The 72,089-nt window shown below is 34.0% G+C and overlaps 4 protein-coding genes and 1 pseudogene across 4 annotated transcripts; 2 read left to right on the forward strand and 3 right to left on the reverse strand.

Annotated features, from left to right (window-relative positions):
• Positions 1-1,466: 1,466 nt before the first annotated feature.
• On the reverse strand, positions 1,467-3,711 carry LOC124909669 (annotated as a pseudogene).
• A 26,997-nt stretch (positions 3,712-30,708) lies between these two features.
• LOC124945691 (xanthoxin dehydrogenase) lies at positions 30,709-32,532 on the forward strand. Its single transcript, XM_047486168.1, has 2 exons — positions 30,709-30,830; positions 31,587-32,532. The coding sequence occupies exons 1-2, from the start codon at positions 30,784-30,786 to the stop codon at positions 32,377-32,379; spliced, it is 840 nt and encodes a 279-aa protein (XP_047342124.1). The 5' UTR covers positions 30,709-30,783; the 3' UTR covers positions 32,380-32,532.
• A 1,444-nt stretch (positions 32,533-33,976) lies between these two features.
• LOC124910498 (calmodulin binding protein PICBP-like) lies at positions 33,977-35,605 on the forward strand. Its single transcript, XM_047451141.1, has one exon. The coding sequence runs from the start codon at positions 34,122-34,124 to the stop codon at positions 35,445-35,447; it is 1,326 nt and encodes a 441-aa protein (XP_047307097.1). The 5' UTR covers positions 33,977-34,121; the 3' UTR covers positions 35,448-35,605.
• Positions 35,606-36,946: 1,341 nt separating this feature from the next.
• On the reverse strand, positions 36,947-38,359 carry LOC124909670 (scarecrow-like protein 3). The gene has a single exon (XM_047450327.1). The coding sequence runs from the start codon at positions 38,357-38,359 to the stop codon at positions 37,052-37,054; it is 1,308 nt and encodes a 435-aa protein (XP_047306283.1). The 3' UTR covers positions 36,947-37,051.
• Positions 38,360-38,528: 169 nt separating this feature from the next.
• LOC124910764 (putative pentatricopeptide repeat-containing protein At1g69350, mitochondrial) lies at positions 38,529-41,105 on the reverse strand. The gene has a single exon (XM_047451441.1). The coding sequence runs from the start codon at positions 41,005-41,007 to the stop codon at positions 38,749-38,751; it is 2,259 nt and encodes a 752-aa protein (XP_047307397.1). The 5' UTR covers positions 41,008-41,105; the 3' UTR covers positions 38,529-38,748.
• Between the last annotated feature and the right edge of the window lie 30,984 nt (positions 41,106-72,089).

A 72,089-nucleotide genomic window follows, 5' to 3' on the forward strand; every position in this document is an offset into this window, starting at 1 on the left:
AAACATATATAAATAAAAATTAAACTATAAATAAATGAAAAATTATTTATTTAAAGTTAAATTTTAAAATATTTATTTTTATTACAAAATATATTCAATTTTATTTATATTAACACAAAAATAAGGAACAATATTATTATTTTTTTTATTTACATAATACTATTATTTATATGATCGTAGGTTGTTAAACATGTTTTAAACTATTTTCATCCTTTTTAATATACACAATTTTTTAAATATTTTTTTTAGAACACATTTAAAATTTATTGGTAATTTATACATATAAATATAAAATTTGAATTATATTATCTTTAATTTTAAAAACTCTAATCAAAATTTTATAGTTTTTATTAAATAAGTATGTAAAAAGACTCTTTCGGCCAAAAATACCTTCGTGTCACGAAGCACGTTGGGTTATTACGTGACGCGATTGCATGCCACGCGACATGGTATTTTCGTCTTTATACAAGCCCAAAGGGTCATTTTTGCAATGTTTATGAAGTGTTGGTCATTTCAAAAAAAACACCCATTATTATGTTCATCTGGAGGGAAATTTGACAAAATGACTCTAAAAAGGGTTTTAAATGTCCTGACGACCACTTCATATTTTTTGACGAAATTACCCCGTTGCGAGATGCAACCGCAAGTGCGTCTCACAACCCATCTCTTATAAAATACAATGGCAAACTACGAACTGAACTGCGACGAAGAGGAACCACATTTCTCTTCTCTTTAACCCTTATGTCCTTTATAGTTAATTTTTTTTTTGTGTTTAATTTATTCTCCTTGATTGAATTCAGATGTCAATGGGGTCCCTATTAATGAGGTTGGATACGGTGGTGCGGTCTATTGTTGATTTGCCTTGTGGAGCGGGCGCGATTTTTGATCACTTGATAGTTACCGATTGCGTCTCGCGGTTGGTTGCGTCTTGTGGATGCGTCTCACGAATGTGTCTCGTGAATCCGTCTTGCGATCACGTCTTATGAATGCGTCTCACGACCTAAATTGCGTATCGCGATAATGATAAAAGGTTGGACAATGATTTGTTTTGATTTTATTGTTTAGGCGATCAAAATGAGTGAGAATGATGGTGAAAGAATTGTATTTGTAACTGTTGGGACAACTTGTTTTGAATCTCTTGTTAAAATTGTGGATACTTCTCTTCTCTTGTATTAAGTCGTCAACATTCAGTAGTTTGTTTGTTCATACATAATCATAGAAAATTGATGCTTGACTGTAGATTATTTTACCTTCTCTTTTAGTTTACCTAATCATTTGAGATTAGCATCTCTGGTAATCAGTCATGCTAGTAAAACATTCATATTTTCTTATCTGAGTAATTTTATACTTTAAATATTAATGTCAAATGTTTATTTGAATTCAATAATTAATATTACACATATTAAACATCACAATCTCAAAAGACTCAAGTATTTGAATAATTATTTGAACCTTTTACGGAGCTATTGCAAATTCAACTCTACTAATTAGTATATGCATGAGACAAATTGCATAAGTTTGAGAAATTACTGGTATTTGCTCATAAGTGAGTTTTCTTGTGTTTCAAAAATAAAAATAAAAGACTATTTACGTTATAAATGGACTTGAGCGTGCTCGAGTTTATGAGAATATTCATAATCGAGATGAACGAATACACGCTCGATTTCAGGGAGGTGTTCAAGCTTCTCCTGCAATGTCTCCCCAATATCATGGGCTTCATGCAAGGGCATGTATCCTGGCAAGACAATGTCTACTTCCATAAAGTAGTGAGACCCAAATGTGTAGGCTCGAACCGTGTCTATGTGCCTTATCGCCTTATGGTGGTTCCAGCATAGATATGTTAGTTTTTGAAGGAATTCTGGTGCAGTTGATTTGTCACCAGTGAATTCACATTCCAACCGTACAGTTAGTACGGTCCTGATATTGTATAAGGCCAGTTGCATATGTATAATGTGTTAAAATGAGAACTAAAACTCATCTTTAAAACTACAACGGTAAATAACTAGAACCAGTTTAACCAAAGTCACCGAGAGCATTATACCAACAACCATTTGTTCTTGCTCATTTGTCAATTTGAAGTTGCTATCCTAATAAAGATTCCAATATTCATTCATTCTATTGTTATAATAACAGTTATATATGAATATTGGCTAAGCGCACAAATGATCTAATTTTCTTACATTAGACACAAGTGTTCTCATTGATTCCAATATGATTTGTAATCCTAGAGTTGCCATGACAGAAGCAAACATAAGAATACACTACAACAACAACTGTATCGAGTGGAACAAGGCTCTCACCTTCAAGCATCTGTGGGCTTCAGAGCGCAATCAGGAGTCACTATGGATCAAATGGGTGCATACGAGATTTATGAAATACGAAACCAACATCTGAAGCTGCAAATTAATGAAGGTATGAGCTGATCTCTAAAAAGGATTCTTAAACTAAGAAGCGATATTGCAGATCTTTATGACATCCGACTAGGGGACGGGAAATGCACTATATTCTGGCAGGACCTCTAGTTCGAAAACCATCCTATCATCCACAAAGAGGAGTTTCAAAATACCCGCATCAGAAGGGACTGCACAGAAGCGAGAATCAGAGACATTAAAGACGGAAATTAGGACTCACTCCAGAGAAGAAATCCAGAAGGACAGAGGATACTTGATCATATAAGTAACATACAACTACACGACAGACCGGATATTCATGAATGGAAAGCTAAGGACAATGGGAAGTTGGTATCGAAGAAAATATGGGAGGTAACCCGTGAAAAAGCACTGATAGTAGAATCGGCTCCTCTTGTAAGGTCAACGAAGATTATCCTTAGACACCAGTTCATCCTATGGCTCGCCTTCTGGGAAAGACTCAACACTTGTGATCGTATCAGCAAGTATATGAGCATCCCGGATACGAACTATCTTCTATGTAGAGGAAATGAAGAAACCATAGACCACTTATTCGGGAGCTGTTGTATTAGAGTAGTGGTGTATAACATTTGGCAAGAACAGAATGCAAGGGTATATGAAAGAACCCGCAGGAGCATTGAAGAGTTATGGAAAGATATTATATCGGATTGCAGCACCCTCGCGGGAATATGGACAAGAATTCCAAGCACAAAGCAGAACTGGAATATCTGTAGGAACTGGAATTTACCGTTTTTTAAACTCGCTAGAATTGAAAACATTATAATTAGATAATTCATTTATGTTTTTAGCTTTTACTCAGAATGTTACGACTTCAAAATCATTCTAGGCCTGTCTAGAATGATCTCTTAAACTCGTGGTTTTTTTTCCCATTTTTTGAAATTTTTAATGAAATGACGCTAAGTAATTTTTCCCAAAAAAAAGAATACACTACAACATAATTTTCAGATAATAAAACCGACACATTTCAATAGTAACAACAAAAAAAAATATAACTAACCAATGGCTGCATACGCTTCTTCCCAATGGGATACTGATAAGAATTTGGCATTTGCATGGAAAAGGAAGTAAACCAAAGGATGAAGCCTGATAAAAGATCTAGAAGTGAGTCCGAAGTCGATGCAACTATGGATAACGAACCACTCTTGATGGATGCATAAACTTTTGCAGAAAAAATAATAATGTTTGTAACCTTAGATATTTCTACGTGTTGCTGATAATACTCAGCAACATTATCTTCTAGGCCTTATATGCAATCTAGTAGAAGACTATCAAAATCGTGCATCACGAGACGCAACCGCGCATCGCGAGATGCAAACACACATCACGTGCGCAATCGCGCATCGCAATACGCTAAATACCTATTATGCATTCAAACAAGAAATAAACAACAATGAGTAAAGTATAACGAAGCATACTAGTATCGGGCATCATTCTTGTGCTCATGGTTGCGTTGTGTCCTTGATCGCTCAAAGTTTCCTTCGCTGGGATTCCGTCGTCGGGGTTCCGTCGTCGGAGTGTTCACCGTTTAGGGTTTTAGAGAGAAGGAGGAGAAGACAGAGAAGAGGGAGAACATGGAAGAAAAAAAGAAAAGAAAATGGGAGAAATGAGAGAAAGTATATTAAATATTATGGGCATTGAGGAATTTTCACATGGCATCTGGACGCAGTCACATGGCATCCGGTTGTGTCTTGCAACCGGCGGTTGCGTCTCGTGACGGGACAATTTCGTCAAAAAAATATGAAGTGGTCACCAACACAATAAATTTTATGCGCTGGTCACCAGCTCTTTTGAGTCCCTTTTTAGGATCATTTTGTCAAATTTCCCCATTTTATTGATTTTAAACTAAAAATCAATTGGTGACTCTTTATCAAATTAATTGTATTCAATTAATTTAAAAACAAATTTATTTAATCAAATTTTAATTTGATTATTTCAAATCAAAAAGATTATTGAAATTTGATCACAAATTAATTATTATTATAATTAATTTCAAAAGTCATGACTTATTTCTATAAATCTTTTAAAATAATGTTTTATTTAAAAAGATGTCTAACACGCACACTGAGGTTAAAATTTCTCGAACCAAGAGCTTTTTCTGGAATAAGAATTTTTCGGGGTTATAGTTTCCTAGCGATTTTGTTGAGAATTAAATTGTTTAACTTGAAAACATAAACTTCATTTTTGAAAAACGTTTGTATTACGTTTTCAACTTAATAGGAATATCCCAAAAGGTACAACACCTAACGGATGCATAGGCAAATGTTTAGGCCTACAAATGGTACATAATCCTAAACATTTCTTTCAGAAATACACGATTGAAATCGATGCTTCTACAAATTATGTGCAAAGATTGTCGATGAGGTATTCCAACTTGTTACAATATGAGTGATGTTACGAGAGGAAAAACTAGAATGAATATAACGTAGGCATTGTCTAGATGGGGGAAAATTCTCGATTGAGCTGATATTCCCTGGTTTATGGCGGTGGTATACCCCTTCCACTATCGGTGAATGATACTCTTTTATGATTCCCCTTAGAAAAAAAATATGGATACTCTCTCCTATTGTTTGACGTGCCCAAACAACTAAACCCCATCACTACAACCCTTACGTGACTACTCTATATGTATTATGTGTATGCATCTATAGTCTAAATGAACATCTCAAGTATGTTTCCTTTTCAAAACAAACAAATTTTTGTAAATTGTTTTGAAACTTCCAATCACAGACGATGTCCATACTAAGTGATAATGAGTTGATCCCTTGGATATACAACTTCCACGAAAACGAGTGGAACCAAAGGGTTTATGGACTAACCCCCATCATGAGGTTTATCAAGTTCAAAAAAAACAAAACATGCATGATGCAAATGCAAAGGAGGTTGAGCCCTGCGGATCAAGTTTACTTTATGAGGGAAAGACAGATGTGCCCAACCATAGAGTTATTTAGGGCTATCTTGTTGATGGACAAAAAAAACATTCCACATATTATACCCTTTGTAGAATCAATGTCCTTAATAAAGCTTATGAAAGAGGAGTACAAATACACTAAAATGACATATGATACTATCCTAAAGAAGGCTACCATCGACATCAAAAAATTGACAAAGATGGAATTAAGAAATGGAGAAGTTTCTCTTGACCTTTGGTTCATCAATGATGTCTTACAAGTCCACTTCTTATTGGCTCCGGCGGATGAAAAACCATCCTCTAAATCCTAGAAGTCGCCTACCACCTCTGTTGAAAAAATAAGGATCCTTAGGGTATCATCTTAATTGAAACACTAATGGAGTTTAATGAGTCATATTTAACCTCTTCTGTATATGGGTGCTCGATAAACTCAAACGCCTCCCACCAACAGCCCTAAGCGGTGTCATAACCCCTACCCTACAATATCAAAGAATGAGGAATGCCATACCGGAGCCTCTCATACATAATGATGACGAAGTCAGAGAATTACTTTCATAGTATCCCATAAAGAAGATAGCCTATGTAAGATATTTGGAGAAGTATCACAAGCCTCCAAAATGGGAATCTCCCAGGAGTAGAGGAATTACCTAACAGATATTCTCGAAGATTACGTGGTGAACGTGTGGAGCTTACCTTCAAATCCATAAATTAAGAATTATATGGTGACTTTACTTTCTCTACCGTCAAATCAGAATCACATATTTTAACCACCAATATATTTATTTTTATGTTAGAAAAAAAATTATAAAAATATCAAAACTAAATCAATTTCATAATTAACTTTTTAATGATATTATATTTATCTCATATGCATTAATGATCTATCTATCATTTCAATTAAAATTAAATTCTAACATAACAAATCAAAATTATTTATAAAATTATCACCAATTATATATAAATAATAATAATAATAATAATAAATATATAATTTATATATATATAATAAGAAAATATAACTAAATTATCATGTGAGAAAAATAAAGAAAAAAATTAAAATTAAATTAAACTTATAAGAAAATTTAAGAATTATTTTTATGGAGGAAGAAAGATAAAGGTCTGGTGCATCATATTTAAAATTACATGTTTGAAAATATTTAAACTTAATAGATATAATTAAATAAATATTTTATTATTTTATATTTTATTTTATTTTTCTCTATATTATAAACATTATTTTAATGAATTTTATAATAAATGTTATTTTATATTAGATTAACCATATCAATTAATATATATTATAATAGTTAGTAATTATAATAATTTATGTTTTCTTTTATTTTTGTTCTATAAGTTTTTTAATATTAATTAATTTAAAATTTTATTTTTAAACTTAAAGACACTAAAATACTTATGTAGTTTGAATTATTTTACTATAGTTAATAATTATTTTAAATATATAAATAATAAAAATTTTACTTAAATAAATTATATATGAATAAATATTAACTAATAATAAAGATTCTTAAATATCAAAATATATATATATATATATATAATAATAATAACTATAATTTTATATTAAATATATTAATAATTCATTCATTTTTAATATTATCTAAAAATATATGCACATTATTTTAGATTTCCCTTTTTATTTTATTTTCTTTGTAATTTATTCAAAATATTTTATTTTTCTAATTAGTTCATATTATAAATTAATAATTAAGTATTACACTTTTTACTTTTGTAATAATTTAATTCATTTACTTTTTAATATTTTATAATTCAATAAAATTATAATCCTTAAAAAAAACCTTTAGTTTAGGTTTCACAAAAACAATCGAGTTCGAGAATTTAAAAAACCTAGGTTTTTCTGTTTTTAATATTATTTTAAAATAAAATATTATTTTTAAAAGATTTTTAAATAATACTTGACAGCTTTTGAAATTAATTAAAAATAAATAATTCGGATTCAATTTTAAATAATTAGGGATTTGCGTTTTAATTAAATAACAATTTTATTTTTAGAAAATTCGTTTAAATTAATAAAACATAATTATTTTAGATAATATTATTAATTTTAAAATAGAGTCTCCAATTGATTTTTGAAAAAAAAAAAAGTGACGTACGTATACAAATGTATTGGCCAGAGTTTCTATCTGTTCGTAGTTTGGTGATACTCAAGAAAGGGCTTTCGCGCTTCATCCTTCTTACCCGTTTTTAAAATGATCTCTACTTATAAATTTGGCTTTTAAAAATCAGTTGTATAAAGTTTTATTTTACTGATTATTCTTCTAGTCCTAAACATGCATAATGATTGTGCGTTATATAAAATATTGTAACAACAATATTTAAATGTTGAAACCTATTGATGATGACGTTCACTTAGGGTGGAAATACCTGAAGAACATCAATTATTTTAAAGGCATTAAGGTCTAAACATAAATCCCAAACGAGCATTTCTCAAAATATATTTTGTGAAAATATCCCAAAAATATTTTAAAAGCATTTTCTAATTTTTTGGGATTTTTTGAAAATGATTTAAGGTTCCAAAACTACAAAAATAATTTTAGAGTTTGAAAAGGTAACCAAACAGGCCTTAGGACCGAAGTCCTAGGCCTTGGGTTTGTTTTTGTCAATCGGTGTCTAAAAACCCTCGGTCCGGGTCGAGGAGCCTCTTGGTCGGGGCTCGAGATCTTCGGTTAGGGTGCTGAAGTCCCTCGATCGTGGTGCTAAGGACTCTCGGTCCTTGACAAAAATCAACGATCAAGGTGTACAAACCCATCAGTCATGATTTAACTTTGGGATAAGTTCATCGATCCTACGTTTGGGAATTCTCGGTCAGGATTCAAGATTCCTCGGTCCTAAGATAGACCTCTCGGTCCTGGGTTGGACATCTCAATCTTAGATGTAAGAATCCTTAGTCGGGACTCTCGATATTAGCTTAAAAATATCGGTAAGACCTCTCGATCCTAGCTCAAGAACATTGGTCGGACCTGCTGGTCCTATCGAATTTCTCTCTTGTAGGCTTTGTAATTTTGATTTAAGTTTGGATTCTTTGATCCAATAGCTTGGGTAGCTTCACAAAGCTCTCAGGAACATGTTGATCATCATCTCAAGGTAGCAATCGACCTGAATGATGATTAAATCGTTCAAAACAGTTTGTGATCAAAAATTGGATTTTTGGTTTTAAAACTGTTTTCAGGACAAATGAGCTATCCAATAGATTCCTTATATCTCATATATTTGATTGATACCAAAACAATAACATTGACAGTTCGTTTTGACCAAATCAAGAACTCAAAATTTTTAATTATTTTGAAAATTTTGAGATTGATCAAACAAGATCGAGATGGATCAAACATGATCTAAACAGTTGCTTAACTTGATTAAAATCATGTTAGAAAGTTTTATAAGTTGTGATTCTCAAGAATTAGACCAAGAATAGTAAACTCGTTTTTTTGGTTTTTCAAATTCAAAATTGGGTTTTTCTTATTAAGATCAATTGATCGGTTCTAGTTTTCACATAAAGTTCATAAATGATCATAAGATCGATTTACAATCATCAAATTCAAGAACCATACATCATACATGCTTATGAATACTGAAATATAAAAAATTTAATTTCAAACTAGAAGTATGAATTAATGGATTATTGGAGGCTTACCAAGGATTAGAGAACACTCCTTAGACCTTAGGGAAGATTTTAAGATGCCTGGATCCAAACTTTTGATCCTTAAACAGAAAATTTAAAAAATCCAAAGTTTGAGCTGGAATGGCGGATTTTCAATTTCTATATATTCAAGACTTGAGATGTCATATCTTGCCTTCATAATGATGGAGGAGGGCAATTTATAGCATCCCTGAGTCGGTGAAGGCTTCAAGTGGATCGAATTATCCAAAAGTCATTAATGGTATTTTAGCTGTTCTTGAGCCAACTTGATGAATCATCCTTATTGATATAGGAGAAATGATCATTGTGGTAGGGTGATCATTTCACCTTTTAAATCAGCCATTTTGGTTGTCTGTGGAGGAAGTTCCAAATTTGGAAAATCAAAGGATGTGATTTCATACTTATCCCTCTGGTGACGTAATGAAGACGATGGTGGCGGTTGAAACGACGTTGTTTCAAGCGCTTTAGCGCATTCCATCAATGGTCCATCAAATGTCGTTAGCGTTTGGAAGTTCAGTTAGAGTCTCGACTAACAAGCGTTAGTTGATCTGGTGCCTCGCGAGCGTGCGCTCGTTCTGCTACAACGGGCTACGTGAGTGTTCCTAGAGTGTTGGATGAGAATTCAACATTGATCCAATGGGCGCGATTCCGGTTGTAGAACTCCAACCGGATTTCGGTTACACCCGATTACTGATTTTATTATTATTTTAAAACCTTAAGGTTTTATTTTAAATTAATTTTTATTTCACCCTTTTGGGTTAAATTTTGATCTTTTTAAATACACAAAATATTAAAATTAATATGACAAATATTTTACCAATTTATTTTATTTTATTTTTTTGCATAGTTTTGGGTTAAATAAATAATTTTGGAGATGAAATATGTACCTTACATCATCCTAAATATTTGTTTTAATCTCTTAATTTTTTCTAAAATTATTTTAAGATAAATGGGTACAACATTTATCCCAAATAATTATATATTTTTTATTTTGGTCATTTTACTTAATTAATTAGGTTTAAATTATCAAAATAATTAATCTAATTAATTGTTGTAATTAGGGTTTGGGCTTGGGATTAATTATTTTGATTTTATTTATTCAAAAATATATTATAATAATTATTTTAATTTTATAAATTGGGGATGTAGATTTTTAGAGTTTATAGAGTGTCCCTCTCGAATCTCGTTTGAATACAACAAACTAGTTTTGCAAACGTTGATTCGAGTATGACATCTAAAACAAAGTTATCTCGTCCAATTTATAATGAGGGGGTTTAGAAAGATAAAACTTATAGTGTGCTGATATTAGAGTGACCTGGTGATGTTGTGTATAATAATTCGTCGAGGTGCTTCCAAGCATTGTTGTATGGATCTTTCTTTGGTAATTATCCTAACAATGATAGTTTTTGGGAAATCATGTTTTCCAGATCTTAACAAAGTACCCGTAAAATCTATGGGGTAAAGATAAACATAGGTATTGAAACATCAATTCCTATTTAGTATGAATATCAACCGATTATTCAAAGCTTAGTCATGATCTAACAACTTTCATGGGGGTTACTAACAAGTAACACTCAGGGTGATCATATGTGTATGATCGCGAGACTTATCAACAGATAAATCTTGTTGAGAGCTAACAAACATACTTATGGGGCTTACTAACAAGTAAGGCATTGAGCAAAAAAGGCTAGTGGTTGTTTGACTTCCTTACCTCGGGGAGGTTGAAAAAGGTACTAAAAAGAATCAATCATATACACATGATCATTGTACTATCAACAAATAGATTTATCGCGGGAGCTGACGAACTTGTCACGAAGGTTACTCACATGTGAGATTGAAGATGATTACTATCAACAGATAGAATCTTGTGTTCAGGAACTAGAAGGAGAATATGTATTGAAAAATAGGATTTTTAGTTGGAGTACCTATCGAGAGATAGGGTATGGATACCTATTCAGATGATAGGGTTTGGATACTTATTCGGACGATAGGGTTTGGATAACTATTCGGACGATAGGGTTTGGATACCTATTCAGACGATAAGGTTTTTATAAGATCATGTAAAAATGTTCAATGTGCTTGTTGATGAACAAAGCTTAGATATCTATCAAGAGATAGAGTTTTTGTTGGATACCTATCGAGAGATAGGGTTTTACTTTTGAGATATTTGGTCGTAGTGATGTTAAGAGAGGGGATACATATCAAGAGATAGGGTTTTAATGGAATCGTATATAAACAATGTTTAATCTTATCGACATAAAGGGTTTTCAGACGGAATCATGTACGAACGATTAGCGTAACTATCAATAGATAGGGTTTCTAACGGAATCATATACAATTGATGTATCAATATATCGATAGATAGGATTTTCAGATTGAATCGTGTACAAACGACTAGCGCACCTATCAACAAATAGGGTTTCTAACATAACCATATAAAAATGAGTCTTGACCTATCTACATATAGGGTTTACAAATGGAATAGTGTACGAATGATTTTCCTATCAACAGATAGGGTTTCTAATGGAATCATATATAAATGATGTCTCGATCTATCTATAAATAGGGTTTCTTAACGGAATCATAAATGATGTCTCAATCTATTGATATATAGGGTTTCTTAACGCAATCATATACAAATGATGTCTCAACCTTTCGACAAATAGGGTTTCTTATTAGAATCACATAGAAATGATGTCTCGACCTATCAATAGATAAGGATTTCAGACTGAATCTTGTACGAATGATTAGCGCACCTATCAACTAATAGGGTTTCTAACGGAACCATATACAAATGATTTCTCGACCCATCTACAGGTAGGGTTTTCAAATGGAATCGTGTACAAACGATTAACGCACCTATCAACAAATAAGGTTTCTAACAGAATCATATACCAATGATATCTCAACCTATCGACATATAGGGTTTCTTATCGGAATCATATACAAATGATGTCTCGACTTATCTATAAATAGGGTATTTAGATGGGATCATGTACGAATGATTAGCGCACCTATCAACAAATAGGGTTTAGATAACTAAAAACAACTAGGATTTTTAACGGAATCATATACTAATGATGTCTTGACCTATCTACAAATAGGGATTTTGTAACGGAATCATATATAAATGATGTCTTAACCTATCGATATATAGGGTTTCTTATCGAAATCATATACAAATGATGTCTCAACATATCTATAAATAGGGTTTCAGACGGGATCGTGTACGAACGATTAGCGCATCTATCAACAAATAGTGTTTAGATACCTAACAAAAACTAGAGTTTTTAGCAGAATCGTATTAAAACGATCTATCACACCCATCAACACATAGGGTTTGGGATACTATTTACAAATAGGATTCTAAAACGGGATTGTGTACGAACGATCTCACGTACCTATCAATAAATAAGGTTTAGATACTTAACTATAATTAAGGTTTAGAACGGGATCGTGTACGAACGATCTCTCGTACCTATTAACATATAGGGTTTGGGATACTTATTCACAAATAGAATTCTAAAATTGGATCGTGTACGAACGATCTCACGTACCTATCAAGAAATAGGGCTTTTGGGTACCTAATAACAACTATGATTTTTAGCGGAATCGTATAAAAATTATCTATCGCAACTATCAATGGATAGAGTTTGGGATACCTATTCATAAATAGGATTCAAAAACGGGATCGTGTATGAACGATCTCTCGTACATATAAATAGATAGAGTTTAAATACTTAACTACAATTAGGGTTTGATACGGGATCGTGTACGAATGATCTCTCGTACCTATCGATATATAGGGTTTAAATACCTAACTACAATTAGGGTTTTCACCAGAATCGCATAAAAATGATATATCACACATATCAACAGATAGAGTTTGGGATACCTATTCATAAATAAGATTCTAAAACGTGATCGAGTACGAACAATATCACATACCTATCAATAGATAGGGTTTGGGAGACTCGATTTTTCTTATTTTTCTTTTGTAGTATCGGTCGTGGCTCTATGCCTTTTAAGGAAATATTTCAACACAATCTTATTTTCCCTTTCTTTTTAAAAGTATCCTTCACAACTAGTTGAAATTTGTTAGCAAGCGGTTTCCATCTTTATTTATAGACAAATGACTCGTGTTTTTGGATAAAGAAATATTTTTCCCCCAATTCATATCCTTTTTAATCTCTTTTATTTTTTTGATATTGGAATGAACCTTGATCCTTCTAAATGAATCATGACGCTTTCGAATTCGAAGCGTATTTGGGTTAGGCTTTGAACATATTTTCCGTCATTTGTGATGATTTTTCTTTCATCAAGGAAAACGATATTTTTTTCTCCAACTTTCAAGATATCAACTATAAATTTGATCTCTTGTATAAATGATTATCCAGAATCTTAACCCTCGAAGAATATATTCAAAACTTTGACGTTTTGATAAAAGAGTGCAACTTATATTTGCTTGATCGGCCCTAAACCACATTTTTGAAAGTTCAACTTTCGCAAAAACATTTTGGAGAGGTTTCTCAACTTTTTACTTTGGGTTTTCATTTGCAATTTTTTCTCTTTTTTTGTTGATTCGTATGTATATCTAGTAGAATCGGTACATTCTTGTTCTTGCCGTAACAATCATGACTAGAGTTTGTGTGAGCAACGGATGGTGATTTCAATACCTCAACCACGTGAATCATTATTTTTTCATTTTCCGGGTATATCTGGTAGAATTAGTACATTCTACCTTGTCATAGCAATCATGACTAGAGTCTGAGTGAGCACGAATGTTGATTTCAATACCTTAATCAACATAAACATTTTTCAATATTTTAAGAGATTTTTGGGTTTATTCAAGTTCTCTTTTTGGCATTTTCATTTTCTTGGTTTTTTTCTTCCCAAAGCATGAGTTTCAAACCTCTCATTTTTAACAAAAGTAACAATGAGGTGTCATTTGTTAATTTGGGGCTCTACGCCTTGCTTTTATGGGGTTTATTCAGGTTTTTATTTTCTTCAAAAACTTTTGAGGGAGGGTTACTCTTAGGATAATCGTCTATAAACGAAAAAGAACTTATGAATGATATCTCTTGAATCGAAGTCATTATGAAATACTCGTTTTATTTCTGAGAATATCACTTGAATGTAAGCGATATTCTTAGTTTTACCCTTACTTGTTTCCTAAAATCCAAAATATTGGCTCTAAGAGGGGATCAATATTTTCTTCCTTTCTTAAAAGATTTTCTTTTGAGGAAAGGGACTAGGGGGTTTTATTTATGTGAGACCGGGCCCGCAAACATGCAGGTTGCCTATGTATCTTCTCTCATTTATTATTTTGAATTTAGAATAATCAGGTCTCGTAGTTCGGACATGAGTCCACTATCCATGTTGCAAGTTCTACAAAATTTTGGATTGGATTTTTTTGAAATAAACTTCTTTCAAGGTCGAGCTTTAAACTGTTATGCGTGTATCTTGATATTATACAAAATATATTTTAAGTGCATCGAGATTTCTTGGAGCAATAAACTCTTCGCCTCCTAGGTTAGATGGTGGAGATCTCCTCCAAATAGGATTTTCTTAACTAGAAAGGGTCCTTCCCATTGGGGTTGAAACTTGCCCCTAGGGTCTAGGAGTTTTCTCGGGTTTGTGTTATAACTAGATTACCTTCTTTGAAGTTTCTAGATTTTACATTTCTATTGAAAGTTCCTGACATACATTTTTGGTAGGCTTGAGTTTTACATAGAGCATTTAATTTTTTATCCTCCATTAACGTTAGTTGGTCATATCGTGATTTGAGTTAGTCTTCTTTTATAACATGGCTTTCTAAGAGTATTCTTAGGGTTGAAATCTCTATTTGGATGGGTTATACGGTGTCAATGCCGTAAACCAAAGAGTAGGAAGTTACGTCCGTCGAAGTTCGAGCAATTTTATGATATCTCCATAAGGCGTATGACAGCTTCTCATGCTAGTCGTTATATGTTCTAGTCATCTTCTTGATGATCCTAATCATATTTTTGTTTGCTGCTTCGACCACACCATTGGTCTAGGGTCTATAGGGCGATGATATGTGATGCTTGACCTTGAACTCTTCGGGCAATTGCAATACTTTTCCTTAGAAGTGTCGACCATTGTTTGAAATCAGGACGTGAGGAACTCTATATCTAGCGATGATGCTAGTTCGGGTGAACTTGGACACTTGAGATGATTTCAAGACATTGTAGGAGGCTGCTTCAACCCATTTGGTGAAGTAGTTTATGGCGACAAGTATGAACTCGTGTCCATTTAATGTGTGGGGATAGATTTTTCCAATGACGTTAATGTCCTATGTATAAAAGGGTTAAGGGGATCTCATAAATAACTTTAAAATTGTAGTTAGGAGTCTTTGAGCTCCAAAAGTGATTAAGGTGAAACATAGATTTTCAAAGTTGTAAAATTTGGAAGTTTAATTTTATTTTAATGAATTTAAAATTGTAGTTAAGAGCCTTTGAGCTTCAAAAGTGATTAGGGTGGAACTTGGGAATCTAAATTGTTAGAATTTTAAAGTCCTATTTGTTTTGATAACTTTAAAATTGTAGTTAGGATCAGCTTTAAAAGTGATTAAGGAGATAATGTGTCGATTCAAATTATGGGATTCATTTGACTCAAATCCTAAATCAGCTTCCCGAAAAAGCTCATAACACATTGAGATTTTTAGTGTTACTCAGACGAGTAACTACTCATAAGGAAAATGACACAAGGGGCTCAAATGAAGATGGGTTATTGATTCTAGTTTGCCACCGTGTCGGTTTATTGGCATGACCTGTGGACTCCTCAAGATTCCATTTGTGGAACGTGTCACGAAATTGTGAATGTTAGAATAACGTTCACGCAACTCGTACGTGACATGACCCATTTTCGCCCACAATGTTCAAACCAAAATGTAATTTTTTTAAAAGAAATTAACTACCTTTTCCAAAGGATAAATTTCTGATTATTTGGTACTAGAATCCTACAAAAGTTTCCTAATAATTTTAGAGCAAGCTTAAAAATCAAAATAATGAATAATGAATTTTCAAATAAGACATAATTAAGCTAAAGTTTAAAAAAACCTAAAGTTGTTCAAAAATACAACATGATCATGTATTTTATACGCATAACATAATAATAATGCTCTCAAAGTTTTTCAAAATTTTTTTAATTTATGTTTTATACTTTATGTACAAAATTGGACTAATTTGTTCAAAATTAGAAGTTTAAAATAGAAAACCAACTCAAAAAAATAATTTAACAAAATTATAAGTTTAGAGTGAAAAATTCACGTGACCAAAAGTGTAAGGGCACGCGTGAACCATTGAGTGGTTAATTTAAATAAACCCTAAAAGTTTGGAAAATAAAAAAGAAGGCATTCACCGATTATTTTGATGCTACACATACACGGTGCTTGTATTCCACTCAAAAAATGACACCTATACACAAAAGTGAAGCATCACCTTCTTTATTTATTGATTTTTTTCTCTTTATACAGGTGTCGGGCTTTAGTGGATATTGGCATTACCTGTATGGGTAGCATCGAACTAACCCCGGAAAGTCGTGATTATGGCGTCCTTCTTCTATGTCGCCATTTGGGTTCTTCAACTCCATCCGTCGATATCTTTCACCACAGTGCTCTTTTTTCGTTGATTTTTGGACCAAAATGCTCCTCTTCAACTTCATCTATTGAAACTGGACGAGTCTTCTTGTTTAAAGAGATGCGTGAATATTGGAGACTCGAGACCGATTCAGAAAGGTTCCTTGAATGATTTAGAGTGAGTGATTGTCATTTAGAATCGAAATCATGGCCTCTAAGGAAGAAACTAGATCTGAGTTATTTTTTATTTTTCAAGAACTTTTAGGAATAATGATGATGAATGGATAAGTTAGATTAGATTTTGAAGTTTATGGCACCAGTCTCGTATTGAATGGTCTCCTTTAGAGAAAACGCACAATTTCAAATTTAATGTAAAAAACCTCTCCGGGAAAATCGAAGATCATAGGGGTGTTCTTGTGATCGTGGGTTGATTAGGAATGGTTTTCGGATTGATTTCCAACTATTTCAAGGCTTAACTGTTGCCCGAATCAAACAGAACTGTAAATTTGAATTATTGGCTGGAAATTTTAAGAGTTTCGATTTAATCTTGTTTTAGCTTGATTCAATTGTGTAATGGATCTCAATTTAATGTCTATCAAGCTGAATGATCAAGAAATGATCAAGAAGATTTGTAGATTTGCAACTGTAATACAAATTAATAAGTATATGTTAGTATTTTAATAGAATGTTTTAAGTAGATTGAAATTGTAATATATGTAAAGTGTAAGGGCTATTTTGTTAGTTTAGTAAAACTAATTTGGGGTTTTAGCCGATTGACACTTTTTAACTTTGATAACTGATTCATCAATGAAGTTGAGTTTTTTCTCTGCCTTCTCTCTACTATTTGTTTTCTTGATTAATCTAGCAAAGTGATCTTGCTAGATTTGTTCATGGTATCAGAGCATGGTTCATATTCTTCTTCAAACTCAGAAGATAGTGATTCAACCGACAAGAATCAAGAAGTGAAGATTTCAAACCCTAATTTGACTATCAGCGAAGGATCGTCGTCTTCAAACTCAGATCAATAAACAGAGGCTCGATTGAAGAGGAGAATGACGAACAAGAGGAAATAAAACACTGATCCACTACTTCTTCAAAATGGAGACATCACAGGTGCAATAATTACTAATTCTATACTAACAAGATCTCATTACTATGAGTGGTGTACAAGTATTAGACTAGCATTGGAGGCAAAAATGAAGCTCAGATTCATCGACGGATCTTGTAAGATGTCACTAGATGTAGATGGAGTAATGCAATGGAAGTTAGTGGATGCTATGGTGAGAAACTGGATAATGAACATTATGGATCAAAACCTGAAAATTCATTTCCAGAATGCTGTAACTGCTCAACAACTATGGAAAGATATTCGAAGTAATACGAAGGCAACAACGGACCAAGACGTTTTCAGTTAGGGAAGAATATATCCACTATTCAACAAGGTACTTCTGATATTGTTGAGCATTATTCCAAAGTTAAATTGATTTGGGATGAAACTGCACATTTGAAGCCAACAAGAAAGTGCAACTATGATAGATCAGATGTTGTCAATTGTTATGGATGTACGGTTGTAAGTGAAGTAGCGCAAGATGTTGAAGAAGCAAAGTTGCCTCAGTTTCTGATGGGAGTAAATGACTCTTATGAACATGTTGTGGATAATATGTTAGCATCAGATCCATGGTCTTCAGTTCATAAGGCATTTACTATTTTAGTTAATGTTGAAACTAAGAGGAAATTAGCATATCAAAAGGAGAATACACTGCAATGATGGTGAAGGAGAAGACAGAATTGAACAACAAGAATCAGAAAATTGAAGGAAGTTCAAAATTACTTACTGAAAAATCCAAACCCTACAAGAACTCTATCTGTACTCACTGTGGATAAAAAGGTAACATAAAAGAAGGTTGTTTCAAATTGCTTGGATATCCGGAGTGGTTCAAACAATCAAGAAAAAAACAGGTTGCTGTCAACACAGCAAATGTGGCAAATTCTCCATTGGATGACATTGAAGAACATGTAGAGGTTACTGGAACGGAATATAAACAGTTCAAAGAATGGTGCAAGGAAAATTCAAAAGGAAAAAGGAAGGTAGCAGCAGGAACTTCAGAGTATAGTGCAGGTAAGTACACTAAAATTCTAACCTGTTATGATTCTTGTTATGCATTTACATTTGAACACAGTATGAGCACATATCATGATGATAACAATGATATAATGTGGCTGATAGATTCAGGGGCAAGCAGTCATGTTTGCAATACTAGAAAACTGCTCATTAATATTAGAAAACTTGAGAAAGTAAGGATCCTTTATTTAGCGGATAGATCAATTAAAAAAAATAGTTGAATTAGGAGATATGAAACTAAATGAAATATTAGTGCTAAAAGATGTCATGATCGCAAAAGACTTCAAATACAATCTAATATCAGTAGCAAAATTGATTAAAGATGAGAATATGATGTGCATATTTGATGAAGATGAATGTATTTTACAGGACCGTAAATTGGTCAACAAATTTCAGCTTGGGAAGAAAATTGGAAATTTGTTTTTCTCTTCACTTCGTTATTGTTCTAAAGACATTTCTCATAGTAGTTCTACTGAATTTTCATCTCCTGTTATTGATTTTATTAGAATGCATAACAGACTTGGTCATCCATCTCCAAAAGTCATGAATAATGTCTACCCTGGTTTGGGAAATAAGATACACCATTGTGAAGTTTGTTCCATTACAAAAATGTCAAGATTGCCTTTTCCTGATAGTTGTTCTTTTCAAAAAAAATGTTTTGAACTTATTCATGTTGACCTTTGGGGACCTTATAAGGAACCATCAATAATTCAAGTTTCTTATATGTTAACCATAGTAGATGATTATAGTAGATGCACTTGGATTTTTCTTCTCAAAGATAAAACATGTGTATTTGAAAACATGAAAAATTTTATTACTTTGGTGAAAAATTAATATGAATCTTCAGTTAAAATAGTAAGAAGTGATAATGGTACTGAATTTATAAATTCAAAATTCAATATATTTTTTAATTCTTTAGGTATCATTCATCAAAAAACTTGTGCCTATTCTCCACAAAAAAATGGTGTTGTGGAGAGAAAACATAGACACTTGATTAATGTGGCAAGGTCATTGATGAATCAATCCAAACTTCATATTAAATTCTGGCATTTCTCTCTTCTTACTGCAACTTATTTAATTAATAGAATGCCATCTTCAATTTTGGATTTTAAAATACCATATTTTATGCTACATCAAGATAACTATTCATATAATCATTTTAAAGTTTTTGGATGTTTATGTTACATTGCAAATGTTTTTCCACATAAAACCAAATTTGAAGATCGTGGCATTAAATGTATTTTTATTGGTTATCCATCTGATCAAAAAGGCTATTTGCCGCATGAAACTAGGAGGAATATTAGCATATCTAAAGGAGAATACACTGCAATGATGGTGAAGGAGAAGACAGAATTGAACAACAAGAATCAGAAAATTGAAGGAAGTTCAAAATTACCTGCTGAAAAATTCAAACCCTACAAGAACTCTATCTGCACTCACTATGGATTAAAAGGTCACATAAAAGAAGGTTGTTTCAAATTGCTTGGATATCCGGAGTGGTTTAAACAATCAAGAAAAAAACAGGTTGTTGTCAACACAGCAAATGTGGCAAATTCTCCATTGGATGATATTGAAGAACATGTAGAGCTTACTGGAACGGAATATAAACAGTTCAAAGAATGGTGCAAGGCAAATTCAAAAGGGAAAGGGAAGGTAGCAGTAGGAACTTCAGAGTATAGTGCAAGTAAGTACACTAAAATTCCAACCTGTTATGATTCTTGTTATGCATTTACATTTGAACACAGTATGAGCACATATCATGATGATAACAATGACATAATATGGCTGATAGATTCAGGGGCAAGCAGTCATGTTTGCAATACTAGAAAACTGCTCATTAATATTAGAAAACTTGAGAAAGTAAGGATCCTATATTTAGAGGATGGATCAATTAAAATAATAGTTGAATTAGGAGATATGAAACTAAATAAAATATCAGTTCTAAAAGATGTCAAGATAGCAAAAGACTTCAAATACAATCTAATATCAGTAGAAAAATTGATTAAAGATGAGAACATGATGTGCATATTTGATGAAGATGAATGTGTTTTGCAGGACCATAAATTGGTCAACAAATTTCAGCTTGGGAAGAAAATTTGAAATTTGTTTTTCTCTTCACTTTGTTATTGTTCTAAAGACATTTCTCATAGTAGTTCTACTGAATTTTCATCTCTTGTTATTGATTGTATGAGAATGCATAATAGACTTGGTCATCCATCTCCTAAAGTCATGAATAATGTCTACCCTCGTTTGGAAATTAAGATACACCATTGTGAAGTTTGTTCCATTTCAAAAATGTCAAGATTTCTTTTTCCTGATAGTTGTTCTGTTTCAAAAAAATGTTTTGAACTTATTCATGTTGACCTTTGGGGACCTTATAAGGAACCTTCAATAATTCAAATTTCTTATATGTTAACCATAGTAGATGATTATAGTAGATGCACTTGGATTTTTCTTCTCAAAGATAAAACATGTGTATTTGAAAACATGAAAAATTTTATTACTTTGGTGAAAAATCAATATGAATCTTCAGTTAAAATAGTAAGAAGTGATAATGGTACTGAATTTATAATTCAAAATTCAATATATTTTTTAATTCTTTAGGTATCATTCATCAAAAAACTTGTACCCTATTCTCCACAACAAAATGGTGTTGTGGAGAGAAAACATAGACACTTGATTAATGTGGCAAGGTCATTGATGAATCAATCCAAACTTCATATTAAATTCTGGCCTTTCTCTCTTCTTACTGCAACTTATTTAATTAATAGAATGCCATCTTCAGTTTTGGATTTTAAAATACCATATTTTATGCTACATCATGATAACTGTTCATATAATCATTTTAAAGTTTTTGGATGTTTATGTTACATTGCAAATGTTTTGCCGCATATAAACAAATTTGAAGATAGTGGCATTAAATGTATTTTTATTGGTTATCCATCTGATCAAAAAGGCTATTTGGTTTATGAAATTAATAACGGTGTTGTTACTATTTCGAGAGATGTTGTCTTTTATGAAGATATATTTTCATATCAAAATATAACTGACAATTCACATTACACAATATCTGCTCCAAATAGTTGTGAATCGTCTATTATTTTTTATAATGAAATACATTTTGATGATGATAAAACACATGAAGTTATTTCTAACAGTCCACTTGATTTGCTTGAACATTCTTCTCAATCTGACTTACAATTATCTGATAACCAACCTGTTTTATCAACTGATCATATTGTTACTTTACCTAATTCAATTGATTCTCATCATGTTCATCAAAATAGAAGAAGTACTAGGGAAAAATATTCACCCTCTTGGTTGAAAGATTTTGAAATAAATCATGTTGAGATTGAATCCACAAATTCCAGTAGATACACCCTAACACTTATCCTTTTATAAATTCTCTATTAGACTATGAATACATTAATTTTCTTTCTAATGTTGATCATATTTACACACCACAATCATTTTTAGAGGCTTCACAAAATCCTGATTGGATTCAAGCCATGACACATGAGCTTGAAGCTCTAAAACATAATCATACTTGGGAAATTACAACTTAACCAAAAGGAAAAAAGGCCATTGGTTGTCGCTGGATTTTCAAAACAAAGTTAAATTCTGATGGCAGTTTAAACAAATGTAAGGCACGTTTAGTGGCTAAAGGTTTTAATCAAAAAGATGGAATTGATTTCCATCAATATTTTGCACCTGTTGCTAAAACAGTTACAGTTCGTTTTTTAATTGCACTTACTGCCACTAAACGATGGCATTTACATCACATTGACATCAATAATGTTTTTCTTCATGGCAATCTTGATGAGAAAATTTATATGAAACTTTATGAGGGTGTACATTCTGATTTAAAAAAACCTGTTTGTAAACTAAATAAAAGTTTATATGGTTTAAAACAGGCTTCAAGACAATGGCATGCTGAAATTTCTTTAAGTCTAACTACAATAGGATTTATTAAATCAGAACATGATCATTGTCTTTATATTAAACATTCTAAATCTAGTATCACTGTTAATGATTTTCTTATTGCTAGAAATGATTTGAATGAAATTTCTTTGGTAAAGAATTTTATTGATTCTAAATTTATCATAAAAGACCTTGGGAAAGCCAAGTTCTTTCTTGGTCTTGAAATTGCACAAACCAATAATGCTTTTTTGTGTTAATCAAAGGAAATAAATTCTCGATCTTATTGGTGATGTTGGTCTTATGGGTTGTAAACCAACTAAAATACCCATGATCAAAGGCATTAAATTTTCCAATGATCATGAGAATATAATGGCAGATCCTTCTAAATATAGGAGACTTATTGGGAGATTGTTATATCTTAATTATACTAGACCAGATATTACATTTGATGTACAACAATTGTCTCAATTTGTTAATCAACCAATGAATTGTCATTGGGAAGCAGCTTAACATTTGGTTAAATATTTAAAGGGTTCAATCTCTTTGGGACTGTTTTTTCCATTTGATAATTCACTACATATTGAGGCATTCTCTGATTCTGATTGGGGTTCATGTCTAGAAACAAGAAAATCATTATTAGGTTATTGTATCATGTTTGGAAATTCGGTTATCTCTTGGAAAACAAAAAAACAACCCACTGTATCTCGTTCTTCAGTAGAGGCTGAGTATCGCAGCTTAGCTGTGACAGTTTGCGAGATTAAGTAGCTTTCATATCTTATTAATGATTTCCGAATTATTCTTCAATTACCCATTACATTACATTGTGATAATCAGGCAGCCATTCATATTACAGAAAATCCTGTATTTCATGAGCGGACAAAATATTTGGACATCGATTGTCATGTAGTTCGAAATCAATTTTTATCTGGTTTTATAAAATTGCAGCACATATCCACTAAATTACAGGTTGCTGATATTTTACAAAGGCTTTGGACTATCCACAATTCAGCTTTCTTCGATCGCGATTGTTTTTACAAGATGTGCATCTTGAGGGGGGAGTATCAAGCTGAATGATCAAGAAGATTTGTAGATTTGTAACTATAATACAAATTAATAAGTATATGTTAGTATTTTAATAGAATGTTTTAAGTTGATTGAAATTGTAATATATGTAAAGTGTAAGGGCTATTTTGTTAGTTTAGTAAAACTAATTTGGGGTTTTAGCCGATTGACACTTTTTAACTTTGATAACTGATTCATCAATGAAGTAGAGTTTTTTCTCTGCCTTCTCTCTACGATTTGTTTTCTTGATTAATCTAGCAAAGTGATCTTGCTGGATTTGTTCAATGTCAAAATGTCCTAGGGATGATACTTCATTTTGGTGAAGAAAAAATCAAAAAGGATACCAAAACAAGGACATTAAATTTTACGTTTAAATTTTACGTTTGAATTTTTCTGCTATCGGAAAGATAATCTAGTCCGGCTGCGACATGGATGCTTTTGATGGAAATGCACCACAACGGTAAACAACAAATGCGGAATTTATCCTTCGTTTGACAACACTTTCCCAAATCGTTTAAACATGTGAGGAAGCTAACAAATACATATGCAAAATGCAATCAACACAGCCCTAAAACAGTGAGTAACACACCAAGCAAGCACACACAAACAACACAGAATTTTAGCGTGGAAAACCCCTCAATGGGTAAAAACCACTGGACACCTAGTGCCGCTTAAAATTCACTATCACCAGAAAGAGAGCAATACAAAAAGTCTTCTATAGACAATACTAGAGGCATACATATTCATAATACTCTTGGAAATATGCACATCAAGGATATATAAATAATAAAAGAACAAGAAAGGAAGAATATCACCAAAAACAACTGCTACTGTTCCGGCAACGAAACCCCGACCTCCAGACCTCAGAATCCGATCTCCTCCGTCCAGAATGTTGGCCTAGAAGTTGTGAAGCTGCTGTCCAAAAAATTAGGACGATCCAACGGTGCAAACTCTAGCAATCATCAAAACACCAAGGCTGCTGGAACTTGAAGTTTTTCTCTCTTTTCTTTCTTGATTTTCTCTCTCTTTCTTTTGCTCTTATTTCTTGCAAAAGAAGCTTTCTCCCCTTTTATATTGCTCCCAAATAAGTGAATTAAGTGGGGGCCCAAGATGGGCCTATTTTCTGGGCTTTACTTCATGGACTAAGGAAACAAAAAAACCCAACAAATCTCCCCCTTTTCCTGACTATGAGGAAGAGTTCGCCATCCCGACGATAGAACAACACACTTTCAACTTTTCCCTTGTCAATGCCTTTGTCAACATATCAGAACCATTATCATCAGTGTGAACTTTATCAAGTTCAAACAACTCATCTTCAAGAGATTCTCTAATCCAATGATATCGCACATCAATATGTTTCGTTCTCTTATGAAAAACATGGAATTCTTAGCAAGGTGTATTGCACTTTGATTATCACAGAGAACCACATAGCGCTGTTGCTTGAAGCCAAGCTCTTGTAGAAATCTTTTCAACCAAAATAGTTCTTTGCAAGCTTACGGTGTTGCCATATACTCAGCCTCTGTTGTCGATAAGGCCACACACTTTTGCAATCTTGATTGCCATGAAACAGCTCCCCCTATAAATGTCATCAAATATCCAGAAGTGGATTTCATGTTATCCTTATTTCCAGCCATATCAGAATCTGTGTATCCCATAAGCACCGGCTTTTCATTTCCAAATGTGATACCCAATTTGGAAGTACCGCACAGATATCTGAGAATCCATTTAACTGCTTCACAATGCTTCCTACCAGGATTTGACAGAAACCGACTAACAGCACCAACTGCATGAGCTAAATCCGGCCTTGTACATACCATAGCATACATCAAGCTACCAACCGCTGAGGCATATGGAACCTTATCCATATCTTCAATGTCCTCCTTTGAAGTAGTACAATCTTTACCTGTTAGTTTAAAGTTGGTAGTAAGAGGAGAACTAACCACTTTATCTTTGTCCATGTTGAACCTACAAAGCACATTCTCAATGTATCGCTCTTGTGACATGTGCAACTTCTTGGCAGCTCTATCTCGAGTGATCCGTACCCCAAGAATCTGTTTCACTGGCCCCAAGTCTTTCATTGCAAAAGACTTGCTCAACTGTTGTTTCAACTTAGCAATTCTTCCTGCATTCTTGCCAACGATAAGCATGTCATCAACATAAAGCAATAAAATGATGAAATCATCATCACCAAACCTCTGAAAGAAAACTCAATGATCTGAAGTAGTCTTTCGGTAGCCTTGCTCCCCCATAACAGACTCAAACTTCTTATACCATTGTCTCGGTGCCTGCTTCAGCCCATATAGACTTTTCTGAAGTCTACACACATAATCTTCTTTACCTTCTACTTGAAACCCTTCAGGCTGCTCTATATAGATTTCTTTATCTAATTCACCGTGAAGGAAAGCAGTCTTAACATCCATCTGCTCAACCTCAAGATCAAGACTAACCGCTAAACCGAGAACCACCCGAATAGAACCCATCTTCACAACTGGAGAGAAAATCTCATCGAAATCAATACCCTTTTTCTGGCTGAATCCTTTGACCACCAATCTAGCTTTGTATCTGGGTTGTGAGGTGAGCTCATCAGTCTTCACCTTATAAACCCACTTGTTCTTCAAAGCTCTCTTGCCTTTAGGCAACTTCACCAACTCATAAGTATTGTTCTTATACTAGGAATCCATCTCATCTTGCATAGCTTCAGCCCATTCTTTCTTGTGCTCATCTTCTATAGTTTCTGCATAACACTCAGGCTCCCCCTCATTAGTGAGAAGAACATACTCATTTGCAAAATAACGTACAGAAGGAATACGATCTCTCGTAGACCGTCTAAGTGGAATACATGGTGGCATGTCTGGAATTGGTAACTCTGGATGAACAACTTCATCTACATCTTGCTCTTGAGCATCAACATCATCAGCACCATGGTCATCAATAGGAACATCATCTCCAACCTGTGTGTTAATATGTTGTATAGGAACTGGACCCAAATCAATAAGATCATCACTATGTCGAGGAATTGTCTCTGACTTCTCAACATCCTTCAAAATCTGATCTTCAATAAACACAACATCTCGGCTTCGAACAAGCTTCTTCTGAACTGGATCATAAAGCCTGTATCCAAACTCATCATTGCCATAGCCAAGGAACGCAAAGCTTAGACTTCACATCAAGCTTTGACCTTTCATCTTTGGGAATATGCACAAATGCCTTGCATCCAAAGACTCGCAAGTGAGTGTAAGAAACATCATTGTCACTCCAAACCCTGTTAGGAACATCAAACTGCAAAGGAACACAAGGGGTTAGATTAATAACGTGTACCGCCGTGTTCAACGCTTCACCCCAAAAGGAACGCGGCAACCCTGAATGTGAAAGCAAACATCTAACACTCTCAGCCAATGTTCTGTTCATCCGCTCTACTAAGCCATTCAACTGTGGTGTCTTTAGAGGAGTCTTTTGATGCCGAATACCATGCTCTCTACAGTAAGCATCAAACGGCCCAATGTATTCACCTCCATTGTCTGTCCGAATACACTTGAGCTTTTTCCAGTCTCTCTCAACTGAGGCATGAAACTGCTTAAACACATCTAAAACTTGATCTTTAGACTTCAAAGTATAAAGCCATACCTTCCGGGAGTGATCATCAATGAATGTGACAAAATATGAGCAACCACCAAGTGTTTTTGTCTTCATAGGACCACAAACATCGGAATGAACAAGATCAAGTATGTTCTCTCTTCTGTAGGGAGGATGACTCTTGAAGGAAACTCTGTTTTGTTTACCTACAAGACAATGAGAACACCTCTTCAACTGGACATCATTTACACCTGATAACACTTCCTTCTTTGACAACAAAGCCATGCCTTTTTCACTCATATGGCTAAGTCTCTTATGCCATATCTCAGTCATGTCAGCATTCTCCACAGCATTAACAATGCTCTTGGAGATCTTCGGTTGTACCACATACAACTTTGAGCACATTTTACCTCTTGCCACGATCAAAGAACCACGAGTGAGTTTCCACAAACCATTACCAAAGTAGTTGGTGTACCCATCATCATCAAGTAAACCTGTAGAAATCAAATTTAATCTCATATCCGGGACATGTTTTACATTTTGTAAAACCAACTTCATCCCAGTATCAAATTTCAAACAGACTTCTCCAATGCCAACAACCTTTGATAGCCCACTATTACCCATCTTGACATCCCAAAATCACCTGGAGTGTAAGATGAATAAAAATCTCTTCGTGATGTAACATGACACGAAGCTCCACTGTTAATCACCCATCTCGCCTCATCATGTGCAAAGTTCACCAAATTATCATCACAACAAACAAAGAAATCATTAGTGATAGTATTCACTTCAACCTTGTCACTGCCATCGTCATCTTTCCTTTGATTGTTGTTCTGGTTGTTGTAGTTTTTCTTCTTGTTCTCTTTTTTTGCCTGTCTGCAGAACTTTACTGTGTGCCCCTTTTTACCACAATAGTAACACTCAACATTAGCATACTTCCCTTTACCGGAGTTGCTAATACCACGCTGATTTCCTTTGTTACCCGGACCTCTACTCTGACTTCTCCCCCGCTTTTCAAAGACCAAGACATCTGATATTGAAGAGGAACCCTGTGACTTTCTTCTCATATCTTCATTCATAACACTGCCCTTAGCCAATTCCATGGTGATAATACCATTCGGTGCAGAGTTGGACAAGGATGCCCTAAAAGTCTCCCAAGAATCCGGTAATGTACCAAGTAACCATAGACCTTGAATCTCATCATCAAACTTGATACCCATTCCGGAAAGTTGATTCACAATGCCCTGAAATGCATTTAAGTGATCTGTAATAGGAGTGCCATCTTTGTATTGTAACTTAATCAATTTCTTAATCAAAAACAATTTATTGTTCCCAGTCTTCCGAGCATACAATTGTTCAAGCTTGTTCCACAAAGTACGAGCATGTGTCTCCCCAATAATATGATTCAGTACATTATCCTCCACCCATTGCCGAATATATCCACAAACCTGTCTATGCAAAATAGTCCATTCTGCATCTGTTTTATTCTCAGGTTTATCAGTAGCAAAAACAGGTAAGTAATAATCTTTCACATATAGGAGATCTTCCATTTTTGCCTTCCAAACATGATAATTAAAACGATTAAAATTAATCATCCTACTTGTATTAGTTTCCATCGTTCAAACAGTTCAATTCACAAATAAGCAACCAAGGCTCTGATACCACTTTGATGGAAATGCACCACAACGGTAAACAACAAATGCGGAATTTATCCTTCGTTTGACAACACTTTCCCAAACCGTTTAAACATGTGAGAAAGCTAACAAATAGGTATACAAAATGCAATCAACACAGCCCTAAAACAGTGAGTAACACACCAAGCAAGCACACACAAACAACACAGAATTTTAGCGTGGAAAATCCCTCAATGGGTAAAAACCACGGGACACCTAGTGCCGCTTAAAATTCACTATCACCAGCAAGAGAGCAATACAAAAAGTTTTCTCTAGACAATACTAGAGGCATACATATTCATAATACCCTTGGAAACATGCACATCAAAGATATATAAACAATCAAAGAACAAGAAAGAAAGAATATCACCAAAAACAATTGTTACTGTTCCAGCAACGAAACCCCGACCTCCAGAGCTCAGAATCCAATCTCACCGTCCAGAATGTTGGCCCAGAAGTTGTGAAGCTGCTGTCCAAAAAATTAGGACGATCCAACGGTGCAAACTCCGGCAATCATCAAAACACTAAGGCTGCTGGAACTTAAGTTTTTCTCTCTTTTCTTTTTTGATTTTCTCTCTCTTTCTTTTGCTCTTATTTCTTGCAAAAGAAACTTTCTCCCATTTTATATTGCTCCCAAATAAGTTAATTAAGTGGGGACCCAAGATGGGCCTATTTGCTGGGCTTTTACTCATGGACTAAGGAAACAAAAAAACTCAACAGCTTTCTCGGTGTTAGATTGTGGAAGCACGTTGGTGGTCCAAAAGCGTTGATCATCAGGCGCGCGGGCGGTCCAAACGTTGTTAGTGCATCTTTTTTATTTTGTTTTGTTTTTAGGTTTATGTTTTAATTCACAATTTTTTTTTATTTTTTTTTTTTGTTAAAACTCCAAATTCTATAATTTTTTGAGATTACGTGGTTAATTCAGTAGTTTTGAAATACTTTTTAGAATAATTTTGAAAATAGTGGATTTAAATGATTTATTTATCTCGAAATCATTTTTAATAAATTACTAAAAACTTTACAAAACATCATTTATGCTTCTTCTTTGTTTGGTTGAAAAAAAATGAGTGTATTACACTGTCATCTTAAATTAGTGATATACATATGTGTCTATCTATCATTTCAGATTGATAATGATGTAAGAGGATTCTAACAACAATAAACTTTTGACATGTAATGGACCAAAAAAGATATATATTTTTGAGGATATATATGAATATGATTTAGAAAAGTAAAAGTATAGTCATTAAATGTTGATTAAGGATAAGTACAAAATAATATTTAAAATTATTCATGTAATTTTGTTTCAGATTGCATGCATATATTATTATTAGATAGATTTTTTTTTTTTTTTTTTTTTTTTTTTTTTTTTTTGTATAAGGCCTCGTTTGATGAAGTGGTTTTTGAGATAAAGCCCAGTTTTTATCCCAAAACCCAAACATCTTAACAATCATCAAATCAAATAATTTTATCATTTAAATACCAAAACTATCCTCTTATTTTATTTTCTCTCTCTAAACCATCGTTTTCTCACCTACCCCATATCTTTAAAGTCAAAGGGCAAATTAGTCTTTAAATTTTAAAAACAAGTTTTTTCCTACTTTTTATGAAGCAAAGGGTTTTTTTGAATAAAATCCAGACAAAATTCAAAAAACCACTTCTTCAAACAAGGCCTAAATGCTTGCATCATACACACGTGTATTTTAATTTGTTTGATTGTTCTTCACTATAAAATTGGGAAAGAAAACAAATTGACCAGGACCGTGTTTCTTAAGACTAGTGAGAGAGTAGGGAGTCAAAGGACGGATTGATTTCAAATCGCATGGCAGCTCCAGCTATTTCCACCGATTCTTCTCTTCTCTCCCAGAGGTAAATCTCAGCCTCTTCCTCCATTCATTCATTACCTTGTGATTTTGCGTTTTTGAATCGCAGCATCATTGCTGGAATTTCAATTTTCTTTTCATTTCATTTATCATACGATTGATTGATTGAGTAGATGAGATGAGATTCGTTAATTACTTTCAGAAACAGATAGATGGAGGAGAGATATAAGCTAAAGATGTCGAATCGGAAGGAAAAACATTAGTTGTTCTTAGATTATTTCCATGTGTCTGCAGCTTAACTGAGAGATCTGTAGTTGAGAAAAAGAGGAAAAAATTAATTTCTCATTGTTCATCATCAGTATAACCGCTTTTAGGTATACCATCAAATCGATTTAATTAGGTTTATAAGAGTTATTACATTCTTCAGTTCAGTTCAGTTCAATGTTAATTATTAGATCTCTCAATGTTTGATTATGTTAAGCAGACAATATGATCAGAAATTTGTAAATCTCTAATCATGTTCTTTGTTCAATCATTGTTTCTCCATGAACATGTTCTGAATTCCTAGGTTATATAATTTTGCTCACTGCAGATGGTAGCCTCTTTCGTGATCTTCTACCTTTTTACTATACATACATTTCTATGTTTAAGGCTGAAAATGCTGAATAGTTTTAGAAGAATTTGCCGATCAAATGAATTTTCAAATGTATATTGAAGAACACAAGTTGTTATTTGTTCCTAAATTATAAATTGAACCTGATTGAACATGTTTTACATGAGTTATTATGTTTCTTTCATTTAGGTTGGTCGGTAAGGTAGCTCTAGTGACGGGAGGTGCAACAGGCATCGGCGAAGCCATCGTTCGTTTGTTTAACAAACATGGTGCAAAAGTATGTTTCGTCGATGTTCAAGACGAACTCGGTCACCGTCTCTGCCAAGTCCTAGGTTCCGAAACCAGCTATATTCACTGCGATGTCACGGTTGAGGACGACGTCCGTCGCGCGGTGGACTTCACCGTCGAACGGTTCGGGACACTCGATATCATGATCAACAATGCCGGGATAGGAGGTCCACCTTGTCCTGACATTCGCGAGTTCGACCTCTCGATATTCGAGAGGGTGTTCGACGTGAACGTGAAGGGTGTTTTCCTCGGAATGAAGCATGCAGCCCGTGCAATGATCCCTATGAAGAAGGGATCGATCGTGTCGATCTGCAGCGTCGCGAGCGTGATTGGAGGGATGGGGCCTCACGCATACACCGCATCCAAACACGCGGTTCTCGGGCTTACTAGGAACGTCGCTGCGGAGATGGGAAACCACGGGATACGCGTGAATTGCATCTCGCCTTATGCTGTCACCACGAGCTTGGCGGTTGCGCACCTTCACGAGGAGGAGAGGACCGAGGATGTTATGGCGGGATTTAGGAGCTTTGTTAGTAAGAACGCTAATTTACAAGGCGTGGAATTAACTGTCGATGATGTGGCGAATGCGGCTTTGTTCTTGGCTAGCGATGAGTCGAGGTACATTAGCGGGGATAACTTGATGCTTGATGGCGGTTTCACATGTACAAATCACGTTCTTCGTGTTTTTCGTTGAGAATTTAACGTTGAAATCAATGTTTTTTAAGTGTTAGAGAATTTAAAGTTTGAAATCAATGTTTTTTAAGTGCTTAGAATTAATTTACCAAATCGGATTGTTTTAATACTTTGATTGGGGAAGTTGGTTTATTAATAAGTATATTATAAACTATTTGAATCTATTTAATAAATTAATAAATTTTGGGGACTTCTTTATTATTTTGTGGATTGGGGCGGTTTGGACGGCCGGAGGTCCTACCGGCGGCCCACTTTCCGCCGTCCACTGCTCACCTTTAGAGAATTTACTAGAAATTTTAAAGTTCTATATTTTAATTATTTTTCTATTTATATTTTTCTTGATGTTGATATTACAATTACTTTTTTTTAAAACATAAACATGGACCTACATTATTTGAAAACTTTTTTTTTGGTCAGATTTTTGTTCTGAATAGATTCTAAATTATTGGTTACTTTCTTACAAAAGTATTAGTTTAAGCTTAATTTATTGCTTTCCAATTTTATTTAATTTAATTTTTAAAATTAAAATACTATCAAAATCTAAATATCTTTCTTAATTATTAAGTTTAACATCACAATGAAATTTTTAAGATAAAAATAACTTTATTTTCTATAAACTAAAACAATTAGAAAATTATTAATGATGCTATACAGTTTTGTCTCTTTCCTCTCTATCTTAATTTTTCTATTATCATTTTGAACAAAAATAAATTTAAACTTATATGTAAAATAAAAGATAAAAAAAAATATAATTTATCTGAAAACAACATATAAGTATTTAATTTGAATAATTTTTAAAGTGCACACCCAACCATATAGCAAACAATTAGTTTCAGTTAATTAGTTGTACCAGTCGGTCAATTTTGTTGGCTAAATAATTCAAATATAACTAAAATTTATTATTTTTTAAATTCAACCATAATAAAAAAAAATACATATAAATCAGTTTTAAGAGTAAATATTTTTTCAAAACAGAAAAAGAACTTTAGTATTATTATTATATATTTTTTAAATATGTATTGTAGAAGAATTTTAATAATTTTAGAAAAGTTTAATCATGAACTCTGAATTCTAACTAAATTATGCAATAATTTCTAAATTATGCAATAATTTCTAAATTATGCAATAATTTCTAAATTTTAATTATGATTTAAATTTTAACTATAATTCATTAAGTTGGTTGAGTTTAGTTGAGTAATTTGAAGTAGTTTTTTTATTTTCTTCAAAATATGTATACAAATAATTACTTAGATCATGTTATAAAATATTAAAAAATAGAATTAAAAAATTATATAATTTGACAAGAAAACAATAAGACAAGACAATAAATATGAAATAAGTAATCAAAATGGAGTTGGTTTCCTTGTCATATCCTCCATATTGGCTATTTGGCTTCACATGAGAAAATCATTTTATTGTATTTCTTGTTGACTGTTTACATTATATTTAAAATTAATCTTAGAAACTAAAATTAATGATAATTTTTCTTTCAAATAACATTAGAAAACAATATTAATTAAATTTTTTTTTTCTTTAAATCATAACCTCATGGCCCATCATCCATTATTACTCTTTTTCCAAAGTTGATATGCCAAGAAAATTATACTTTTTCTCTCTCAACCCACCAACACAAGAAGAGAGAAACTATTATTTCTTTCTTCATCTCAAGAACAAAGAAGAAAAGAAGAAGAAGAAGAAGAAGGCAAGAAGCAACCCACCTCAGAATCTCATCTTTCTTTAAACATGGTTCAAAGAAACAAACCCACCAATCTCAACTTATTCCAACCATCTGATCATCATCATCATCTTAAAACTGTCAAGAAGATGCTAATAAACCCATCTTCTCCAAACTACCTTGAAGACTCCATGAACAGAGGACCTTCTGACCTCAACAACAACAAGATGAAGAAATCAAGATCAAATTTCTCAAAGGAAGTTTCAGAATCCGGAAAGCCGCCGCCCAACTACATGAAGTCCACAAGCAGTTTCGATGCTAAGAAAGATAGCTTGAAGAATTTAAGGAAAACTACTAGCTTTAAATCTCCAAGATCTTCAACGAAGAAAAACCCTTCTGTTTTAATTAACAGAGATACTTGTTCTTCGACTCTCAAAGATTCAAAGTTTCCAGCTTTTCTTGAATTAAACCATGGAAGCACTCAACTGGAAGGGACGTCTATCTTCAAGGTCTGTCATTATACATATTGTTCTTTAAATGGACATCATCATCATAATCCTCCTTTGCCTCCCCTTAACCGTTTCATATCGACAAAGCGACAAATCCTTAAGACCTCTTGTCTATCCCCTCCACCGGAATCCACCGGCGGTGACCGGCCGGAAAACGTTGATGATCCTGATATTACCACCGACAATGACCCAGAACAGTCTGAATGTCTAGAGAGACAGATACTTGAAATTCCTAGCACCGACAATGAATCAGAACAGTCTGAAGATCTTGAGATGGAAATGGATGATGATGTTGAGGAAGAAGCGGAGGTTTCAGACGAAATTAACAATCTTGATGAAATCTTGGAAGAATTTAATGTTGAGAAATCTATTGATGAGATGAGTGGCAATGGGCAACTAGAAGAAGAGGATGAAGTTCAAAGAATTGATCTTGATCATCTTGATCATATGAAGATAGTGAAATCTGATGAGATGAGTGGCAATGGGCAACTAGAAGAAGAGGATGAAGTTCAAACAATTGATCTTGATCATCTTGATCATCTGAAGATAGTGAAATCTGATAGGGGATTGGAAGAAATTGATGAAGAACAAAAAGGGTTTAATCCTAAGCAGCCAAATTACTTAGATGTTGAGAATGGACCTGAAACAGAGAAGGTTGATCTGAAACATCAAGAATTGGATGACAAGAAGAATTCAGAAGAATGGATGCTTGATTATGCAATTCAGCAGGCTGTTAATAAACTCGGTTCTGCACGAAAGAAGAGGGTTGGTTTACTGGTGGAAGCTTTCGAGAAAGTGATACCGATACACCAATTTGATCGATCGATGTCGTCGTCACCGGTGGGAATGAATCATTCAAGGCCAATTATTCAAGCATGCATATGATGATATGGATATTTACTGATTAAGGTTGGTTGTGTAAATAATGCTAAGATGTAAATGTACTGCTTACTAAAAGTTAGAATGTGTTATTTGGTTATCCCTTCTAACTGTAAAAACTATGGATTGGATTTGAATATTGGTTTGGCTTTGATGTTTATTTATGTCTAATGATTGGTTTGGCTTTTGATGTGTATCTTATGATTGGTTTGGCTTTGAACTAATTAAAGACTAGTTTTGTCTATTGATCTACTTTCAAAACAAATGCAAATTGTCAAGTTCAATTTGAAGTTTGGGGATAGATAACCCATAATGCTAGCTTATCTTGTAGACTAAATTTGAGTTTTAATGTTCCATTCTTATTAAACCGTTCTTGTTAAAAAGGTTTAAACTAAATCCAACTAAAAAAAAGTTATTATAGTGAAGGTAAGAGTCTTAAAATAAATAAATCATTGTGTAAAAATAAAATAAATAACTTCATTATTTTTATGCTAAATTTGTTATGTCAATGCATTTGTAAAATTGTAAGAATTTATTTTTAAAAGTTATATAATTAAATATAAAATTAATTTAAAAAACAATAATAAATAAATGATACTAAAAATAAAAATTATAATTATAAAATTAATTTAATGAGTTTATTTGTTTGAATAATTAATTCTTTTTAATAAATAAATATAAATTCACTTTATTTTTATAAAATCAAAATAATTTATATTATCATAAAATTAAAATAGTATAATTTTAAAGTTCACCTAAACTCAAAATCATTAAATTTTTTACAAATGAGAAGATTTTAAGAACTAAATTTTAATTGATTTAATTAAATCTTATATTATTTTTAACTTATTTCAACCTATGCTTATAGAACCAAATATATGATCTCAATTCATAATAACACTTATTCAATAAATAAATATATAAGAGTTAGGGAGGAGGAGGAACATTTAAATTGGTAATCATTTATCCTTACCATCAGGAATTAATATTTTATCCATACATTATACTTTATCAAAAATTTCGGTACTGAAAAATTTATATATTTATCATATCTTAATTTCGATATACCTTGATTTCGATACGATATAACTTTTACTCTTTATACTGAAAAAATATACTCTATTCAATTTATTTCACACAATTTTTTTGGTAAAAGTATGACTAAACAAAACACTTTCTTGTCAATATCGTCTTTTCCGTTAATATAATTTAATTTTTATCACCAAAACTTGTTTCATAGAATAAAACCGACTCAACTTATATTTATTTAGTTTTTTAACTAACTAACCCTTCTAAAAACGGCTATAATTTCGTTAATTTATCCATTTTATTCATAAATTTCACAACCAAATTTTAAACCACCCCAATTTTTTTTTTATGGTTCACCGTTCATGGTGATACCGAACCAATAATTAGAACATAACTAACAATCCAGGATCATACTATGTACAAGATCATATGACCGTGTTATTAAAACCTTAGTCTTTAACGTGGTATAAGACCACTAACAAAGACATTGAAACAGGAAGATCGGTTGCATTTATCGATGGGATAACTGCTCTTAGTTATAGACTTATTTAAGAAAACAAAAACAAGAAGTTGTCAAAACCCTAAGAGAGTGATCCGTAAATCGCCGGAGTATCACCGGAATATCTTAATCTCCAAGCAGAAATGGAATAGAGAGGAATATGTTTCCAACAAATGACCAAACAACCTTTTTGATCTTTAATATCAAACCCATCAAACCCACAACTACGCAACAATCTCATTGCTTGAAGTCTTCCATGATAATTAAATGGAACATTCCAAAATCCACCCAACTCTAACCTCGGCATCCATCTCTCTAACTTCTCATGCCTCTCCCTTCTCTCCGCACCCTCACAAGCCACAATGTTCTTGATTTCCTCTCCGAACATCATCTTCTCAATCTTCTCCCTCTCCGGCGACATCCTCGGAAAATTAGCCTCCAACGAATCGAACAAAGCTCCGTAGAAGTTCATCGATTCCTCCACTCTTTCCACTAAGTTAACATTGTTGTTTCCGTTCCATTCTTGCTCCATCATTACCAAGATTTTCGGAGAAAGCCCATAAAGAGAATTCAAAAAACCCGCGATCATTCTCGTCTGGAGTGGCGAAGAAGAAGACGAGGAGGACGCTGTCGAACCCGGGCTGCAAGTCGAGTTCGAGTTCGTGTCCTCCAACGCAAGGAGAGAGTTAAGTTTAAGAAGGGAACAAATCGCGAGGGCTTCTCCGGACTTGTGCAAGCTTTCTATATCGAGAAGTTCGAGTTTAGAAGCGATGGGATTGAAGCGAAACGGAACGGTTAATCTATCTGCTTCTTCTTTAAGCCGACGACCCATTAAGTTTAAAACCTCTTGTTGTTCATGAACGCCGGTGATTCTCAACATCGGTGGTCCTTCCGGTCGAGCTCTTAAAGAATGAAGAAGATTAACCCATTGATCAGGAGCAAAACAATTAAGATCTACAATATGCACCATTTTCTCTCCTTCCATAGCTTCTATTATGGCTTCGTTAGTGATCGAATATGAAATCCTTAAGAATGGACATAACTCGAAGAACAACCTTCGAATTTGGATATCTTCAAAAACAGAGGTTCTGTTTGTTGAATTCAAAGCTCCATATCCAGACCAACTACTTTTAAGAATTCGATCCGCAAAAGCTTTATTGAAATAACAAGCGATCCTCTGCATTCTATCTCCATCAAGAGTAGCAAGATGGTCTATTTGTACAAGTAAAGCCATGGCATTATCGAAATTACCAGAAGAAATGTGACCAGCACAACCCACAAGAAGACTGATTAAACTCAGACCTCTTTCTTCTGAGTTCATCGTCTCCCTCAGCCACCGGAACGGCGTAACATCGCCCCCCGGTGGCGAAGGTGACGGAAACAGCACCATCATCTACTGCCCGCAAATGGTTTTTTGTGATTGATGAAAAATCCTAGTTATCATCTTCCAAGGAAGTTCTATTTCAAATGAATATATATAGGAACTAAAAGGACAATAAATATTTAGATTTAACATATACCCAATTCAGACTCGATGATATAAAATGATTATAGATAAAAATCTAATTTATGCATGAAGAATAATAAAACTACAATAAACAATTCTTCATAGGGATAAGAAGAATAATAAGATATACTTATAATTCTAAGAATATACTTATAATCTTAAGATGGTTTAACGTTTCCTATGTAAACTCTACCTGTTTTTTTTCTTGTTTGACAATGCCTAAAGGAATCCTATGAATTATTTATTCTAACAAGGTTTTCAATTTCCACCTATCAATTCTCAACTAAGCTATATCCATGTACCTTACTAAGGCCACTTTCTTTCATCACCAATCTAACCATTCTACATTTTTCCCAATCCTCTCTTTGAGCATAAATATTAGAAAGTAAAGTATAATACCCGGAATCATCGGTTTCGACTTCACCAAGCCTTCTCATAAAGCTCTCCATTTCCTCCATCCTCCCGTGAATTCGACAACCGTTGAGCAACGCTCCCCAAACGCTAGCGACCGGGGCGTGAGGCATCGTTCTGATGATCCTGTACGCCCCGTCGATATCCCCAGCTCGACTCAGAAGATCCACCATACACGAAAAATGGTTTATCGTTGGTTCGATCGCGAAATCCTCAACCATCGAGTTAAAATATCGTTTTCCTTCTTCAACGTAACCGGAATGACTACACGCCGATAGAATACTCATGAAGGTTTTCTCATTTGGTTTTATTCCCGATTTTATCATTTCGTCGAAGAGAAATATGGCCGAATTGATCTCTCCGTGGGCTCCGTATGCGGATATGATCGCGGTCCATGTTGCTACTGTTCGTTCATTCATCCTTTCGAAGATTGCTTGAGCCACTTGAAGCTCGCCGCATTTAGCGTACATGTCGATCAATGTCGTATCCATGTATATGTCCGTTGATAAGCCATAAACTATGAGTTTGTGATGAACCCATTTCCCTTTCTTGGATGATCCCAAACTCGAGCATGCTTGAATCGCAGTTAAAAGACTCACTTCATCGATCTCTACGTGGTTTTTTAACATTCTTTCGAAGAGATTGACAGCTTCCTTTGAATTACCATTTCGAGAGAAGCCCGAGATCATCGTGTTCCAAGTGGTTACGTTGTTTAACGGGCTCTCGTCGAAAACTTTGTACGCAGAAGGCACTAAACCGCAATGAGAGTACATGTCGATAAGAGAATTCACGACGTACTCATTTGAAAACGAAATACCAATTTTGATGATAAGAGTGTGGATTTGATACCCGAATTCCACCCAACAGATGTCTCCAACTGCTGTAAGCACACTCGAAAACGTAAATGGATCGGGCGATAGCCCTTCGCTTTGCATTGTCCCAAACAGCTTGAAGGCTTCGATTTGACGAAATTCTTGAGTGTATGCCCATATCATCAAATTCCATATCACCATGTTTTTCTCTTTAGATGAGTCGAAAAAACAAAGACAATAACTTACCTTTCCACAATTGGAGTATAAATCGACAAGAGCTTGCCCCAAAAGATCATAGCCAGTGTCTATATGATTCCTAATAAGAAAACAATGAGCTGATTTCCCCTTCATGAGAAAACCTAACCTAGCACAAGAACAGAGAACAATCAACATGGTTACTTCATTAGCCAAGATGTGAGCTTCTTGCATCTCAACGAAAGCATTTAATGCTTCCTCATAACAGCCATTGTTATAGAAGCAAGTTATCTTCACCGTCCATGAAGAAGTGTTTTTTCGATGAACAGATTTGTTGAAAAACGTCTCTGCACTTTGTAAGTCGCCGCATTTACCATACATGTTCATTAGAGAAGTATCCAGTTGAGTATGGCCGTGAATCTCCTTTCTCGTTACATAGCCATGTACAGACTTTGCAGACCTCAAGAACCCTAACTGGCAACAGGCCTCTGCCACGGCGAGCATTGTTACAGACTCGATAGCTTCTGTACATTGATGGATCATTGAACGGAATATACTCAACCCTTCCTCCGGTTTGTCGTTCTGCACATAACTTGAAATGAGAGAAGTCCATGAAACAACATCTCTAGTTGACATTTCATCAAACACCTTGCGAGCAGCACTCAAGCAACCGATTTCGCCGTACATGCTGAGTAATGAGGTTTCAACCACGGAATTGGATTCAAATACGCGCTTTATTATCTTCCCGTGGATTCTCTGGCCCATGATAAGATCAGAAATTCCAGCACAAGCTCGAAGAACAGAGGGAAAGATGAAAGTATTGATGTAAATATTGTTGTTTAACATGCGATTGTAAGTTTCAATAGCTTCTGTAAATAAACCATTCCATACGTAACATTTGATTAGGATACCGTACATGAAGGAATCAGGGTCGGGAAAACGTTGAAATGCAAGCGTTGCGGTTTGAAGATCGCCCATAGTGGCGTACGATTCGATGAGTTTAGTTGAGGCTAGTCTGTCTCGATGAAGACCGGTGATGAAGAAGTGAGCATGGATCTGAGATAGTGTTCTTAAGCTTGAACATGACTTGAACATGTGCATGAATTGTGTCATTGTTTGCAAAAATCGAAAAGGTTGAGTTGAGCGCTTCAAATCCAACGATCAGCTGCAACTCTCTTTCTCATATCTGTTCATTTTGGAACCATAGTCAGTTGGCGGTTTCAATTAGTGACTGCTTACTTAGTGGGTTATTCAAATATACAGGTTATTTATAACATAACATGGATAATGATTATGAGGAGCACATAACATGGATAATGATGTTGAAGAAAAGATAATTGTTTTTTTTTTATAAAAAAATTTAAAAGTATTGATATATAATTATAAAGTATAAAATAATAATTTAAATTATATTATATTTTAATATTTGAAATAATGAATTGAATGATTAGACATAGAAAATAAGAAATAATTTAAAATATATTATATTTTAATATTTTTGATAATAAATTAAGTGATTTTGACGAGAGATAAAAAATGATACGATGTTTTTAAGTTATGGTTATTTAAATAATGCATTTGGTTTAAATAAGGTAATGAGAATAAAAATAGGAATGAGATTAATAAAGGTAGAGAATGTGAATGTATATGATTGATTGAGTGTGTTGCTTGGTTGGAACTAGTTAATTATTACTATTACAAAATTGATAGTGTTTGGTTAAAAAATAAAAAATACAATTCCACAATTACTGTCATTGACATAAGTAACAGCTCCGGTTCGAAGACAACATGGACCGCAACTTCCTTTGCCATCTCCTTCTCCTCTAGGAGCCGCGACGTATCAGACGGCGACTCCCGCTGGGAATCAATCAGGTAGATCAGATCCGACTCTCCTTCCGGTCAACTCTCATCTCAAACCTCTGATTCTTACAACACCTCGGTTCTGGCGACATCAGTGTCGTTTACCACACCAAAGTAAAATCCTCCACAGGTTCCGATGCGCCTCTGTTTGTGGCCAAGGTAATGGACAAGCAGAAAATAGCGAGTCGTAATAAGGAAGGAAGAGTGAAGACGGAGAGAGCAAGGCTGTCAAAATCGAGAATTTACGTAAAATCGTTAACCGGTTGTAAACTCGTAAAATCTAGAGTTTACGTGAAATCGTAAGAGTTTTATTTGAAAAAATAATAGTTATATATTATTATTATTTTTATATATAATTAAATATTTTATACTTAACCAATTTTAAGAAATTATATACTTTCATATAAAATTAATTAAATAATAATAATAAATAAATAACACTATAAAAAATTATAATTATAAAATTAATTATATTAATTAATTAATTTAAATAACCAATAACTTTATTTTTTAATTTTTAAATATAAATTTGATTTTTTAAAGTAAAATCGTATAGAATCGTAAAATCGAAATTATTTATAAACTCGTAAAATCGTAAAATCTTATTATCGTAAATTTAAAATCGTAAGAGTTTACCTATTTAAGAGTTTACTTAAAATCAGACTCGTTAACCTAATTTGAAATCGTAAAATCGTAAGATTTTAAGAGTTAACTCGAGATTTAACAGCCTTGGGAGAGAGAAATACTCGAAATGCTTGAACATTCGTTTCTTTCCACGCTCGCATTGGAATCGCCGAAATGGTCGTGTTTATTGACGGAATTATGCCTCAAAGGCGATCTCCATGTTCTTCGGCAGCGTTAGCTTTGCCGTCGGTTTCACGAATTTGCAGTCAGGTGCGCATGTTAATATACCAGCTATGTTTAGGGTTTATGTTATGGTCGCGTCAATGGTAGAAATACAAGGAGAACTAATCAGCTAAAGAAGATGATTGTAATTCTAAAGAGAAAGTTAGAGGAGTTGGAGAAAATGATTGATGAAAAGAAAAAATTGAGGAGAGAAGAAGGCCAGAAGATGAAATGGAAAGTAATGAAAGAATAAAAATTAGATAACCCAAATGAGAGAGGATTGACTGAATCCTTAAAATAAGGGAATGATTTTACTATTTATTAATTATATATATTATTACCAAACATCACATTTTATTCCTTTTCCTATTACCTAATACAAAAACCCGAAACAAGCATACTCCAATGCTTAGTTTTTTTTTTTTTAATTCAAATAAGAAATTATATATATATATATATATTACAAATAATATAAAATAATATCTCCACAATAAAACAAAATAATTAAATCTAAATATTAAATAATCATATATTCTTTATAATAATTATAAAAGACTAAGTTATTCAAGTTATCTCACCATAACAATTAATAATGATATAAAACAAGTCAACAAATCAATCAATGTGATATTGAAAAATTAAGGGTGTAATTATACTAACTAAACTGTTCAAACCAAATTGAATCGATCAAACCGAATTCATTACGGTTTCCTTTTTATCGAATCGATTTCAATAATTCGTTTTGTCGGTTTAACGCTAATAAAACTGTTCAAGTCGTTCAAACTCATCCAATTTTTAAAAAGTAATATTGAAATAAGATGAAAAAAATCGAACATTAAACCGAAAATGATAAATAATGTAGTGTAACTATTATGTCAAAACACATATTTAAACTAATAATAATGATAGAATATTATTAAATTACAAACTTGTTAATAGACTATCAAAATTATTAACTATTATTATAAACAAATTTTATTTTAAAATTGTTGACTCATTTTTATTTTGATATTTAGTAAAAAAAAAATGTAAAAATAATGCATTTGTGTTTTTGAAAATTATGCCATCGACATGACAAATTCGTCTATTGCCTTAGTGTGAAAGACTAGATTGATTAATGAATATGTTACCAAATCTTATTCCTAGTATTTGTTATATATATATATATATATATATATATATATATATATATATATATATATATATATATATATATATATATATATATATATATAGAGAGGTTGTCAGTGATATTAAAAAAATTATAAATAGATCAAATCGAATAAACCAATCAAAACGTTTTTTTAACCGTTAAAACTAAACCTTATAAATCGACGTTAACGGTTTAGATGTTCATTTCGGTCAATAAATCGAATAAATCGATCAAACCGATTTTTTAACAGTTAAAATCGAACCTATCAAACCGACCGACGATTTAAATATTCATTTCAGTCAATAAACCGAACAAACCGAAGCGATTACACTGTTAGAAAAATCTCTATCAAATATTTTGCATGACAATAAACATTTAACTGATGATACACAAATTTTCGATCATGGTTAGTAATCACATGGATGTGAGTGTATATCAAATAAGGGAATATCATAAAATATAATTTGAAATTATTATATAGAGGCTTTAATGAATTTATATATAAGTTTCACAAATACTTAGAGCAAATAATCAGTCTTAAATAAAAGTCATGTGCAATGTCTCTTACATTCCAAAAACAAAATATTATAATTCTCTCGAGATTATTCTTCTTGATAAAGTATTAAACAAATAAAATTAAATATTGATTTATCTCCTATTAATTAGGCTCAATATATTAACTAATTCATAAGTTTTTTCATATTAATTATCTTTTCATATTAGTTATCTTTTCTATTACTATTTGATGAGGAATAAATCATTGGTTTTGATAATTTATTCTAAACAATCAAAGAGGGAGAAATTGTTAGATCAAATTAGCTAATTAACTTAGAACAATTAGCCAACGATTATAAAATTACAAAGTTTTGAATATTTATTTTAAATAATCAAAAAGGGAGAAATTGTTAAGTACAAATAAATAATTAATTATTAGTATTAATTAACTATTAAATAAGAACTTAATTATGTTAATTTAATTCTGTGCAGATTAAAGAAAACCAGAAAGAAAAAGATGTCCGGTATTTGATTAAAGTCGACTATGATCAAAGTTCGGTATTATCTACAAAATCAGCATTTTACAAGATCGACAATTTATGAACATATGCATATTCAGTTTTTTTTTATCAAATCGGTAGTTAACAAATCAGTATTTTGTAAACACATAACCGGTAGTTTACAAATCAGTATTTTGTAAACACGTAACCGATAGTTTACAAATTAGTATTTTGTAAAGGCGCAATTAGCATTTTACGAAGATCGGTAGTTTGTCAAAGCGTAACCGGTAGCTTGTAAAATCGGCATTTTACAAACACGTAACCGGTATTTTATCTTAGCTCGGATTTCTAACAAACACGTAACCGGTAGTTTGCACTTCGGTTTTATATTAAAGGGGAGTCAACATTTTTCTCACATCGATTTTATATCAAGGCACGCGTCCAGTATTTTGCTAATCGGTATTTTGCAAAACACGCATCCGGTTTTATCTTTCAGTATTATATAACTTCGGTTATATAAGAAGCGCGCTCGGTATTTTATTGAAATTGGTTTTCAATAAAATCAGCATTTCCTTAGAAGCGCTTATGATATTTTCTTGCTTCTCACAATCTATTAGTCTCGGTACCATATAAGGACGTTTCCAGTAGCTGCAGACATCAGCTTTATGCGTCCTCAATATTTTTTTTCCATTTTGGTGCAAAGACCGATGAAGAGATTTTTCGCAACAATAGAGCTATGCTAAAATAACCAAAGACAAGTCAAAACTTCTGAGATTTACGTTCCTCATATCATAATCCCATTAATGACAACTTGGCTTATTATCATCCAAGTACAAACAAGATCAAAGAATATCTCATCTGATGTACTATCTTGGAACTCAACCAATCAAGATCAAGACAGATGTCTTATGAAGAAAAATATGTTCGTTGAGCAGTAAAATATCTCCGTTGATATTTGCCTACTTAAGAAGACAGAGGACAACTTGCTTCACACCGATTTTTCTAAACAATCCTTTTACGAACCTTAATCCATCAACTCTTTCAAGCTCTAAAAGTGTCATAAGCCTTCAAGTGTGTTAGAGTTCTAAATTTGTATTAAAATTCTACCTATTCTGTGTGAATTTGTTAGCATTGTAAGTTGACATAATCTGTTTCTGTTCAGCGGAGTGTGTGTGCTAAGAGTTCAAAAATAAGTAGTAACTAAGTCCTGGTTGATCAACTGGGTTGTGTAAAAGTGTTGTATTCAATCAAATATTCTAGTGAATATATTTATCAAGGTTGAGAAGAAGGGGTGACGTGGAAGCTTTATCTCTGAACATCCATAAACATCATTTGTGTCGTGTGTTCTTTCCTATTGCATTACTTTAATCTTGTTGTGTTGTTTAATCTTGTTGTGTTGTTTCAAGTCAAAACAAACATTTCTGCACTTAAGCGAAGATGGTTTAGCCACGAGGAACAAGGCTAGACTAGTGGCCCAAGGATACAAACTGGAGGAAGGCATTGACTTCGAGGAGTCATTTGCTCCTGTTGTCAGACTTGAGGCAATTCGAATCTTTTTAGCATTTGCAGTTATTAAAAATTTCAAAGTTTTCAAATGGACGTTAAGAGTTCCTTCCTTAACGGAATAATAAATGAGGAGGTGTATGTCGAGCATCCTCCCATTTTTAAAAACCCCGCCTTGATAAGTGATGTCTTTAGATTGGATAAAACACTTTATGACCTTAAACAAGCTCCTAGAGCATGGTATGATACACTTACTAAGTTCCTATTTTATCATGATTTTACTATAGGATCTGTTAATAAAACGCTATTCAAATTTGAAATAGATTCACATATTTTACTTGTTCAAATATGTTGATGACATTATTTTTGGTTCAATTAACCCCAAGTTGTGTGAGAAGTTTTCTAAGATGATGACAGACAAGTTTGAGATGAGCATGATAGGAGAGCTAAGCTTCTTCTTAGGCCTTCAAGTTCGTAAACTTGAAGGAGGAACCTTCATCAATCAAGCAAACTACACAAAGGATCTGCTAAAGAAGTTCGGCATGGAGAGTTGCTCTGCTGCCTCAACTCCAATGAGCTCATCAATCAAACTTGATAAGGATGAAAATGGTCAAAGTGTTGACATCACTTCATATCGTGAAATTATCGGTTCTTTGCTCTACTTAACAACAAACAGGCTGACATCCTCTTCGGTGTTGGTATTTGTGGAAGATTCTAGGCTAATCCTAAAAAATCTCATTATGTAGCTACTAAAAGAATTTAGAAATATCTTAAGGGCACTCAAAATATGGGACTGTGGTATCCGAAGGATTCCAGTTTTAATTTGATAAGCTACTCTAATGCAGATTATGCGGGTTGTAAGATGGACAGGAAGAGCACCAGCAAAACTTGTCAATTCCTTGGTGATCGACTTGTCTCTTGGTATAGCAATAAGCATACCTCCATTGCAACATCAACGGTTGAAGCAAAGTATCTTGCTACTGGAAGTTGTTGTGCTTAGCTATTGTGGATCCAACAACAACTAAAAGATTTCGGCATCCAGGCTGAGAAATCCTCAATCTTTTATGACAACACCAGAGCCATAACTATAACATACAATCCGGTGTTGAACTCAAGGACCAAGCATATAGACATCATGCACCACTTCATCCGAGATCATGTGGTGAAGAAGCATATCCGACTGGAATATGTCTCAACCGATCAACATGTGGCTGATATCTTTATCAAGCCACTTCAAGAGACTAAGTTTTCTTACCTTAAAACATTTTGGGTCTTGCAAATATTAACTAAATTTTTCTAAAATATGGCATGAACTTAGGGACAACCTCTTTTTCAAAATATTCATACTACATATGTTTTCATACAAACCGGGCATGTATTGAGGGAGAAGCCGTCGCTTCTCAAAATTATTTGTGTTAAAATTATTTTCATAAAAACATCATGCATGGAGTTAGGGAGAAGCTTTCGCTTCTCAAAAAGTCTTTGTTGCATAATTTCATAAAATTTATGTGTGCATCAATTTAGAGGGAAAATAAAATGATCAGATAGATAAAACCGAATGGTTTTCTCCTTTTGAAACCGACTTGATCATTCTGCCAAAATAACTATAGATAAACCGAACGGCTTAAGCAAAATAGAAATCAAGTCGATCGGTTATTTATAAGATTGAACAACTACCTCTCAGTTAAATCTATGTTTTTAAGCGGAAGCGGTTTTTCTCCAAACTTAAATAACCGATCCCTTAAACTTAGGATATGCAAATAGTTGTTTTGGTTAATATACATGAATATTTCGGTAGTTTCATCTTCAAATCAAAATGGGACAATTGTCTAGTTTTGTCATTATTTGTCTGAATATATTCCTTCACGGAAATTAAAAGGTCATTCCTCAAATAATGTTAAAATATGTGTCTCAACGTTCAAAAATTATGACCAACATACTTGTATCGGTCACTTTTTTTTGCCCAATGGAATTTATGATGAATCTTAAATAAATACTCCTCTATTTAATGATGTTTTTATTAAAGAAAAACTATCCATCTAAAGCGTCTCAAAATCTACTCAAAAAGATCTGAGTTTCCACTTTCTATCGATCCATATCTTCCTCTCTCAAACAAAAGACATATCTCTTCATCAAAATCAAAAACATGAATGTTGCTTTTGCTCTCAAAACCCTAGTCATCGATTTTGACTTTGTTCTGTCCCTTTAGGATGAAGAAATAGTCTCCATGTTCAAATCTCTCGAAAACACAAGACTGAGAAAATTTCTTGAAGGTTCTCCTCCAATCCTCGAAGATGCCGTTTTCGAATTCTTTAAAAATACAAGAGTAATCAATGATTCAATCATCACATCAGAAATTGAAGGAAATGGATTTTCCTTTTCCGAAGAAGGCTTTGCTCGTTATTTCGATCTTCCTACGGAAGGGTTCTCCGAGTTCCCTCCATCTCCAAGTGACATCATTTATGAAATGTCAATACACTTCTCAGATTCCTCCACTTGCGTTGGCACTCATGGGTTAAATCCTCCTTAAAAATTGAATTTAAGATCCTCAATGACATCATTTCCAAATCCATTATGGAAAAAGACTCCACCCACATCTACTCCAAGAAAGTTTTCTAAATGATGGTTGTCATAACTAGAGGCGTTCCGATCAACTGGTCGAAGGTCAATTTCAAAAATCTTAAGAGAATGATCTCCTCCCCAAAAATGTTGGCCCGTTATGTCGCTAAACTTGGCTCTTTCTTTTTCCATATCCATGCTCATATTGGAATGGGACCCCGTCCCAAAGCTTCCTAGATTTTGAACAAAGACAAAGTCTATGCTTACATCACTAAGATAGAAACAACAAAGACTAAGAAATAAATGCTCTTAGGGTCTCCAAGTCATTAGTTTTAGGCTTCAAATCTTTCTAACATTATCAAGTTAGAATTGGGAAAATGTGAACCGGTCATTTTGTGTTGTGAACCGATTATTTATATTTCTATTAATGAAATCATAGGTTATTGAATAATATGTGCATTTATTTGTTATTCTAAGTTACATTTTTAATTTATAATCGTTATAAAACATTTATGTTTAAAAATGAATTTTTGTCTTGAAAATATGTCCTTTCAAAAAGGCGTCATTTTTCCTCTTTTAATAGGGTGTGGGTACATGCGCCAGAAATATGACGGTTCAGTATCCTCCTATTTTGGTTTTTGAAAAATAGCCTGTCATATCCTTATTTAAAGGCAATGCATGCCGAAATTTTGGTTTCACGTCCTACAAACCCTAAAATATCTTTATTTTGCTATGCTCTTTATCTAGAACTCATTCTTCATCTTCTTCTGCTTTTCTAAACCTACAGATATGGCTAAGGATAATGCATTCTCTAAAAATATCATGCATGTGAACTTCGATTCCATATACGAATCTGGAACATTGGAGATACGGATGATGTTCGGATCTATTGAGGACTCCGCCCTTAGACATTTTCTGGAAGGTCCCTTCATCTACTACACTGAAGTTGTCTGGGCATTCTTTGACTCTACCAAGGTGAACAGTGTGGAGTTCACTATTACTGAAGAGTTGTTCACAAAGGCTCTAAAACTTCCAACAAAAGGCCGGGACTTTTCTCAAGCAATGTCTCCCGGTGCCTTATCCAACTTGCAATCTATATTTTCTGATAGTGCCGCTCTTGTGAGCATTAGCAGTAAGAAGAAAGATCTAAAGTGCGAATATCGCATTCTCTACGAAATTACTGCTAAAGCACTACATGGAAGAGGCGGAAATTACGACACTATCACCCAATCTAAGTTTGATATGATGGGTTCCATTGTTAGAGGCGATATCATAAACTAGGGACTTGTTCTGTTTAACACTTTGTGCAAAATGATGTCTCCTCACAACAAACAAAGCCTCAGATTCGCAGTACAAATAGGATGGATTCTGAAGAATTTGTATGTACCTACAAGTCTAGGTACCTCGTTAAACTCTAGAAAAATCATGATTGTTGTCACTATTGGTCGATATATTACCAGGATTAATAAAGCCAAGGAGACTAACTCTGAAGCTTCCGAACAACAGTCAAGTGGCGGTAACATTGTCGGTGCGAAAATGGTAGAAGGAAAGTCAATGGGCGGCTCAAAACGTATCAATCCCTCCACCCGTGCCGCGTCCTCAAAAAGACTCAAATCGAACGTTGAGTCTACCGCCAGCACAAACAGCTTTGTTATAAGTATACCTGGAGAAACAAGCGAAATTAAGTTTTCTCAAAAAGGACCTCAACATGAGGTAAATATCCCTACTCCGCCTCTCTTTAATTCCGCATCTGTGTCAGCAAATGTTCAAGTTCAGGAGGAAGGTCTTGCACTTCCTACCACTACAATTGAGCCTGCGACTCTAGAGGTTCAATCGGTAGTCATTAATGAAACAACCATGGTAGCCGATCCTAATGCTACTAGTCGGTCGGATGCTCTTCAAACCGATTGGTCAGCCGACTCTCATACCGACCGACTAAATGATGTTCCTCAAACTGATCAGTTACTTGTTGCTGAAACCGACCGGTCCGACGCTGCTCGAACTGATCAGTTTGATGCCTTGCAAACCGGTCATCTAGAGGTGGCTGCAACCGATCAAACCAATCTTGATTAAGCTTTTTAGAAGGAGATTCCAACTCTAGGTATGGCTCCCTTAACTGCTGGTGATAAGACGACTACGGTAGCCGTCAATGAAGAATTCATTCCCACTCCAACATTTCCACACATAATTTTGCATATTGTGCCTCCTCCAAATGAACATGCCATAAGAAGGGTTCCGGTTAACTTATTTTCTTCCTTTGCTGAAATGAGAACAAGGAAACTTGAAATTAGAGAACTAGTTTGAGAACCTAAACAAGCGGAAGTTGCTAAGACAGACAAAGGTAAGTTAGACAAAGGTATCGCTCCTTGTCCTCCTGACTTGCCTCTTGATGTCACTTTAGAGGCACAAATATCCATTCAACTGATTCTTGAACAGTCTAAAGCTGATGCTATGTTAAAAATTGATGTCTTCAATTCTTGGACGAATCTCAGATTGGGAAAGAGTTTTAGTGAGGTGTTCCCGAATTTAGCGAAAAATGAGAAATGGTCAAGACTTATAGAATTGGAAGAGGAAATCTTTTTCATCACTAAAACAAGTTCTGTCACCAAAGCCCTAGGACGAAGCGATTCGTGGATACTTATGTAAGGGGTCGCGCGATCTTTCCTGCCTTCAAAGAATGCCAGCTAAATTTTAATACAACCTATGACACGGCAAAAATAGACGCGGAGGTGATTAATCACCTTAATGGCCTACTAGAGATGTATATATCCACTACTTTCAAGTATGTGGATGGTAGTGAATGTTCTAACTAAGAAGAAACAGGAATCCATTCTCTTCGAACCGATTTAAACCATGACGACAAGAATGAGCCCTTGGACTTCATTGAAGAAATGCCTCCTCCTCAAGGAGAAACTCAATATATTAGAACCGCGCAAATCCGGTTGAAGAAGCTCAGACATCAAGGCAAGAACAGACAAGTGCAGAAGAACGTGAAAAGTTTGATGGCTATGAGGTGAGAGGACCTTGTGTCAAAGAGCAGTACGGTGGTATGTCAAAACAGGATTGAGAGCGTTTTCATAAACGTTTAGAAGTTACATCTGCCGACGTAACAGATTCGGGTCTTCTCATGTCACCATTTAAAGAGATTGAGAACGAGTATGGGCAAGATGAAGCCCATTCGATTCCATCATCCACAGAAGACAAGGGTCATGTCTCCTCTCATCGAATTGAGAACCCTGAACCAACCGACAGTGAATTTCCTCCCCCAGATCAAACTGAAGTTTAGAACCCGAAACAACCGACTCCTACTCACTCCATTTCGAGTAAGTCTTTTAAATCCAAAGGAACTCCTAAACATATTCGTGAAGCCAGGGATACACATCTTGAAGAATCGGCCGGTCAACAAGATAATCAACCAGAACCTGAGCTGTCCATTTATGTTAGTACCAGCCGAGTTGTTCCTATCAAATTTGTTCCACTTGGCTCCTATAGATCCACTTCTAAGGAGGTGACAGCAAGATAGGTGGATATCAGATGAATCGTCATGGAAACTATGGATTCACGGTAAGACATTTTTCAATCCTTTGAATATCGATTGGACTGAATGGAGAACCAGCCAACGTCCTCTTTTGATATGTAAAACCAAGGATTAGAAAGGCTGAGACAAGAAATGTGACAAGATCTTAAGAAGTTCGAACCTTTCTTCAAGAAAACATATGATATCCAAAACGAAACCAAATCCGCTTTTGAGGTTCTCATATCTCAAATATTGGAAATGACTAAGTCTCAAAATGCTATCGATGCTGAAAAGTTAAGAGAATAAGAAACTCTTTCTCAACGCTACCAGGATGAAGAAAATGCGTTTGCTGAGGCTGATAAACAATAAGAGGATGATGAAAACCATCTGACTATTGAACAAATGTAGCAGCAATTAAAAATTCCTATTCCACGCAGCACTCGCTCCACTCGAAGGCTGCGCCGAAGTGATGGTTCTTCTATTGATGATGTCCCTGTTCAACCAAGAGGAAGAGGTCGTGGGCGTAACATCGAGGTCCAACCCAGCTGTACTTTTATGGAAGGAGCGAGAGCGGACATAGCAAAGAGAAATGCAGACATTGAAAAGAAAACTTCGATAGGGAGACACTAAAACTATCCTTTTATTTTTGCTCTTTCCTACTATATCTTTCAATTATGAAGTCAATGTTTTTGTTGAACATCTAGTTTTTTTGACTAATAACATTCATCAGTTTGTCTATCAAATAGGGAAGTCACATGATGCATATTTTATGAACAATTGCTGGTTTTGATAAAAAAAAATTGTTAAAAATATCAAAAAGGGAGAAATTCTTGAGGAATAGATCACTGGTTTTGATAATTTATTCTAAACAATCAAAGAGGGAAAAATTGTTAGATCAAATTATCTAATTAACTTAGGATAATTAGCCAACGATTATAAAATTACAAAATTTTGAATATTTATTTTAAATAATCAAAAAGGGAGAAATTGTTAAGTACAAATAGATAATTAATTATTAGTATTAATTAATTATTAAATAAGAACTTAATTATGTTAATTTAATCATGTGTAGATTAAAGAAAACCGGAAAGAAAAAGATGCCCGGTATTTGATTAAAGTCGGCTATGATCAAAGTTTGGTATTATCTACAAAATCGGCATTTTACAAGATCAACAATTTATGAAGATATGCATATTCAGTTTTTTATCAAATCGGTAGTTTACAAATCGGTATTTTGTAAACACGTAACCGGTAGTTTACAAATCGGTATTTTGTAAACACGTAACCGGTAGTTTACAAATCGGTATTTTGTAAAGGCACAACTAATAGTTTACAAATCGGTATTTTGTAAACACGTAATCGGTAGTTTACAAATCGGTATTTTGTAAAGGCACAATCAACATTTTACAAAGATTGGTAGTTTATCTCAGCTTGGATTTCTAACAAACATGTAATCGGTAGTTTGTATTTCGGTTTTATGTTAAAGTGGAGTCGGCATTTTTCTCTCATCGGTTTTATATCAAGCCACGCGTCTGGTATTTTGCAAAACACGCATCCGGTTTTATCTTTCGGTATTATATAACTTCAGTTATATAAGAAACGCGCGATATTTTATTGAAATCGTTTTTTCAATAAAATCGGCATTTCCTTAGAAGCGCTTCCGGTATTTTCTTGCTTCACACAATCTATCAGCATCGGTACCATATAAGGATGTTTCCAATAGCTGTAGACATCATCTTGTTGTGTTGCTTCAAGTCGAAATAAACATTTTTGCACTTGAACTCAGTTCAAAAGTTTGTGACGTCTTGCGAAGAATAAAAACAGATATTAACTTCTAACAAATTTAATATCAAATAAAGTGTGTGTAAGCGTTCAATAATAGTCAGACCATAGTCTCTATTATTGATCTCGATCCCAACAATATTATAAATAGATAAACTATTATAAAATTATTTATTCAATCAATAATATTATATCAATCATTCTTTTTAAGAACTCAATCAAATAATTATTGTTGATATTATTAATTTTAAATCCAAATTTGGTAATAGAGCTTATAAGGGAAAACTCCCGAAAACAATTTCAATGGATGAACAATATCACTTCTTAGTTTTACCAATAATACCTAGAAGTATAAAGGCTAATAAACACAACTATATCTATTAGAAATCACAAGTTTCTCATATCATGATAGGTTATGATTTTATGAATATAATAGAAGGGAATCTTGAAACTCCTCCCAAATTTCTTCAAGAAACAGATGATCAAAATAATACAATTCAAATCAATAATCCCAAATTTAAACAATGACGTATCCAAGATCAAAGAGTACTTGCATGGACCTTTTCAATATTGACAGACAAGATTCGTCACCATGTCTCAAAATTATCTTCGGGAAAGAACTTTGGGATACCCTAGAGAAGATCTATGTTTCTCAATCAAAGAGTTGATTATCATAACATTATATTAGCGTCTGATTTGGCATCAAAAGCAGTCAAATAATTTTTTCCATTATTATGAATAAAAAAATTACACCCAAAAATTCTAAAATATGTAACTTTAGGGATTTTTCCATAAAAATTTCATAGGGTGTTTTATTCAAGCGTTTAAATATCATTGACCTGTTTTGAGTGTAACACGTTGTGTTTATGGCTTCCGCCCATAGTCTTTGAGAAACACCAGAATCGACAATTATTGATCTCACTGCTTCTTTTAGTGTTCTATTTCTCCTTTCACCAATGTCATTTTTCTGTGAAGTTCTAACACTAGACAACTTGTGTCTAATACCGGACTCCTCAAGGAATAGTGACAGACGTTTATTGGTAAACTCAATACCTCTATCACTTCTTATTTTAATTATTCTAAGAGTATTGATCAGTTGTTCAGTCGTCTGATCTGTAGAAGTTAGAAAAATAACCCAGGTAGATCTAGAATTATCATCTATTATGACAAGGGTATATTTCATCCCGCCTGAACTAGTTACTTTAATTGGACCGAAGAGATTCATGTGCAATAACTCCAAGCACCTGTTGGATTGAATATTACCATTATTTTTAAAAGTCGACCTAGTCTATTTGCCCATTTTCCAAGTAGAGCATATCTTATCTTTGGAGAACTTTAACTTGGGTATACCATTTACCAATTCTTTTGAACACAGATTGTTAATAGTTTTGAAATTAAGATGATTTAGTTTTTTATGCCATAACCAGTTTTGATCATTCTTTGCAATCATGCATATTGGTTCAGAAATCTTGTTTTTTCCAATTCATCCTATATGAATTTCCTATTCTACTACAAGTCAACAAAGTATTCCCCTCATGATCCTTAAATAGACATGCATGCATTTGGAAATCAACTATGTAACCATTGTCACACATTTGACTAATACTTATTATATTATAGCCAAAAATTTCTACCAATAGTACATTATTAATCGTTAAGTTATTGTGGATAATCTTACCCTTACCTATGGTTTTACCTTTTTTGTTGTCACCAAATATTATTTTTGGCCATGTGCATATGACTACATCCGTTAATAATTGTCTGTTGCTGGTCATATGTTTGGAGCATCCATTGTCCAGGTACCAAACCGATTCTTCCAAGCAACTTTCCTGTACAACCTGCAAATAAAATTTTACGTCTTTGGTACCTAAAATTAATTGGGTCTGTGGTTCATTAGTCCCTTGGGAATCCAGATTTGTGTTATCTTTATGGATTTCCCACTTTGGGTTGTTAATGGGGCATAGTTGTCAGACTTAACAAATGTCTTTCTACCTGTTGCTGACTTCTTAATTTTCTGAGATGGTTTTTAGTAAAATTCCCTTGGACTTTTTGTCATGTTTTTCTTTGCCAGACCAGCTGGTTGTTAGTCTCTCAGGCTTCAGCCAGTTGTCAGTTGGCTTTACATACTTTATCACATCTCTTGAAGATAATACATCACAGTTGTGTTTATCTCCTGTATCAGTTAAATGTCCCTTGAAAAAACTTATAGTCTTAAGCTCACCTTTTATTGGGTTCAACTTGTGATTGGACTTGTTTGGGCAGCCATAGTCAAATCCCAAACCATATTTGCATCCGTCAGTCTTTGTTGAGTAATCATTTGTTTGACGGTTTCCCCAGATTTTGTTCATAAACTAACCACATAAGTAAGTCTTTGGTTTTCTAAAGATATATTTTTGAGAGTTTCCTTGAGCTTCTCATTTTTAGATGAGAGCTCACTTATGTTACTTTTCAAAGATTTTGGTTGAGTGTCTTGAGATGAGGTGATGTTATCAGATGTCTATTTCACTTTTATTTCATCAAATACGTTTGATAGCTTCTTGTATTCAATGACCATGTCATTGAGTGCATTTATCAACTCATCTCTTGAAAACTCTTCTGAAGTGAAATCAAATACCTCATCAATGTCTGTCATGAGACACTGAGCTTCTTCATCATCTTCACTTTCGGACGAAGATCTTTCGTCTGAGCTGTCATCCCACTTTCTCTTCCTTTCCTTAGCTACTAGAGCCTTCTGCTCCTTTTTCTTCTTATCAGAATTCCTTTTGTCGTCTCTTCTCGGCTTCTTACAGTCTCCTTTGAAGTGTCCTGGTCTATCGCAATTAAAACACTTCAAGTTAGCTTTTGATTCATTTCTAGAATTATAGTTATTTGACTTTTCTTCATAAATTTGCCAAATTTCTTCATGAAAAGTGACCTAACGTCTTCGTTGATCTGTTCAACCGTCTTTGTGATAGCAGCAGCAGGTGACTCTTCAATGGTCACTAACACTTTAGTGATGGTTGAGGTTGAATGTTCCTCTTCATTTCTCTAGTTTAGCTCAAACTCGTAAGCTTTTAGATCCTCGAAGAGGTCGTGCAACTCTACTCTGCTTAGATCCTTTGACTCCCTCATAGCCAAAGTTTTTATATCCCATTCTCTAGGAAGAGCCTTCACCACCTTCATGTTAGCTTCTCGATTACTATATGTTTTTCCCAACGTGGAAAGCTCGATGATGATGATGTTGGTGAACCTTTCTTCGAAATCCATCATGGTTTCTCCAGATCTCATATTTATGCTATCGTCTTTTGTGTGGCAAACATGAGTTTGTTCTCCTTGGTCTGGTCGTTGCCTTCACACAGTTAGGTCATCTTTTCCCAAATTTCTATAGCATAGGTACATGATTTGATCTTGCTGAACATATTATTGTCCATCATTTTGTAAAGAATATCCTTCGCCATATTGTGATGTTGTTATTCTTTTTCTCTTTAGAGGTCCACTCAGACCTTGGTTTGTCTTTAATCTCAAGGATACCCTCGGTTGAAGTTGTGCTTGTCTGGATCTTTATTGGGACATCAGTAATGACGTACCACATATCCTCGTCTAGAGCCGCCAAATGAGCATGCATCCTGATTTTCCAGTTACCATAATTTTCCTTTGTGAACATAGGCATCTTGTTGATGATAAACATACTGATGTTTATTGCTTAGAGATAGAAAACCTTGCTCTAATACCACTTGATGGGATTGGCATCAACAACAACCAGTAGGGTTTGAGTATTTTTGAACGACTATCGACTTCCAATTCAATTTTAACCCTGTTAGAGGTTAAGACCTGTTTCTATTCTTGTGATAAATCTTTGCGAGATTTTGAATCGGATTCAAGTGCAGAATTACTCGCTAGATTTAAAGCGTATTGATGTATAATGAATAAGATAGTAAGAAATGGACACAAAGTTGTTTCTGGATGTTCGGAGATAAACAACTCCTACGTTACCCCTTCTTTTATTTTCAGAAGGATACCCTAGAAGACTTTAATTTGTATAGCCTCTACACAAGCTCGGTCAAAAACCCATGACTTAACAATACCTGTTCTGAACTCCTAGCTCTCACTCTGATGAACAGACACCATCTGTTCAACTTATAACGCTTAATATGCTTAACATATATTACATCAATTTCTTCTTTAACTTATCTTAATATGAAATACATAGTATGTGAATTACAACAAGGATAGTGAGAGAGTTATCTTAATTAAAGCAGTAAAAGTGTTCCACGTCTTCTTGATTAAGATCTGCATATATATATATGAGTCACAGACACTTTGAATTCAATGATGGCATATTGTAGAGCTCTGCATGTTGATGTAGCGTAGCTCCACTTGAGTGTTGTAGCCGCACTTGAGTATCGTATCCCTTCTTGAATGGCGTGTGACTCTAAGATTCTTAAAAGGTTTGTTATAATGACATGTGGAATTATTCCGTTGATTATTGTGCGTGTTGATGTGGCAGTCTACTACTTGTCGGGTGAAGAGCAAGGAAGATGAACGGGCGCTGCTTTAGTCTTCTGTTAAAGCCTAGACGTCTACTAGCGCTTCAGACCAAAGCGTCTATTGAAGCCTAGATGTCTTCTAGCGCTTCTTTAGACCAAAGCGTCTGTTGAAGCTTAGACGTCTGCTAGCGTTTTTTCAAACCAAAGCGTATGTTGAAGCCTAGACGTTTGCTAGCAATTTTTCTTCAGACCAGAGCGTCTCTTGAAGCCTAGACGTCTGCTAGCGCTTCTTCTTCAGACTACCCGTCTGATAGAAGTTTAGAATCCGTCTGCTCGAAATTCAGACTCTATTTACTCGTGCACTTCTTCAGACTATCCGTCTGATAGAAGTTTAGACTCCGTCTGCTTGCATACTTCTTCAGACTACCCGTCTGATAGAAGTTTAGACTCCGCCTGCTCGCGTACTTCTTTCAGACTACCCGTCTGATAGAAGTTCAGACTCCGTCTGCTCGCGCTTTCTTCAGATTACAAGTGAGGACATACTTCTTATGGGCTGTACCTACGCAAAGATAATTTACACAATTTAGTTTTATTCACAAATGCATCCTTAAAGCTTTATGTGAACACATCATTAAAATCATGTTGTATTGATTAAACTAGTTCTTATTCAGCTGAGTTTATTTTAATCAATTTACATGGTTTCCTTAATTAATTTATTCTAACAAATTCGCATTCTTTCACTTGGCTGTTTAGAACTTGGTTGGAATGTATGGATGATCGACCTCCAAATGCCATAATCACATACAAATGTCGATCCATGTCGATTGCAATTGAGAAGGTATATCCTAAAACTCGTCATCGTTTTTGTTTGTGGAATATAATGAAGAATTTCCTATAAAACTTGGAAGCCATATTTGAATACTATCTAATAAAGAAAGGGCTTAAAAATATAGTATACAACTCCATAAATATTTAACAATGCGAAGATGATTGGATTAAACTAATAGTTTCTATTATCACCTGGAAGATAATGTCTAATTGAATTCTTTATTTTTGGAAAGATCTAAATAGATACCTCTTATGTGAAAGAACAATTTTGGGCAGGAATGTCAACATCTCAACGGAGTGAAAGTGTGAACACCTTCTTTGATGACTACATGTAGTCCAAAACATCCCTCAAACAATTTGTCGAGCAATATGATAAGGCTCTATTGAGAAATATTGAGAGCGAAAAGAAATTGGATTTACAATCGTTTAATTCTTTGATACCAATTGTTAGTAGATTTGCCTTAAAAGGCAATACCAAACCTTCACACTCCAGATATATTTAGGTTGGTTCAAGAAAAATTTATAGGGTTAATTTTGTGGACTTCTCAGTAATTGTAGAGGAAATGACAACTTGTATATTTAAAGTTGAGGAAAACATTTTGGGGGTAAATGAAGAACATGTAAGAGATATTTTATACAAAGTAAATACCGAATTGTATTGCAATGTTAAATGTAAATGTCGATTGTTTGAGTTCAGAGGTATTTTGTGAAAACATATCATGGTTGTGTTGAAAAAATGAGGGTGAATGAGGTACCAATGTTTTATATAATGGACCAGTGGCGTAAAAATATTAAGCGTGTGTATCAAACTATCACCAACATTTATGATTCAGATATCTCTGTGGAAGAAAAAAACATCTTAATAGTCTAACTCGATTTATGCAAGAGGTTCAACAAGTTGAAGTAAAATCTGAAGACAATGGTTCTTTTTGGATGAAAGGCATAAAAGGCTTCATGGAATAATTTATGTCACTTAATCTTGGAAGCATAGAAGCATCTAAAGACAAAAACACAGAAGCATCTCCATCAACATCCATTTTGATACACTCTCCTAATAAAGTTAGAAGTCGAGGATGACCACCAACAAAGAAGAAACAATCTTTAATTGAGAAAATTCTTAAGAAGTTGTATTCGAGATCAAAAAATAAGGTTTGTCCAAATTATTAGGGATAGTTGTTGTCAAATTTAGGATATATTATGTGAAAATAGGGTTATTTAAAATTCCAATGTTTTTTGTATTAGGGAATTACGGGCACAACATCAATAGTGTTGGATTCAACACAACAACAACAACAACGCAATGATCCATTGTCGACTCAATTTTCCTTCAACAACAACATCACTTTTGTCCTCTCAAACATATCCCAAAGATAATGCGTGTGGGAATAACATTCAAATAAAATAGTAAGTATGATCATGTAGTAATTTTGATATTTACACTAAGTATTTTAGACAACTAAATAGAGATAATTTGTCCCAAAATGGTGTTTTCGGGTCCCGAAATGGTGATTTCGAGACAAGTTATGTCTATTTCGGTAATTTCGGGACAAGTTATGTTTATTTTGAGAATTTATCATTTCGTGTCTAGAAATTATGTCACATTATCATGAAGACTAGAAAACTAAAAACAGTTGAAGATAATGTCATTATACTAGAAATTTACATAATTAAAACCTTAATTGTTAAATATAATTGTTAGAATTTATGAAAATTTTTAATAATGAATAGATAAAACTAAGTTCAAATAAATATATAAGTTAAACTTCTAAGTCATATCAAGTATATATTAATTGTTTTAAAGATAATAAAAAGGTGTTGTAGTGCAGTGGTAAGCACTCCTGATTGTCACACAGAAATACCCAAATTTAAATGTAGGCGAGAACGGCTCGGCAGTGGATATCGGTAGTTTGACTGGTAGTCCGACTCTAGTTTGTAGTGAATATCGATCAACCGGCACTTAATGCACCTGAAGTGAAGATCGGTCAACCGATATTTATTGAAGCATGGTCGGTTAATTAAATACTTCGGTATTAAATGAGCTCCTGTCAATTAATTGTCTTTAGTATTAAATAAGCTCCGTCATTTAATTGCCTTCGGTATTAAATGAGCCCTGGTCATTTAATTGCCTTCGGTATTTAATGAGCTCCGGTCATTTAATTGTCTTTAGTATTAAATGAGCTCTAGTCATTTAATTGTCTTCAGTATTAAATGAGCTCTAGTCATTTAATTGTCTTCAGTATTCTCAGTTTCGAATTAAGATTCCATTATGAGGAGTCTGGAAAAACAGTTTTCATATGACCTGTTCCATTGCCATTTTAATATAAGTCTGTTGAAAAACTTTTGAGAAGTAGAGGTCTGTTGAAGAAAGTCAGATTGTCATTTTAGGCTTGTTCTTATTCAGGTTTTTTAAATAACCCAACAAAATCAATTATCACATCACTCCCTCTCTCATTCATCAAATCAATCAATTCATTAACCAAAATACTAAAATACCCTCTATTTTAAATTATTATTATTTATTTTATTTATATATATGAATACCCTTTATGTCTTTTTACCAAAAAAATATCATCATTTTCTCAAAATTATCACCCATAATCATTATTTTCTCCCTCCAGATTATTTAAATAACCTGAAACGAACAAGGCCTTAGTATAAGTCTAAAGACTGTCTGGGAGCAAATGCAGCAGAATGCAGTAGAGAGACTGTCAACATGTCTTATGAAGCAAATTTGACCGTTACAAGTATCCGTTGAAGATATATGACCGTTGTCATACTCTATATTTAAGAAGAACGGAGTCCAACTTCAGATAGAGAGACAGATACACATACATAGAACTTGAATTTCAATCTCCTCTTGCCTGCATCTTATTGATATCATTCAAGCCTTCAAAATCAGAGTGTGTTAGTCTTACAATCTCATTGATTCTGTGTGAGTAGTGAAACTTTGTAAGTTGACAGAAGTTTTCTGTTCAACAGAGTGCTATTGTTGAGAGGTCAAGAACGAGCAGTAAATTAGTCTCGGGTCTTAGACGTAAGCGTTATATAGTGTTTGAATATTATGAGTGAATCTCCTTATCATAATTTGAGAATAAGAGGTGACGTATGAGAGTTTGCTCTGAACATCCATAAAATATTGTGTCTTGTGTTCTTTTCTTTCTGCATCTTCCAAACCGATCATTCTCCATTTCACTCTTTCCTATTGCTGTCCAAGTTGTGTGTGTTGTTTCAAGCTGAAACAAACTACTTCCGCACTTGAACCCGGTTCAAGAGTTTGTGATAGTTTGTGTAGTATTTAGACCGATATTAATCTCTAACCAGATTAGTACCAACCGTTGTGAGTGTGTAAGCGTTCTCCTTTAGTCGGACCCCGGTCCCCTATCGGCGATCCTGATCTTATCAATTAGTATCAGAGAAGCTAGTCTCTATACTCAAGCAACCGAAGCAAGCATGACTCACGGTGAGAAACCGACAATGCTAAAAAGTGAAGAGTTTGTTGATTGGAAGATTCAGATGCATCTGCATCTGACAACCATAGATGATGAAATGATGTTCATCCTATCCGACGGTCCGATAAAGATCGAAAAAGAAATAAGCGAATGGACAGCTAGGGACAGAAGGAAGAATAATCTTGCCAACCTAGCCAGATATGCTATCTACAAAACTTTGGAACGAAACATTTTCGCAAAAATCAGATCATGCTCTACTGCAAAAGAAGTGTGGGAAAAGTTGATTCAACTGTGTGAGGGCAACGACCAAATAAAGGAGAACCAAAAAGAGAAGAAGGCTTTGATAGCTGCTGAAAGTAAGGGAAAATGGGCCGATAGCGATTCGGACGACTCATCATCCAACGATAGTGATGATAAAGTTGATACCCACTTTCCGGCCAAGAAAGAATTTGAGGTATGTGATTTCAAATCTGGCAGTACATGATCTTTCTTTCAAAACAATGAAAATGATGTTTTGAAAAATAAAATAAGTGAGATTTCATCTGAGAATGAGAAGCTCAAGGAAGAAATTACAAGCTGTAATGATTTAACTTTAAAGGATGAGATGATTTATGTAAAGCCAACTTCAAGCTGGATGAAACTTGAGAGAAGGACAGCCAGTTTGTATGGCAAGGAAAAACTTGACCAAAAGTCAAGAGATGTTTACCGAAAATTATCATTTAAAGAATCATCATCGGGTAGATACACTATACACACACAAGGAGAAGTCCATCAAAATAATCAAAGTATGGATTCCCAAGGGACTAATAAGTCACGGACCCAAAGAAAAATGGGGACCAGATTTTCTATTGTTTATGAATGTAGGTAAATCAAGACAGAAGTTTTGAAGAGTCAACATTGCATCCGGACAGTCGGCTACTGACGGACACATCACATTAAGGGAACAAGCAAGAAGTGGCTAACATCCTCACGAAGCCACTTCTCGTGTCTAAGTTTTCTTCCCTTAGAAATATTTTAGGATTGTTAGATTATAATAATGCCTAAACAAATTTAATTATAAAATCCGTCTGGTTTTGAATATGTATTCTAAATAATCAAAAAGGGAGAAATTGATAAGTACAAATAGTTAATTAAGTAGCAATATTAATTAACTATTTAAATATGCTAATTAACCTAAGCGGCCAACAATTACAAGTTTTGAATATTTAAATTAAATAATAAAAAAGGGAGAAATTGTTATAATATAATTGCTAGAATTTATGAAAAGTTTTAATAATGAATAGATAAAACTAAGTTCAAATAAATATATAAGTTAAACTGCTAAGTCATATCAAGTATATTAATTGTTTTAAAGATAACAATAAGGTGTTGTAGTGCAGTGGTAAGCACTACTGCCTGTCACACAGGTGACCAAAGATTGAATTTGAATCTCATCGGCTGCAAATAATATTTAAAGTTTTGTTTCAAGGAAGATGAGCAAAATACCAAAATTTCCATGTAGGCAAGATCGGCTCGGTAGTGGATATCTGTTTGGTAGTTTGACCGATAGTCCGACTCCAGTTCGTAGTGGATATCGGTCAACCGGCACTTAATGCACCTGAAGTGAAGATCGGTCAACAGGTATTTAATGAAACATGGACGGTTAATTAAATACTTCGGTATTAAATGAGCTCCTGTCAATTAATTGTCTTCAGTATTAAATGAGCTTCGGTCATTTAATTGCCTTCGGTATTAAATGAGCTCCGGTCATTTAATTGTCTTCAGTATTAAATGAGCTCCGGTCATTTATTTGTCTTCAGTATTCTTAGCTCCAAATTAAGATTCCATTATGAGGAGTCTGGAAAAAAAACTTTAATATGACCAGACTGTTTCATTGCCATTTTAATATAAGTCTAAAACTTTTGAGAAATAGAGGTTAGTTGAAGAAAGTCAGATTGTCATTTTAGTATAAGTCTGAAGACTGTCTGGGAGCAGATGCAGCAAAGACAGACTATCAACATGTCCTATGAAACAAATTTGACCGTTACAAGTATCCGTTGAAGATATATGACCGTTGTCATACTCTATATTTAAGAAGAACGGAGTCCAACTAAAAACACACGACGACAGATAAATACAAACAAAGAGACAAATACACATACATAGAACTTGAATTTCAATCTCCTCTTGCCTACATCTTATTGATATCATTCAAGCCTTCAAAATCAGAGTGTGTTAGTATTACAATCTCATTGATTCTGTGTGAGTCATAAGACTTTGTAAGTTGACAGAAGTTTTTTGTTCAAGAGAGTGCTATTATTGAGAGGTCAAGAACGAGCAGTAAATCAGTCTCGGGTCTTAGACATAAGCGTTGTAAAGTGTTTGAATATTCTGAGTGAATATCATTCTCATCATTTGAGAAGAAGGGGTGACGTAGGAGAGTTTGCTCCGAACATCCATAAAATATTGTGTCTTGTGTTCTTTTCTTTCTACATCTTCCAAACCGATCTTTCTCCATTTCACTCTTTCCTATTGCTGTTCAAGTTGTGTGTGTTGCTTCAAGCTGAAACAAACTACTTCCGCACTTGAACCCGGTTCAAGAGTTTATGTCAGTTTATGTAGTGTTGAGACCGGTGTTAATCTCTAAACGGATTAATTCCAATCGTTGTGAGTATGTAAGCGTTCTCCTTTAGTCGGACTCCGATCCCCTGTCAGCAATCCCGATCCTATCAATTAATTTACAATGTTTTTTTTTGTCCTTTATTAGCAAAATACGAGATATTATTCTTTTAAAATTTCTACATTTTGGTCAAAAATATAGTTCAACTTCATGTTGAAAGGTGTCCTAATGATGATCGCACATAATTTTACTTGCAAAGCTTCAAGAATTCCATTTGCCTTCAAAAACCAAATTTTTTTCAGTTATTAAAGAATTATTAAGCAATCAAAATGTAAAATCTGTAACTTACAATTTTTTAGGCAAACCACAACGCCATTTTGTATCGCTCGTATAAGTTTGAATATGTCTCATACAGTATATTTCGCAATTTGTTGTATTACTACTGTCTTATCAAGTTAGTTTCAAAATTTTGAATGAGAATTTAGCTATTCTAGTTGCGATTTTTGAGTCTATAGTGCTGAAGAACTTCAAGAAGGAATCTATATGTTTTACTCAATACTGTTAAAATCGAGAGTTTACGTAAAATCGTTTCACATATATAAAGTCGTAAAATCTAGATTTTACTCAAAATCGTAAGAGTTTACATAAATTAATATTTATTTATATTAATAATTAAAAATATATTTTTTAAAATAATATATAATCAATTCATATATAAAAAATTCAACATAATTATTTAATATAAACGTTAATATATTCTAAAATATTTAACAAATTTAAATTTTGCAATAATATATTTATTGTCTATTCAAAATTTTCATCTATAATTTTATTTAAAATTACTTATTTATGGATATATATATATATATATATATATATATATATATATATATTTATTGAAATTATAAATAACTAAATAAAGTTAGAATAATATAATATATATATTTATTATTTGAATGATTATATTATCCATTTATAAAATGGGTCCCTTTACAAAACCCTAATTTCCTTTTCTATTTTTCAATCTCTCTTTACTTCCTCTCCCATTGGGAAATTTGATGAAATAACCCTAAAAAATATCTTAAATGGACTGGTGACCAGCGCATAAAATTAATTGCACTACTGACCACTTCGAAATTAAAGGCAGATAGTCTCGCGATGGAAAAATCTGTGAAAAGGGGGAAGAAGAAAAAATAGTGAGGAGAGAGAGAGAGAGAGAGAAAAAAGGAGGAAGAAGACAAAGTAGTGAGGAGTGAGACACGAAGGGCAAGATCGTAACGAGAAGGGCAAGATCGTAACGCGAAAGACAAGATCATCTCGCGACGGCACCATTGAAGTAGTGAAATTATAGACTGACCATATGTTTTTCAATCGCAAGACGATCCTGCCCTTCGCGTTACGCGACGGGGTAATTTTGTTAGAATATTTTGAAGTGGTCATCAGCGCATTTAAGGTCAATTTTAGGGTAATTTCGTCAAATTTCCCCTTCCATTCCATAGTGGCAGGTCGAAGAACTTATTTTTGCAATCGTTAACAACAACCATTAGTACTCTTTTCTTCCATTGTTAACAATGGAAACCTTACTCTATATCCTCCGTCTTAGACGTATTCCTTTTCATTAACCATAGTCTATACCGATTCTTACTCTTCTTCACATTTCTATTTACTCTCATTCATAGATTTACAGGCAAAAGATCTAGGAATAATCTACAAGGTAAAATCGTCCAATAACACTGATTTTACCATTTTTTTATCGATTTCAACGAGTTAAATTGCAATTTTACTACGATTTTGTTTCTAAACAAATTTCTTTGACTCTTGAATCATTTTTGCTTAGTCGACTCACAAACTCGAATGTGTTGACGAGTTGACTCGCAATTTTGACAGCTTTGGTATTATCAATGAAGTTTAATATAGATTTTACTAGTTACCGAGTTGTGAAATAGGTATCTTCTCATGGTAGTTTTTTGGCAAAGGGAGGTTGTCGATGATTTCGATTACACTCTTTTGCATATTGATGCAAACAATATAATAGTGATCTTCGTATATAATTGGGAAGAAGATCTGCAAAATCATATTAAAATATGATATATATGAGTCATCTTTAAGTATTCAAATGATATTAAAATATTGGACTTACAAGATGAACATGTATAATTTCTTCCGGTGTTATCTCGAATATTCTAATTTATTTTTTAACTTGATTAATAAGTTGTTCTAGATTTGCATACATGTCCTACAAATAAAATTAACATCACAATAAGACCATTGGTTTTAAAAAATAAATGAAAAAAGCATAAAAGATTTTATAAAAATCATTGTCAAAAATACAATTCTCCTACCGCCAGATTTTTTTCTTGAGTGTGAAATAATGTGTGCCCAGGAATCAATAATACCACTTTCAACATGGCATTCATTTTTCTTGAAAATTCCCTACATTGATCAAGGTATGCTCCGTTTGATATAGTACTTCCTTCCTGAAAAAGAAAAGGAAGAAAACACATTGGTATAGAGAAATGGTGTTTTTAGGTCCCGAAATGGTGATTTCGGACAACATTATACTAACTATGAAGATATCAACATTATTAATTACCTCATCTCCACATCATCTTCATTTGCAAAAATAAACCTCATAATGATTTCATCTCGATTATCTATTTTGACTTGGTCAAAGGAAGATTGATTTTTTTTCTTGTTGGTAACCATATACGGAGATTTAAGGAGTGTCGGAACGTGCATACTCCTTGCAGGATTTTTTTATTACTGTATTTTCTGTTTCTACATCCACCAATTGGGGACTTTATATAACACTAACCACCACTTATAACCGATTTTCCTCTTCGGGTGTTTTTTCAACTAAAAGATCATCTTTTTGTACCACCACTTCAAGTGTCTCGGCTTCTGCAACGTGTGTACGATCTTTGAAGTATTTGTGGATGGCATCCCCAAGACGTTTATTGTTTTCCATAGCATTGTATAAGACGTGGATCGAGTTGTCATACAATGGCGATGTGTCCCAGCCAGCACTTAAATCTACCAACACTTTTGTGGCTTTGGTAATGTTCTATGTAGATTTAGCAATCTACATCAATGCATCGTTAAAATTCTGCATCCTTATTTTTGTCTGAGGTGTTGTCTTCTTAGGCGCTGCCTTTTGAGGTACCCCCATCTTCCATCTCATGATGAGGCACCCCCCATCTACCTCCTCATTCTCCCAATTCTCCTCATGAAGAGGTGGAAGTAGAAGGCATCCAACATCGCTTCCATGTTCAAATCCTTCATATATCAACTCCGTTTCCAACATAATCAACTTCATGTCATTCCAACATTACAATATAGGAAATTGGCGCTCATCGTAGTTTAGGGTTACTAACCCTATACGAGTAGCACAACTAAAAACATACATATATTATATGAATAAATATGTTAAAAACATTTACACTTGCAACCACCAAAGATTATTTACGATAAGGAATTTCTGTGGTCCTTGGAAATGTCGTTTTTCGTTCAGCTGTCATCTTTTGCATGATTCAATTAATCCTAAAAGTACGAATTTGCACCAATTAAACTTTGGGATATTACGAACATTTGAAATAGATTTCAGAATTCTAAACTTGCAAGTACAAAAACATATTTAATGATTATTAACAGTGCATATACTATACCTATATGTAAGTTTTGAGATATACTTGGATAGTTGACCCGAGTGATCAGACTAGAGAAAGTAGACAACAATATATAGTAGAGAGTCTATCTTGAATTTTTTGTTAGCTTCTCCATGATTTTATTTGGCATATCAGTCACTATAGGACCACCATTTACCAGGTTACCCTATCGACTCCTAAAGGCCTTCAACTTCATATCGGTCTCGTTTTCATCACATTCTACAATGTTTAACTCCCCTCTAGGGATGTCAATATGATTTGAACATCCTCTTCTTCGATTTTTACTTCCTCTCCACTCTGTAGGATGAACGCACATTTAATATAGTCAAACTTCCTAATGAGATAACGAGATATTTCGCTAGGGCATTTTGAAAGGGATAGTGACAAAAGAGAGCCAAAGCCTATGGCCTTCATAGCCTCTTTTTGTTGATCTCACAATAGTTGAAGAAGATTGAAAATGACAAAAGATGAGTCCTCATTACAAATATGTTGTGGGTTGATTTTTTTTGCGAGAGTTCAAGTGAATTCTCTTCTTGGGTCACCTTCCTTTTATGTTGATTTGCTCTACAAAACAAAAAAAAAAACAAATTAACAAAAAGATAAATGAACCATTAATCAAATAAATATTCAGACCCAAAATGGTAATTTCGTGGTATTTAAGAATCCAAAATAGACTAGAAATAACCATTTCTTGTTCCAAAATAATTATTTTGGAACCTGAAACCACCCTTTCTAGTCCTTAACAGGTTCTTAAATACCACGAAATCACCATTTTAGGCTTCAAAATCGTTTCTGCAGCTACACCCAAAATGTAGTTAAACCTAATCGCTAAACAGAATATTGATATCAAAAACGTTTTTACGCTAAACCCTAATCAAAATCATTTACAACCCTAATCGAAATCGTTTCTATAGCTACTCTCAAAATGCCGCTAAACCCTAATCGCTAAACATAATATTGATATCAAAAATGTTTTTATGCTAAACCCTAATTGTAATCATTTATAACCCTAATCAAAATTGTTTCTGCAGCTAAATCTAAAATCATCTACGCTAAAAAAGATGGATAACATAGTGTGTTTATTTTACCTTAGAGTCTTTCCAAACGATGAACCTTCTTGAAAAGAAGAGAATTAGTATGAAACACTTCCCATTTTTGAAATGAATGGAAGATAAACGAAGGAAAGATAAAAGACTTATTATTTTCGATCGGACGACGATGAAGTGAAGAAGTCGCTGAACCAAAGAGAAAAAAAATGTCAGAGAAGAAAGAGAGATCGCCAGAAATGAAAGGATGAAAGAGAGGGAAAATGAAATGTTTCTTTTAATTATATATATAATACATATATACATATACATATATAAATGTTGGTTCGTGGGGAAATGTGGCAGGTGTTACAAGGGACAATAACACAGCGGAATTTTAACTTAATTTTTCACCCCTTGCACGACTTGTTTCGCACACCAAAATAATCAGCCAACTCCCAAGGCTTATTTCTTGTACAGAAATAAACAGATAACTCACAATAATCAATAAGTATACAGGAAAGAGAACACACACAATTACGGGTTACGCCCATCTTTATCCTTGTATTAAATCTCAACTCAAGACAATATAAAGGGATATAAACGCTCAAGGCTGCACACAAAAATAGACACTCACTAGTTGGATAGTATTTATCTACCAAAGTCCCTATACTCGTCTTGTGCAGCTCAAGAGTTATATTTATAGCCAAAGAATAACAATCTGCCTAATAAAATAACAAACTCAAGGTGTGGGGAATAACTGTCAAGCAGTTGCTGCTGAACGTGGGTCTAACTATTGGGCAGTTACTGTTGAACGTGGGTCTAACTGCCAGTAGTGGGTCATAACCGACCACTACTCCATGTCCATGTTCTCCAACGGTCTATCTGTGTCTCAAGCTACTAGATGTGGGTATAACTGCTTGTAGTGGGTTGTAACCGTCCACTATACCCACGTTCTCCACTAAGCCCAACTGCTGCTGACTTTTTCCACCACGCTGCCCATTATACCAACCTTTTTGGTCCTCAACCCGTCATCCCAATATTTTCGGGTCCTCAACCCATCATGCCGACATTTCTGAGTCCCCCATCTGGTCGCCCCGATCCTTTTCTAACCGTCCCCAGTCGGCTCCATCTTTTCTGCACTCTATTCACGCATTGTCTCAATGCGTTGGTTGTTGTCACTCTTAAGCCCACGTCACACGCACACTCCTCCTTCTAGGCATTCACTTGGTTTTAGCATTCCGTAATCATTCCACGACAAACCCTTGGCTCCAACCTTGAGCCTATGTCGCACGCACACGACCCTTCTTCAGCACCCTTCTTTCGGTCTTGGGTTTCCGCAATCATGCCACGACAGAAGGTTGTTGTTTCAGCCCTTCTCATTTCTGGTGTCATGTCGCACACTCGTGACTCTTTTTAGACACCTCTCGGTCCTGGCCATCAATAATCAAGCCAAGACCGAGGCCGTATATTTAAGGATGTAACAGACCACCCCCACTAGAAGAACCCAACATCCTCATTGGGGTTTGCGCCAATCTTGCCTCGCCCAAGTATTTGAACCATACTTCACCGGTCTTCCTAGCTGAAACCACTTTCAACCTTGCCATCAGAACCGTGTACTTGGATAATCTATCCACTCCATGGATAGAGGTCTTCCCGCTTGTATTTGAGAATTTCGCAACACCCAAGTATTTGGAAAAACCTTCCTCGGTCTTCTCTACTGAACATGCCTTCAGCACCCCCATTAAGATCATATACTTGAATGATCTATCCACTCTTGGGATAGAGTTCTTCCCATTCGCATTTGGGAAGCCGAGAACGAATCCTTTTGAGAGATATCTCCTCGATCTCCTCGGAATATGTGATAGTTGCTGCAACAAACACACTTCCATCTTCTTCTCGGCCTTGTCCAGATTACACACTAGACAAGTCATCATCTTCGCAAGTA

This window comes from Impatiens glandulifera, chromosome 7 (assembly GCF_907164915.1).
Source record: "Impatiens glandulifera chromosome 7, dImpGla2.1, whole genome shotgun sequence".
Lineage (NCBI taxonomy): Eukaryota > Viridiplantae > Streptophyta > Magnoliopsida > Ericales > Balsaminaceae > Impatiens > Impatiens glandulifera.

Coding starts and splice junctions, on each gene's coding strand:
- LOC124945691 (XM_047486168.1), top strand. CDS start 30,784: ATGGCAGCTCCAGCTATTTCCACCGATTCTTCTCTTCTCTCCCAGAG. Junction 30,831..31,586: donor TCTTCTCTTCTCTCCCAGAG/GTAAATCTCAGC, acceptor TCTTTCATTTAG/GTTGGTCGGTAAGGTAGCTC.
- LOC124910498 (XM_047451141.1), top strand. CDS start 34,122: ATGGTTCAAAGAAACAAACCCACCAATCTCAACTTATTCCAACCATCT.
- LOC124909670 (XM_047450327.1), bottom strand. CDS start 38,359: ATGGTGCTGTTTCCGTCACCTTCGCCACCGGGGGGCGATGTTACGCCG.
- LOC124910764 (XM_047451441.1), bottom strand. CDS start 41,007: ATGACACAATTCATGCACATGTTCAAGTCATGTTCAAGCTTAAGAACA.